This window comes from Notolepis coatsorum (assembly GCF_963971535.1).
Source record: "Notolepis coatsorum genome assembly, chromosome: 5".
NCBI classification, from domain to species: Eukaryota; Metazoa; Chordata; class Actinopteri; order Aulopiformes; family Paralepididae; genus Notolepis; species Notolepis coatsorum.
The window spans coordinates 99,254,788-99,326,876 of record NC_140169.1 but is presented as its reverse complement, the minus strand read 5'-3'; the positions used below and the strand labels follow the sequence as shown (position 1 = coordinate 99,326,876).

General features: G+C 45.3%; 1 protein-coding gene across 1 annotated transcript; it reads right to left on the bottom strand.

The window, feature by feature from the left end:
- Nucleotides 1-41,938: 41,938 nt before the first annotated feature.
- On the bottom strand, nt 41,939-55,214 carry LOC311228713 (putative transmembrane protein 244; the record flags this gene model as incomplete). The annotated part of the gene is made up of 6 exons (XM_084314650.1): nt 41,939-42,036; nt 42,223-42,267; nt 43,463-43,588; nt 45,879-45,955; nt 46,972-47,057; nt 55,122-55,214. The coding sequence occupies 6 exons, from the start codon at nt 55,212-55,214 to the stop codon at nt 41,939-41,941; spliced, it is 525 nt and encodes a 174-aa protein (XP_084170776.1).
- Between the last annotated feature and the right edge of the window lie 16,875 nt (nt 55,215-72,089).

The following is a 72,089-nucleotide window of genomic DNA, read 5'->3' as shown; positions in this document are numbered from 1 at the left end:
ATTTCAATATTGTAAATTAAAAAAAATCTCAATTTGATGTCAAAACTAGCCAAATCATTAGCCTAGCTCTTGTGGTTTGTAAATCGTCAAAAAAGCTGAAATACGTCATCAGTATGCATCCAAAATATAACAATTTTAAAAAGAAAGATCCGCTGAATGACATTCAGAGTTTAAAATGTCAATATGTTTCTAAGATCCTAAACATGGCAAATATGTTGCTCAATCGAATAAGCCTCCTCTACTGTTGAGATCAGAGGTTCTGTGTAGGATTGTTAGTAACTGTCTAACTGTACATATGGCTGTTTACACTAGTAACTGGTTACCTGCATATATAACTGTCTCCACCAGTGACTGTTTAGTTGCATATATATCTATTCCCACTAGAGGGCGCTCTAGGCGGAGCCACGCAGGTACACCACCTTGTGGCGAGTATAAAAGCAAATGTATCCTCCCACTTCGTTCTCTCTCCCTATGTCTCTCAGTGAGAGAAGAACATGTATGTTACTGCTGCTCTTTCCATGTGAATAAAAGAAACCACGCCAGTTCAGGCTCAAGATAGAAACCATGCCTCTTGACTGATTGATTGATTGATTGATTGAAAACTTTATTAACAGATTGCAGAATGGGTACAGTACAGCTCAATACATACAATTGTTAAGGGGATGCAGACCAGAGAAAGACTTTCGTCTTGTTTACATCAGGGTCCCCCATTTTCAATTCATCGTAACATATATGACATACATGACATACAGATAGACAGTACTGCTACATCTATACATTTATGACATACCAGATTTGCAAATACAGTACTGTTTGTGATACAAAAAGAGTCCAGAAAAAAAAGTATATACATTTGACGTAGAAACTGTACATTGGATTGGGTAGATGGGGGGGGGGACTGTACATTGGAGGTGGTTGGGTGGGTGGGGGTGGGGGGAGGTTGGGTAGGAGTGGGGTGGGTGGGGTACACTGTACAACTGTACAAACAAAACTGTACATTGGAATATTGACAAGACCATACTTGGTAATTTACTGTACATTGGAGGGGGTTGTGTTCGGACATTTACAGTGGCCAGTTTCGAATTGCAGTCTTCCTTAGGTGTTTATTGAGAGTGTTTTTGAAAGTGGGTAGTGATTCACATTCCTTTACAGCTTTGGGTAGGGCGTTCCACATTGATGTGGCATAATTGCGAAACGTGTTTAGTCCCTTGTTTGAGCCGAATCTGGGTTTAACATGATTTGTGGAGCTCCCTCTGGTGTTGTGATCGTGGTATTCACTGACCTTTGGGAAGTATTTTGACATGTGCATGGGTACCTTGGTCGTGTAGTGTATCTTGTAGACCAGGCCCATTGCAAGTTGCTGTACTCTGTCGTCTACTCTAAGCCATCCTAGGTTGTCAAAGTGGGCAGGGGTGAGGTGGGTTCTAGGAGTAAGGTCAAGCAGTAGTCTGACCAGTTTGTTTTGAGATGTTTGTAATTTTGTTTTTAGCTCCTTTGAGGTGCTTTGGTACCATGAGGTACAAGCATAGTCGTAGTACCCTTGAATGAGTGCTCCTGCCAGAGTCTTCAGGGTATTCTTGTTTACCAGTGAGGAGATCCGGTACAAGAATCGAGTTCGTTGGTTGACTTTTTTTATTACATTGGATGCCATTTTGTCACAGGACAGATTTGCCTCTAGGATGGAACCCAGGTAGGTAATATCTTCTTTCCTTGTGACAATATTGTCACCCACTGTAACTGAGAAGCCGTCGGTCTTGCTGAGTTTGTTATTTGAACCGAAGAGAATGGACTCTGTTTTGCCCATGTGTAATGATAGTTTGTTATCAGCGAGCCATATGCAGATTTTGCCTAGTTCTGAGCTGAGGGTTTTTTCAACCTGTAACTTGTTCTTGTCAGAGACCAGCAGGGCTGAGTCGTCCGCAAACAGGAACAAGTTGCAGTCACAAGCTGACGACATGTCATTTGCATAAATTAGGAACAGTAGCGGACCTAGTATGCTTCCTTGTGGAACACCACAGCTTACTGTGAGGGGGGGATAGGGTACCGTTTACCTCCACCATCTGCTCTCTCCCCTCCAGGTAGGATTGCATCCAGCTCACTGATAGACTATCAAAACCAATTGCTTTTAGCTTGTCAATCAGAATGGTGTGATTGACAGTGTCGAAGGCCTTTTGTAGGTCCAGCATGACCATGCCGCAGTATTTGCCCGCGTCCACCTCTTGTTTGATGTGGTCGTTTAAATAGAGAAGACATGTGTCAGTGGAGTGGGATGTTCTGAAGCCAGATTGGAATTCGTAGATTAGATTTTTTTCCGCGAGGTATTTTTCGACCTGTTCGTATACAATTTTTTCCATGACTTTCGAGATGGAGGTAAGGATAGAAACAGGGCGGTAGTTGCCTGGGTCTAATTTACTGCCTTTTTTGTGCAGAGGGGTCACTCTCGCAATTTTGAAGTCCTTGGGGACGTGTCCCTGTTTTATGGAGAGGTTTATTATGTGTGTGATGACTGGGGTGATGGCGGCTGCTGAGTCTCTGAGGAATTTGGAGGGGATGTTGCCATGGCCAGTGGCCTTGTTAGGTTGGAGGGCGCTCAGTTTTTTGAGTACCTCATCTGTTGTTACCATTTCCAGTTTGAAGTCGTCTTTGTGGACCCCTAGGTTCTTGTAGTATGCTACTATGTGTTCTACCCCATAATGCCCTGAGTGGGAGGGTAGTTTGTTTACCAGTGTTGTGGCTATGTTTGTGAAGAAACTATTTAAGTAATTGGCTACATCCAGCTTTTCTGTGATGAGCGTGTTGTCCGTCTTTATGTTTATGTTTGAGAATCTGGTTTTAAGTTTTTTACTGCAGCCTAGTTGGTTATTGAGTAATTTCCAAAGCTCACGTGGTTTGTTTTTGTTTTCCTCGGTTTTGTCATTGATGAATTTTTTTTTGCTGTTTTGATCATGGAGTTTACATCATTTCTTAGTCTGTTTCTTTCCAGTTTGAGTTCAGTCATGTGGGATTGGAGTTCACTGCTCGTGCTTATGGTAAGCTTTGACTGACTTTTACGAAACTCAGAGCATTTTTTGTCTCTGGTTTTCATAGCGGTCAGTATTTCAGCGTGCATCCACGGCTCCGCGCGATTTTTTACCCTGGTGGTTCTTAGGGGGGCCATGTTGTTTAGTATCGTTGAAAATTTGGTTTTGAAGCCAAGCCATGTTTCTTCAACCAGTGTACCATTGAGTTCATCTGACCAGTCCAGGCTCTCCAGTTCAATGTTAAAGGCCTCGCTAGAGTAGGTTTTGAGGTCTCTAGATGTGACTGTTTTGTGACAGCCAGCCTCTTGTTTTAGCTTTTTGCGGGTACAGAATATCATATAATGATCACTTAACCCGCATGCTATAACCCCTTTATTGGCGATCTTGGACTTGTCAGAGGTCAGGATGAGTTGACTCACACACACGTGTGGGTTGTGTGATTAGCTGGCTGAGGCCGTGCAGATCACAAAACCTATTGTAGGATTTGAAGACGGGTGCATCTTTTTGTTGCATATCCGTGTTCCAATCCCCAATAAGAATAATTTCTGCATCCTCAACTCCAGCTAAGCACGCATCCAACACATCATAAAAGCCATTTTGGTCTGGCGGTCTGTAAATTGTGCCGACTAGAACAGATTTAGCCCTTTCAAATAGAATTTCTACAAAAACAGTTTCAATAGCCTCATGATCTAGGTCTGTACGGTTAATAAATGTGGTGTCTTTATGGATGTACATACAGACACCTCCTCCATGCCTGTTCCTGTCATTGCGGACTAAAGAATAGTTCTCCAATTCAATTTCCGGGTCTGTTATTGATGAGTCCAGTTTAGTTTCAGAGAAACATAGTATGTTTACCTTACCGCTAATGAAATGTTGCCTTATTTCTGCCAGTTTGTGCCTGAGGCTATTTACATTAAGATGAAAAATATGAAGACCGTTTTTATTTGCTGTGTTGCCTATATCCTTGAGATAAAGGTAGGGTTCTTCTTCTGTGGGAAGGGGGGGGGGGCTCTGTGATGTCCGGAGGGGGGGTGGGGGATCCTTTGATCAAGGTGGGTGTCCCGTGACGGGAGGGGGGTGGGGCTGTGTAGCTGAGGGGCTACACAACCCGGACTGTATTAAAAGATTGTTTAGATTAAACCACTACTAAAGAATATTACTTGCCAGACAGTACAGTTAGATAAATATGGCAGACACTCAATTGACGGCACGGGGACAAGGATATCAAGTTTACAGTATTTTAATCGTCATATCAATATACAACTGAATTATCACGTTGCTCTTTTAATAGTAGAATGTCAGAGTATCAAAGTCAGTGGTAATGAATATTTCCTAGGTTAAGAATACTCGACCGGAGCTCTGCAGGGAGTGAGAGGAGGTGATACGGGGCAAAGCAAGGGGGGTAGCTGGAGACGATGATTTCCTCTCTGGAGTTGTAAGCTCCGGAGGAATTGAAGAATGGTCGGATAATCCTGTGGTCACTGAAGAAAAGGGGTCTCGTACGGAACCGGTCCTTGTAATCCTAGTGCCCGATGGCAGGGTTAATAGCTCTTAATCCAAAGCCCGATGGCATAGATGGTAGCTAGCCAGCTTCGTTTGTACTGGAAGCTAGCCCGATGATGGTCTTCAGGGAGTAGTTAGATCCAAACGCCGATGGTTTTAACTATACGTTTCTCCACGTTACTTCGCGTACACAAGTCACTATACTGCGCCAATAATGGCTCTACAATATTATAGTCGTATCTAAGTAGCTACTAGCTATCCGTAACGATACACCACTGGTAGGTCTGTGTACAACTGTACCGAACGTATTACGATCTCGCTCTGCTGCTTCTCCTGTTCTGATACTGCCGACTCGTTACTTCCACTGTTCACTCACTCTTGCTCTCTGTTCACTGTTTACTCTCTGCCGGCTGCTTGCGCCATCTACAATATATATACTCAGACTGATTTCTAGGGCGCAGCCGAATTACCTGTCCAGAATCAATGCGCCTGCTATGGGCATGTCTGAACTTGCCCGGACATGTCTTTGAACTCTGTCTGGGGGGCTCGTCTCGTGGCGCCTCCAATGTCAAGGGCGAGACCCAATGAGGCGAGCGAAGAATACTATGGTGCAAACGGATGGCGTTAGATATATATCTTATATATATAAACAATATACAAGTTATACAAATTAATAAACGCAGACTTTCAGTATTAATCTGGACCCTTCAGAACAGGCTGTGTTGTTATTATTTGGTCCGTGTGTGGGAGGGGGGGGTGGGTGTGATTCTTTGTGATGTCCTGGTTCATCTGCTGGCGTCTGTGTTGATTCCGTCTGGTGGTGGAATTCCGTGGGGAGGGGGCAGGGACCAGGGGCTGTGTTGATTCCATCCCGCCGGCTCCCTGCTGTGGCACTGGTGATGTCTCGCTGACCGGGTGGCTTTCGGTGGGGGAAGGGTAGGGTCCTCTGGCTCCGGTAGTTTGCTGTGTTAGCTTGCTGGCTACCTGCGCCACCATCAAGTTGATTATCCCCGGTACCTTCACTCCCGTCTCGTCCTCCCGTGTGTTCCTCTGCGGCGGCGTCGGGTGGGTTGATTGCTCCGGCATCGGGTGGAAAGTAGGCACCCGAAGCCATCGTTGCATCCTGTAGTGCCAGTCCCAGTCGTCGCATCTGGGTTCGTGTCCTGACGGGGGTCCTGACGTGGCTGGGTCCGGGGTTTAGCTGCACGTCACCCGAGAGTAGCAGGATAGTTTCAAGTTTCAAGTTTCAAGTTTCTTTAATAGTTGTCATACAGAAGTACAGAATACTTTCATACAAAATGCTTCTTACTGTTACGCTCCAGAGACTGTGCTAGACAAGATAGTATCAAATAACATAGTATAGCATGTAATTTAGAAGAAGAAAATGAGGTCACAGTGTTCGGTATAGACATATGTACAATGTTCTGAGTTACCATATAATATACAATACTATGCAGTGTACTAATGTACAGTACTATCTAGTGCAAAGCAGAAATGGGATGAGGTACAATTTAGGTACAATTTACAGTAAGGTGTACGAGTTGTAGTGCAATCCTTCATCAATAAATATAAAGTGTGGGGAGTGGGTGCTACAGTGTGTTTGTTTAAAGTGGGTGTGTGCTATAAAGTGTGTGGAGTGGGTGCTACAGTGTGTTTGTTTAAAGTGAGTGTGTGCGTGTGGATGTGTGTGCTATGTGCGTTTGGTGGTTGTTGTTGTGTAGTGTTCATTCATTGTTCGTTTAGCAGCCTGATGGCCTGGGGATAGAAGCTTCTTCTGAGTCTTTCTGTGCTCGCCTTGAGACTCCGGTATCGCTTGCCTGACCGCAGCAGTTCAAAGAGGCAGTTGTTCGGGTGACAGGAGTCTTTAATGATTCTCTTAGCCTTGCCCTTGCAACGCTTGTTGTAAATGTTCTGGAGGGTGGGGAGCCCCCCTCCAATTGTGCGTTCGGCTGAACGTGTCACTCTTTGTAGTCTGCTTCGGTCTTGTGCAGTGCTATTCCCAAACCAGGAGGTGATGTTGCCGGTCAAGATGCTCTCTATTGTACATGAGTAGAAGTTCTTAAGGATCTTCTGACTGACTTGGAACTTCCTTAGGCGCCTGAGGAAGTAGAGGCGTTGTCGTGCCTTCTTCACAACACTGTCAATGTGTGTGGTCCCTGTCAAGTCCTCGGATATGTAGGCTCCGAGGTACTTAAAGCTGTTGACTCTCTCAACCGGTGCCCCGTCGATACTGAGGGGGCTGTAGTCCTTGACCCCCGACCTCCTGAAGTCCACAATCATCTCCTTTGTTTTGCTGATAAGGGACAAAAAGGTCTTTGACCACATTATTGTTGCCCTATAGCCGAATTCTGTTACCATCTACTTTTATTTTTACTCACTCCATTCACAAATTTTGAGTCCCAGGTCTGTTCATTTTCCCAGAGCTGGAAGCATCCAGGGAGAGTGACGTCCCTTGTGTCTCCACTACTATTGTTAGGTAATAATAGCTGATGAGGTCACCACTCTACACTGTGTCACATGGTCTCTGTTGCCCCCTACTGGCAACTATTGGTCTTTACTATGTATCTAGCAGTTCCACTACAATCTTAGTGTCTGTTTCTGATGCCTTTCAGCAAGTTTTTAATTAAATTAAATGTATTTTATAAGTGAGTAACAAGCTACTCCTTAGTCCAGTTTGTACCAACATACTGCCTGTCATCAAGAGACAGCCAGCCACCACCACGCTTGTCCCACAGTGGTCTAATGACGTAGAGGAGGAGCTGAGGTAGTGCTTTAGTACGACAGATTAACAGATTAACAACCCTGGATTAATAAAGTGTCAGGATAGGGTGTGTTGGACACACACGCAGACACACCAAGTTTCCACTAGGATTGCAGAGCGATGGGATAGGGTGGGGAAAACACAGGAACACTGAATGAATACAAATAAAAGCTACTGAACACACTAAACACAAGGGTTAGAGGAATGGGGGGAGGGGGAGAGAAAAACACAGAAGTGAGGTGTGAATTGCAGACCCTGATCAGACACCACATCTTGAGGTAGGCCGTGGACTGTGGTAAACATGCTGGACAACTAGCCTGGCTGGCTCATGGGAATGAAATGTCCTGCTTTTGAGCAATTGATCCATCATGATGACAATGGTGCAACCATTTGACAAGGGTAACCCAGTAATAAAATCAAGAGCAACATGCGAGCAGGGGTGACAAGGAATAGAGAGAGGCTGAAGGAGACTTGCAGGAGGTCTTATTCCGGGTTCAAGCGTTTGGCCTCCTGAATATAAACTAGATTTTTGTGGTCCGTCCAGACCACAAATGGATGCTCCAACCCATCCAGCCAGTGACGCCACTCTTCTAAGGCCAATTTAACTGCTAAGAGCTCCTTGTTTCCCATGTCACAATTCCTCTCGTCCGACAGGAGTCGGCAAGAGAATAATGCACACGGGTGCAGCTTCTGGTCGTGAGGAGATCATTGGAACAGAACTGCCCCAACCTCTACATCTGAAGCATCAACCTTGATGACAGGAAGAGGTCCAGATGGATGAAGACGGTTACTGTTGTGAATTTTCTCTTGAGCTCTGTGAAGGCCTCTTCAGCCTGCTGGGACCAACTAAATCAAGGGGAGGCCCCCTTTAGTCAAAGCCCAGAGGGGTACGGTGACTGAACTGAACCCCCAAATGAATCCCCAGTAAAAAATTTGCAAAGCCACACACCAGTACGACTGTGACTCAAAGGTCCATCCTCATACTGCCTTGAGACACGATGTACCAAGTTCAAGTTTCAAGTTTCTTTATTAGTTGTCATACAGAAGTACAGAATACTTGTATACAAAATGCTTCTTTCTGTTACGCTCCAGACTGTGCTAGACAAAAATAGATAAGTATAAAATAAAATAAAATAAGTATAGCAAGTATAAAATAGAAGTCACGTACGTAGGCACAAGTGTTCAGTATGTACATATGTACAATGTTCAATGCAGAGTAGAAGTAACTGAGTTACCATACAATATACTATACAATATACTAATATACAATATACTATATAGTGCAAAGCAGAAATGGGATGAGGTACAATTTAGGTACAATTTACAGTAAGGTGTAATGAGGTATGGGTTGTAGTGCAAATTCTTTACCAATAAATATAAAGTGTGTTTAGGTGTTCTAAAGTGTGTAAAGTGCGTGCTGCAGTGAGTTGTTTGTTTAAAGTGAGTGTGTGCGTGTGCCGTGTGGATGTGTGTGCTGTGAGTGCATTTGATGGTTGTTACATAGTGTTATTGTTCGTTGAGCATCCTGATGGCCTGGGGATAGAAGCTTCTTCTGAGTCTTTCTGTGCTTGCCATGAGACTCCGATATCGCTTGCCTGACCGCAGCAGTTCAGAGGCATGGAACACACACTTTAACATAGAGTCGATACTTAAGTCTCCGCAGTACCTGTTTGACATGGCCCACATGCTCCTGATAGGTCAAGTTTCAAGTTTCTTTATTAGTTGTCATACAGAAATACAGGATACTTTTGTATGAAATGCTTCTTTCTGTTTTGCTCCTGAGAGTGTGCTAGATAAAATAGATCATTATAAAAAGTATAATAAGTATAAAATAGAAAGTCAAGTACTTAAACAAGTGTAAACAAGACAAACATTTTCAATATACATATGTACAATATACAATGCAGAGTAGTTACAATACAATATAAATGGGATGAGGTAGCTTGTGGTGCCACCTTGTGGTGGTAAGGTAAGGTGCAAGGCTTGGCTATGTGCAATGAGGTATGAGTTGCCAATAAATATAAAGTGTGTTAGTGTCCTAAATTATGTAAAGTGGGTGCTACAGTGAGTTGTCCATTTAAAGTGGGTGTGTACGTGTGGGTGTGGGTGCTGTGAGTGTGTTTGATGGTTTGTTACATATAGTGTTAATTGTTAATTGTCATCTCAAGCATGTCCCTGAGAACATTGTTTACCAGTGCCTGAAGACCGCAGGGGAGTTGGAAAGGCCAAAAGGCATGACAAGATATTCATAGTGTTCTCGGGGGGTATTGAAGGCCGTCGTCTTCCACTCATCCCCCTCCCACAGTATACACAGTCACACCAGGCTGTAGGCATTTCTAAGGGTTTCCCCTCCCAATAAGATAAACTAAAAGGAAAAACATGCAGAACAGATCGCTAACGCTGTCGTGTCCCTGACGAAGACGGACAGGAGCACTTGGATTGGTCCCCGGGCGCGGCCCACGCCGCAGTCCATGTCTGCTCCCGGCTGCCCTTGTTGGGGGGAAGGACGATGGGATGGGTCAAGTGCAGAGAGACATGTCATTGACGACTCAATGCATGTGTGTGTGTGTTCCTGTGTGTCACCCATCTTGCATGTGTGTGTTAATCTGCATGACAATTAAAGACTTCTAAAATTAAAGACTTATAAATTAAATTAGAGTTGAGTTAATGAAATAGCCAACCGCCCCCAAGTCAACAAAAGCAGGGAGGCTGTATTTATTTCTACCTAAGGACAGTTCTACTGATAAGAATTTGTGGTTATGGGCGCCCTCGTGGCGCACCGCATAGTGCCTTGCACACTGACCCCCTGCCAGAATCGGACCCACCTTGCGTGAATAACGTTAGAAATAAGATAAATTTAAAAAAAAAATGGCGTCGCACGAATTTATAGCGTCAATAATCGCCTATTATAATATATAATAATTCTGTGAGAGCACGGATTATGAGTTGAGTTAACGTGATCAGTTTATCAGCCTATCAGCTATCAGCAGCATATATATATACGTTCATCGTTAACTCAACTCATAATCCGTGCTCTCACAGAATTATTATTGGGCGACGCCATTTCGTTTTTTAAATGTATCTTATTTCTAACATTATACACGCGAGGTGGGTCAGATTCTGGCAGGGGGTCAGAATTCGGCACAACACCGGGTTCGCCTCCCGCTCCCGGTAATATTTGTTGCATGTCTTCCCCACATCTCCTCCCGTTCGCCCTCTCCTCTGTCGGTCCTGCGTCACCAGTAAAAAGCTGTACAAATGCTAAGAAATAAAAATAAAAATAAAAAAATAATGTGTGGTTATTCCCTGCTGATGTTCTAACAAGTTTACTTGTTTCCCTGGACCAGTTTTCCTTGAAATACGGGGCACATGCAAATGTAGTGACCTGTCTATCCACCACAATCAGGCCTGGACTGGCCATCTGGCATACCGGGCAAATGCCCGGTGGGCCGACACATATTTGGGCCGTTATGATTTGGTAAAAAATATATATTTAAAAAACAAACACAATTTGTCAACGACCGGCCCACTACTAGGCTGGGACAGCGGCCCATTGGTACTGACTGACACTGGGCTGGCCCAATCACATATCTTACTAAGCACCCCCCTGCCAGTCGTGCAGGTACATGACTGAGAGGGGGGCTGGTATACATGACTGAGATGGGGCTGGTACATGACTGAGAGGGGGCTGGCAGGTACATGACTGAGAGGAGGCTGGTACATGACTGAGATGGGGCTGTGGTACATGACTGAGAGGGGGCTGGTACATGACTGAGAGGGGGGCTGGTACATGACTGAGAGGGGGCTGGTACGTGACAGAGGGGGACTGGTATACATGACTGAGAGGGGGCTGGTTGGTACATGACTGAGAGGGGGCTGGCTGTTACATGACTGAGAGGGGGCTGGCTGGTACATGATTGAGAGGGGGCTGGTACCATGTATTGGTACTGACTAACACTGGGCTGGCCCAATCACATCTCTTACTAAGCACCCCCCCCCGCCAGTCGTGTGGTACATGACTAAGAGGGGGGCTGGTACATGAGTGAGATTGGGCTGTGGTACATGACTGAGAGGGGGCTGTGGTACATGACTGAGATGGGGCTGTGGTACATGACTGAGAGGGGGCTGTGGTACATGACTGAGAGGGGGGCTGGTACATGACTGATAGGGGGCTGGTACATGAGTGAGATTGGGCTGTGGTACATGACTGAGAGGGGGCTGTGGTACATGACTGAGATGGGGCTGTGGTACATGACTGAGAGGGGGCTGTGGTACATGACTGAGAGGGGGCTGTGGTACATGACTGAGAGGGGGGCTGGTACATGACTGAGAGGGGGCTGGTACATGAGTGAGATTGGGCTGTGGTACATGACTGAGAGGGGGCTGTGGTACATGACTGAGATGGGGCTGTGGTACATGACTGAGAGGGGGCTGTGGTACATGACTGAGAGGGGGCTGTGGTACATGACTGAGAGGGGGGCTGGTACATGACTAAGAGGGGGGCTGGTACATGAGTGAGATTGGGCTGTGGTACATGACTGAGAGGGGGCTGTGGTACATGACTGAGATGGGGCTGTGGTACATGACTGAGAGGGGGCTGTGGTACATGACTGAGAGGGGGGCTGGTACATGACTGAGAGGGGGCTGGTACATGACTGAGAGGGCGGCTGGTACATGACTGAGATGGGGCTGTGGTACATGACTGAGAGGTGGCTGGTACAGGACTGAGAGGGGGCTGGTATACAGGACTGAGAGGGGGCTGGTACATGACTGAGAGGGGACTGGTATACATGACTGAGAGGAGGCTGGTACATGACTGAGAGGGGGCTGGCTGGTACATGACTGAGAGGGGGCTGGTACATGACTGAGAGGGGCTAGCTGGTACATGACTGAGAGGGGGCTGGTACCATGTATTGTGCATCATTGTAGGTCAAACCATTAACAGTTAATTTCCACAGCAGCCATTTTGGATTTTGGTCTCTCACAAATTTCCCCCGCCTTTTTAAAATACACCCCGGCTAAATTTGTTTATTAACCCTCCTAGATGACAAATTCATTGAGAAACTAAGTGCCACAGATGACCCAACTACTAGGTCCATATCGTATCATCATAATATTATTTAAAAAATCATTGGGATAAGGGTTCCCTTGATAAAGATGCATGTAGCTCAACTGCAAAAACTGCTTTTTTTTATTTGATTAGATTTGTATTTGGAAATTAAAAACACATCATAAAAACAAATTATCTTGACCAATTTGTATTCCTGAGGATATCACCTAAAAGCATTCATTAAAACACTTATTTCCAAGGTGGTCCTCGATGGAAGACATAAAAACACAGCACATATAGCCTACTCAACTGCTAATTTTTGCTCAACTGCAAAAATGTATGCCTACTTATGTATTAGCCTACAGGGAAAAACACATTCACAACAGGCAGCAAAGTTTATTTTCAGCCAAGTATGATAATAAGGTAACTATTAGGATATATATGGTATGGATTACTTACTCTTATAACCTATTACTATCTGTGGTAGCTCTAGTCTCCACCTACACAAATTGTTTTTGTGCTGTCCATTGATCATGCATCTTCACATGGTAGGCACATTAACTGTAGGTCAAACTCCCCAAACAAACAAGCACACCATTGATTTAATTGCCATATAAATCACATACAAAGATCTAACTATTACTCCTCTCTGAACATGAATATAAAACAAGAAGGTGATCTATTAACTGTGTAAACCTTATACAATATTCATCATTGATATTTGGATACTTGAAATCTGTATGACCTGAGTAGTTAGTATCAAATGAAATAAGATGGAACAGCTCCATGCATTCATTGAATAAACAACTATTTGCTCATTACCAGTATGGTATTGTTTAAATTGTACAGCTTTTTGCACATCTTTGTCAGGGAATTCCAACCATTCTGGACCTGAATGTACCAGTTAATTGTAATCATCTCTCTCCTTATGTCTAGTCAAGCCATGTTGTGGAGGAGAGAGACAGGGATGAACAGGCTATAGACTAATTTGCCCATCCTGAGCCTGCTATGATGCAGATGTTTTTACATCACCACCCAAAACAAGATTCAGCCAAGAGTGAGTGAGTACACTGGTCCACTTGCACTGGTACACCTGTCCACGGCACTTACTACCCAGCTTTGTAGTGGTTTGGGGGAATAGTACAGTAGGTACGCATATTTAAGGGGACCGCAAGGATGGTGTACTGGTGGATGGTGTCCGAACGATTATGGTGGGCCGGTCTGGGCCAAAAATGCCAGGGCCGATTTTTGGTCCCAGTCCAGCCCTGACAACAATATAAACAAGCCCCACTGCTCATCTGCCTCTTCTCTGTCCGAGAGAGCCGAGTGCATCCTAACTGTATGGACTCGTCACTCCCAGGAGAGGTGAAGTAATTAAAGAAACATTTTGCGTTCACCGATTCGGCTTTCTATCTGAATAGCCAATGAGATTAACCCCTCAAACGTGTCGAGAATGTCACGAGAGGATCATTCATCCTTTACTTTCTCAGACGAAGCATGGATAAAGGTTGCTGTCAGTGCTTTCCATTTCAACGACTAGGGTACACTGTAAAAAAAAGTTATTCACGTGAAATTCACTGTATTATTTTACAGATGACTTTTGTTTTTCTACTTTAAGTGTAAATGCCATAAAAATACAGTAAATTACCTTTTATCAAAAAATATTAACCATTAAATAAAGGTTGTAATCTGTAAATGTATTTGATTTTACTGTAATTTGACAGTAAGTATTTGGCAGTCTTTTATTTTACAGTCTTCTTTTTTACAGTGTATGGAATTGAATAGAGAATTCTGTAACGCCGATTGATCCCTGGCGTAACCCCATCAGACGCTTAGCCACATTGTGGTCACTTATGTCATATAGTCAAAAACACTCTTCATCTCAGTTATGAATTTTTTTGTTATCTGCCCAGACCAGAGCCTGCCTATTCCACATGACTGTAGCTGATGAGAGGGCTTTATCAGTGAGAGGGGAAATTATATATATTGAAATTCTTTATTTGGAATTACCCCTTGAGATGAACCATCTCGTTTTCAAGGGGGTCCACAGCTTACAGAATACATACATTAATATGTATTCAACATAACAAAACAAAGAAGCAAACAAAAACCAAACACAACACAAAATAGAATTAATAATAAACAGGTTCAAACAACATCAAACAAGAGGAACATAAGACAACCAAACAACAAAACACAGAGCACATATTCAAGTGATTGCTTCAAAGATCTGTTATACTATTATTGGTGGAAACATGAACAAGTAATCTCAAGGTGAGAGGACAGCACAGTTTTAAACAGTTGTGATGATGTTATAGCTCGAATATGAACTGGGAGATTATTCCAGTCAGATGGACCTTTGAACATGAATGCTTTTTTGCCAACTGAGGTAGTAACATTTGTTGGAACTTTAAAAAATAGCTGTGCACAGTGTCTTAGTTGATGTATAGAGGTGAAAGGGTCCATATACTGTTTGAGATATTGCGGATAATTGAAGTGAATACATTTAAAAATGAACTGTAACCAGTGCTGCTGTCGTCTTACTGTGGGAGCTGGCAAATTAAGATTTTCATACATGGTGCAGTGGTGTGTCAAATATGGGCATCTGCATAGACGGTTGAATAGTGTGTTTAGTGGAAGAAGGTTGGTTTTAGATGCAGTTTGGTAAACTACGTCAGCTGAACCAGTTTCTTTCTGACAGGGAGTGTGAAACATTTTCTGTTGCGGTAGAGAACACCAGCACTAAAGTTGACTTTTCTAACAATATTATCTATGTGATATTTATATGAGAGTTCTGAATCAAGCCATAGACCAAGGTATTTAATGTGATCAACTCTATGCAGTTGTGTACCGTCCAGACAAGTGATATTAAATGGTTGATTAATGGTTTTGGATGCAAGATTACGGGTGGTCCCAAAGAGCATAGTATTAGTTTTAGTTTTGTTGATTAAAAGTTTATTAGCCGAGAGCCATGATTCGAGTTTATTGAAATTTGATTGCAGTGATAACTGAATTTGAGGTAAGGTAATTAGAGATGTATATATCACTGTGTCGTCGGCATAGAGTTGAGTATTACAACCTGTGAAAATTGAGGGGAGATCATTAATAAATATTGAAAACAAGAGCGGGCCTAATGTTGAGCCTTGTGGCACCCCACATTCCTGTACTGCCAATTCAGATCTACCATCCTGTATAGCAACACATTGTTTTCTGTTGTGCAGATATGAATTAAACCAAAGCAGGGCATTGCGTGAGAGGCCAATAGCATACAGTTTGTCCAATAGGAGATAATGGTTGACCAAATCAAAGGCTTTTGTTAAATCAATAAATATTGCACCAGTGAGATTACCATTACCAGATGAAGAAAATATATCATTAGTGAGTTTTAATAAAGTAGTAGATGTGGAATGATTGGAGCGAAAACCAGATTGCGAAGGTGATAAAATATTGTTGTTGCTGAGATAATTAGACAGTTGTTTATAAATTAACTTTTCAAATACTTTTGCTATGGAACAGATAATTGCTATTGGTCTGTAATTATTGGGATCTAGTACATTGCCTGCTTTGTGGAGAGGAGTGATTTTTGAGTGCTTCCAGATAGATGGTATTTCATGTGACAATAAAGACAGATTATAGAGATCACATAGGGGGTACATCAAAATGTGTGGAGCAAGTTTAAGAAATTTGCTTTCTAAACCATCTAGGCCTGGGCCACTACACACTTTGAGGTCTTTTATGGCATTCAGAACATCAATAGGTGAGATTTTCGTGAACGAGAAGGAGCTGTTGCAAGGTGGTGCATTGTTACAGATGACATAAGGATCCGGTATTGTGGGAGTACAGACTGAAGAGAAGTGTTGGTTAAAGGCTTGAGCTACAAGAAGAGGATTATGCAATATGGTGTTATTAACTTTTAATTGATTACATTGAATATTTTTATCAGATGAATTAGTTATAGTTTTAATTTTTTTCCAAAATTGTTTAGTGTTTTTAAAATCAGAGTTGAGAGATTCTTTATAATAATTTGATTTTGCATTCCGAGTCAATATTTTACTTTTATTTCTAAGCTGTCTGTATGTTTCCCAGTTTGCATGATCCTTAGTCCTACGATATGTGGCCCATGCCTTATCTCTCTGCCTGAAGGTCTGAAGTTATCCATGGAAGATGACTACCCTTGACTTTGATAGTTTTGAATGGAGCATGTTTGTCGATAATTCTGGTTAGTTCCGTGTGAAGGAATTCCCAGGCTTCATGAACATTTGAGATGATTTGATATCGGTCCCAGTTAACTGAAATTAGATCATTAATGAATTCATAAACATTGATTTTTCTATCTTGCCTAATTGTTATGAATTTTGGGGGAAGTTTGGGTAATTTGATTTTCCAAATGCAGAACACCATGCAATGGTCACTAAAGCAATCTGCCGAAATACCTGAATCAATAATACGATTAGGGTGTGAAACCAAGATCCAATCGAGCAGAGATTGGCAAGTGGGTGTAACCCGAGTGGGCTCACTTATTAGCTGGGTTAGATTCAAGTTCCCAATAATGTTTTTAGCATTTTTTGAGGCTTTATCCAACCAGCAACGGTTAAAATCTCCTAAAATTACAAGTTCATTTTTGTCATGAATAGAATTTATGGTGGAGACTAAACAGTTGAAGGAATCAGCAGGAGCTGAAGGGGGTCTATAGATGTTACCAATTGTTATATATTTGTTCTCGTGTAGGATTACTTTCACAAAAATACCCTCAAAATTAACAGGGACAACTGCAGGCACAATTAATTCAGCAGCCAGATCTGATGTGATGACACATAAGTGACTACACCACCACCTCTCGAATCTCTATCAGTTCTATATAGTGATGCACCGATGTGAAAATTGTGGCCGATACCGATAACCGATATTAATATTGCTGTTCTGGCCGATACCGATATTTACCGATGTCGATATCTCTGTATAGAAAACACTTTTTTATGATAATCAAATAAAGAGCTATTTTCCAAAACGCATAATTTTTTTAACTTTTGTAACTTATTTTCAGAAATGACTGATATTTTGAAACTATTTAAGGCCAAAACATGTAAAAAGAAGAAAAAAAAGATTAATTTTTTTTTTTTTTTTTTTTTTATATAAATATCGGCCCTATCTTGATATCGGACCGATACCGATGTGTAAAAAAACGGCCATATCGGCCGATATTATATCGGCGGCCGATATATCGTGCATCACTAGTTCTATATATGACATAATTAGTTAGCTTGATTTCGTTGTTGGATATCTTGTTATTAAGCCAGGTTTCAGAAAGTGTAATTACATTGGGTTTATGCTGTTCCACCCACGTCCGCAATAGGTCAATTTTGTGTTTGAGACTCCTTATGTTCAAGTGTATAATTTTAAGTCCTTTTGTATTATCCATCTTGATCTTTAGTAATTGGGAGAATACCATTAATGACCCAATAAAACAGCATAGATCCAGGAACAATAGAGAGTTGAGCAAGTATAATGAACATGTCAGGATGAATGAATGAATGAATGAAAACTTTATTTAACAGATTGCAGAATGGGTACCATACAGTACGGCTCAATACATACAATTGTTAAGGGGATGCAGACCTGAGAAAGACGTTTGTCTTGTTTCCATCAGGGTCCCCCATTTTCAATTCATATAGACATATATGACATACATGACATACAGATAGTCAGTACTGCTACATCTATACATTTATGACATACCAGATTTGCAAATACAGTACTGTTTGTGATACAGAAGGAGTCAAGAAAAGGGAGTATATACATTTGACGTAGAAACTGTACATTGGAGGAGGTTGGGTGGGGGGGGTTGGGTACATTGGGATATTGACAACCATACTGGGTAATTTACATTGGAGGTGGTTGGGGGGGGGGGGGGGGGCGGGGGGCACACTGTATAAACAAGTAACACTGTACATTGAGGGGGGGGGGAGGAGACACTGTACAAACAAACACAATTGTACATTGAACTATTGACAAAACCATACTAGGTAAATGACTGTACATTGGAGGGGGTTGGGTTAGGATATTTACAGGGGCCAGTGTTGAATTGCAGTCTCCCGTAGGTGTCCCTTGAGAGAGGTTTTGAAAGTGGGTAGTGATCCACATTCCTTTACAGCTTTGGGTAGGGCGTTCCACATTGATGTGGCATAATTGCGAAACGTGTTTAGTCCCTTATTTGAGCCGAATCTGGGTTTAACATGATTTGTGGAGCTCCCTCTGGTGTTGTGATCGTGGTATTCACTGACCTTTGGGAAGTATTTTGACATGTACATGGGTACCTTGGTCGTGTAGTGTATCTTGTAGACCAGGCCCATTGCAAGTTGTTGTACTCTGTCGTCTACTCTAAGCCATCCTAGGTTGTCAAAGTGGGCAGGGGTGAGGTGGGTTCTAGGAGTAAGGTCAAGCAGTAGTCTGACCAGTTTGTTTTGAGATGTTTGTAATTTTGTTTTTAGCGCCTTTGAGGTGCTTTGGTACCATGAGGACATAACAAGACAATACATAACAAGACAAGACATAACCAGATAGGACAAGACAAGACAAGACAAACAGACAAGACACAGACAGACAATATCAAAACAACAACAACCAACACAGAACCACCCAGCCCATTTAACCATAACCCCATATGTCCAAGGATTTTGGGTGAGTAGCCTAACGATAACCACAACTCCCTAGCCAAAAGATGAGAATATAGATGGGGGGGGGGGGGGGGGGGGGGGGGGAGAGAGAGAAAGAGAGAGAGAGAGAGATCGGATGGACAATGATATCAGTGCATACAGAAATACATAGGTATATGTACAAATAGGTACACGCACATACATATGCACATGCACATACGCAAACAGAAACATTCAACATGCATATATACACATACACACGCAACATGTACACAACATGCATACCTTCATACAAACATGCACACCTACATATGTGCATACATATCTTCTACGTGCATACAAATAATTCAAAAGACATATGAATTCTAAATGAAAGAAAAGGAAAATAACATAATAATATTAATTATTAATCAGTAAACCAACCAATCAATTCATTAACTAGTATAACCAATATTAATAGTAATCGAAATAATAATATATGAGAAGAAATAATATGAGAAGGAACATTAAAAGAAAGTGGAAAAATAGGCAAAAGAATGTCTTGAGAAACTTAACGGTAGGTTATGTAGATAACCTAGTTATATTAGTATTGGCTGAGCGTTCCGCTCTGAGCCTTATGAGATATACTATCTCCTATGATACCTAATGTATCTCCCACGAACAAAAAATACATGCACCACACCTGTATGGGGCTCCGCCCCCATGGTGGCACCGCCCATATAGCAGTGACTCTGGTCACCACACATCCTTCCTCGCCAAAAAACCCGTCCCAGGAAAAGATTCCTCAAGAGGGAACTCAGGGCCGCGCAGAGCGGAACGCTCAGCCAATACTAATATAACTAGGTTATCTACATAACCTACCGTTATATGCCGTATTTGCTATCGTGTTCCGCTCTGAGCCTTATGAGATATGGGGAAGAGCGGACGCGAAGCCCGACAAATGTACCCCCTGAGGACCCGTAAGCCCACATCAAGGGGTGCGGGGAGCCCTGTCACCCCATCCTCCCTAATGAAGGGGGGGCGCAGTCAACTCCACCTGAATGCGAACAAGAGGGAAACTAGAACCCCTTGAACACACCGTACAGGCGGAACCACGTGTGACTCAACACACTGTGGCCCATACCCATACACTCCTGCTACCCGACCAAAGGACGGGAAGCAGGAAAGGCCACAGACCCCAGAACCGCCTGGGAGACAGAACCCCCGGTCATGTCCATGAGGAAAAAACCTTACAAAGGAGCCCGGGGAGGACCATGAAGCTGCAGCACAGATGGCCTCCACCGAGGCCCCACCCAGGAGAGCGGCAGAGGCAGCCACCCCACGAGTGGAGTGCGCCCTGACGCCCCCAGGGGGATCCTGCCCAGCCAACGTGTAGCAGAGGGTAACACCCTCGCACAACCAATGGGACAGGCGCTGCTCCGACAGTGCCTTACCAGCACGAGCCCCACCGTAACAGACAAAAAGCTGGTCGGTAACCCTGAAATCCTGAGTACGGCTGAGGTAAATCCCCAAGCACGGACTGGACATGACAGGTGAAGGCCCACATCTAACTCACTAGTGTGAGGAGGAGGACGAAACGCCTGAACCACAATATCCCGGGAGCGGAAGGAACTCCGGATATTCTTAGGCACGAAAGCAGGATTAGGTCGCAGAGTGACACCGCAATCGGTCCGAAAAGACAGGCACTCTGGACGTACCGAGAGAGCACAGAGCTCACCTACGCGTTTAGCGGAAGTGACAGCCAGAAGGAACGCGGTCTTGAAGGACCGCTGTCCCAACGGCGCCTGCTCGAGCGGCTCAAACGGGGCCAAGGACAACCGGCCGAGGACCAATTGAAGATCCCAAGTCGGAGCCAAGGAGCGTTGCACCGGCTTAACGCGTCGAGCGCCAAGCAGGAAACGCTTCACAAGAGGGTGGCTGAACAAGACATCCCCTCAAACCCCTCATGATAGGAGGATATAGCTGCTGCATATACCCTCACCGTCGAAGCCGACAGTCTATCAAGGAGAGACTGGAGGTAACTAAGGACAGCATCCAGGGGGCAGGAGACTGAGTCCCGGCCCCCCGCCTTACACCACACTTGGAACATACGTCATCTGCCCGCGTAAGCGCGACAGTGGAGGGAGCATGCGCATTCCAGATGGTAACACCATCAGGATCAAGAACCTGCGCCCCTCAACGTACCCGTCCCAACAACTGACCTAACAGATGTATGGGGAAGAATCCCTGGCGGCACGGCATCGGTCCCAGACCTGCCTGGCCATGTCCAGACGTAACCCTCACCCGTCAGGATGAGGGCCGCCCCGCGACAGTACACCTGCACCCACATTCTCCCTGCCGGGGATGTGGGGAGCCCTCAGGCCGCGCAGATGGAGGACGCCCATAGCCAGCCGCCCGCCGCCTGGTGCAGACAGGGGGAGCGTACTCCTCCCTGTCTGTCGATACACGACACTGACGTCGTATCGTCCGTCCTGATCAACACCATTTGTGGACCAGAAGGACCGCTTTCAACACCAACACATTGAACGTAGCGCAGACCGGGCAGCATGGTTTGCCAGCTGCCCCCTACTGCGTTGGCCCGACGCGTCACCGGCGAGGGAGGCGTCGGTGAAAACGTGACGTGAGACAGCGCCGTAACCGTCCTAGGACGGAACCTCCCGAGCGTGTTGACAACACGCTCTGAGATGGATGCCCATAGCCCTCCAACCGTTGACTGGGAAGAGGAATACTCTACATCCAGTCTACAGCAACCCCAGGCTGGTAGAGACCTGCCTGGTACGAGACCTGACGATCCACCTTGACCGCGAAGGACCAGAACGTCATCAGGGCAGAACACTCCGTAACCCCGGACGACGCAGAGGCCCCAGTGCGGCCTCCACGCACTTGGTGAAGATGCGGGGAGCCAGAGAAAACCGAACGGCAGCCTCTGGTACTCATACGCTAACCCTGCAAAGGAAGCGTAGGTAAGCCCTAGGATGGAAGATCGGGGATGCGCATACGCATCCTACAGGTCTATGGAGGAGAACCAGACCCCCACCTGACAGTGTTCAACAGGTAGGAGATGATCCAAAAAATGCTGAACCTTCCCATGGGACAAGTCCAGCCTGGGTCTTACACCCCTCCCTCCCGACTTCTCGGGCAGAGAACACCGGGAGGAGAACGCCACGACGATGGCTTGCTTCGTCCACAGAGATTGGATCTCGTTGACCAGAGCTGTCACAGCTGGAGACCCCGACAATAGGGTCTGTACCAAACCTGAAAACGGGTGGGGTTGTGTAAACACAAGTCCCTGCCTCAGCGTTCTCTCAATCCACCTCGACATATGGTACTGGCGTAGTCATATGTGACGACACTCCAAACGCACCCGCCGTCACGTGGCGCAGGTCCGCTAGGAACTGTAGATAGTTGGCCCGGTCCCCCCGCTGTGCGTAGCCAAACCTGGAACCGTGCGAGGAGCGCGTTCCGTGTCGGAACACCTGACCCTGACACCACCCACGAGGCAATCGCACCCAAGGGGGAACCCCGACAGAAAGGGCCGGTCTGATACGGGGGGCTTCCGATGAAAAAAGCCCCCCCACTGAACACCCCTCCAGAACATGCTGAAGGAGTTGTTCTGCAGCCGGACATGCAAGATGTAAGGCCCCCATGGGTTCCTACACACCGTAGCCCTGCAGTGATATTACTACCACCCCAAATCATGTGAGCTGCGACCACTTGCCAATATTCCAGGAGTGGGAGGCACCAACATGATACCTGGCCTGGCGAAGGCGAGGCCGGGGAAGCCCGCACTGTGTGCCTCAAAAGGTTTCGAGCCCCCCTGCTGACAACACTTAAGTTGACAGACGTAACACCAGGCTCAACCAACACAGATCAAGGTGTGGGAGCCGCTTGACAGCACAACATTCTCACGGACAGACCCAGGCTCAGCCATAAACTGGGTGTCAGCCCCTGTCCCCATGAGAAGCGAAAAGGGGGGCCGCCCGCGCATCAACGAAGGCACGCGGCCCGCAGCCAAAGGAAACAATCAGAGCCCACTTCTTCCGCTGGTGTTGGGGAAGGGAGCGATCGGAGAGCGGGCTGCTCGCGGCAGGACGGTGACGGCTTGTTTGTTCAAGCCGAACCCATCCTACATGGCCGATCCCTCGGCCGCCAAGGCTGTCGGCCTTGTGGACACCTGTCGAATCGACGCCCAGGATACCTCTGGCGGGGGAAAAAAATAGTTTAGCCCATTTACCAAAAAAGGTAAACAAAGCCCCCCCCCGCACTACTCTCCCAGTATACCGATTGACCGTCAGTATGAATGGTTGAGAGGAGAGAAAACTGTAGCAAGACAGACCTTCTCATAGCAGAGTGACAAAACGAAACAATAGCCCCCTACACAGGGCCGCCTCAGGGGGTGGGGGGCCTCGCGTCTAAAAACGCACAGGGCCTCACATTTCTCCCAGGCGGCCCTGCCCTTATACTACTGCAGCTTAGCGCGAGGCGATGTGGGACCCAAAACAACAATTGCCTGCGCACAGACACACAACATGTTTACCATGTCGGCTGGACCCATAGCCCCACTACCCGACACCAACCCAGATGGGAACACCGTTCAACAACCCCCGCCGGAACACAAGGTAAAATACCTGGCTAGGCAACCTAGCCACGGCCTACCCTGTTGTCAACCCATTTACCCGAAAAAGGTAAATAGGACTCAGCAAAAAAACCCACAACAGCTACCGACTGACCTTCATTGATGAACCGGGCAAGAGGAGGGAGAGTGACAACATCTCACGGCGGAGACATTAAAACAGCATAGCAATTAGCAGTAGTAATAGCATGCGGCATTAGCGATAGCATGTAGCATAGCATTAGATGTTATGCTACATTAGATGTAGCACATTAGATGTAGCACAAGACAGCTTGGAAACCGTTCCCTGCAGAGAACGTTCACCAAACCATCCTGCCCCCGGCGCCAACACACAACATTGTTGTGTTAACAAAACAAACCAGCATTACTAACACTAATACCCATGCCTGAAGACACAGGGCCTACCTGAGTACAAGCTGGCCCGACAGCCAGTCTTGTACAGCTGAACCTCGATGTGCTGTCATCAAACGAGGAACATCAACACAGGCCCGTCGTGTCGCCGAAAACATGCGTCGAAGATGCCAGGGGCCAGCAACCTCCGGCAAGCTTTCAAACATTATGACTCTGATCTTTTCATCCTACTAGTTATCGTACTAGCATCGTATCGTATAGCATCGTATCGTAGCATCCAAGTACGCTGGGACGAAAATAGAGGAAGGATGTGTGGTGACCAGAGTCACTGCTATATGGGCGGTGCCACCATGGGGGCGGAGCCCCATACAGGTGTGGTGCATGTATTTTTTGTTCGTGGGAGATACATTAGGTATCATAGGAGATAGTATATCTCATAAGGCTCAGAGCGGAACGCGATAGCAAATACGGCATATAACTACAGTTGTCTGCAGGATCAACATCACAGAATGCAGTCCAGGTAGTCTTGGTAAGGATAGCGTGCTGCTGACGTCATCACCATGCGTCCATGTTTACATCGGCTGTGAAGCATGCTTCAAGTGTTTACAGTCGCTGGGGCAGTAACCCTGGTTACTGGGGCAGCATGCTGGATAGTCCGAAGATCATCCTGAGCATCGCAAACGATATTATCTTCACCACCACTCAGCCAGTATGTTGTGCGAGGATTCCTATAAAGGATGCCATCGATATAGAGTTTGTCAACAAAGAGCCGAGCATTCTTTCCGTTTTTCCTCGCCTCTGACAAGAACGGGTACAGCAGCCTCCGTCTGTTCATGATCTCGGCTGGGAATTGATCACTAATGGAGTACGTGGTATATATATATATAGGCTACTCGGGTTCATTCAGTGCTGAACATAGAGTGTTGTATTCAAAAGCCAGGGTGCATTGGGTAATAAACCCTCTAGATCTCCCTGGATGCCCATGCTAGCAAGCAGGTATTGGTATATTGGGCTCTGTAATATTACCGGACCGAAGGTGCTTGTGGAATTAGAAGATTAGGAGGTGAATTCACAAAGGGATTGCGCGCCTTTTTCTGATGCTATGCCTATGCAAATAACTCTAAAACAAACCTTGCTATTCACAAAGTACTTGCAAAGGGTGAAATACCGTGCTAACTGCGTTGCCATCATCATTGTGTCTCTGTGTATCTGTGCTATTTGCAGGTATTTAAATTAGGTAATATGGTCTCTATGCAAATGAGCCTCATTGTAAAAACACTCCAATTAACAAAGATCGGTGCCACACGCAGTTAAAGTGATGTTATTTACGTCTTCAGAGAGTGTTGGTGGTAACTAAGCTCATTTATACTGTAAGGGGTGTCATGGCCAGCGTCTCCGGTGATCATGGCAGCAGTGAGCCAGGGTTAGGTAATAATCACAATAAAGAGAATAGAACCCGCACACTCATATGCTCCAGAATAAACTTTTAATTTATAACGTTTCGTCAGGTCCATGAGGAGTAGACTCTGAATCAAATCTTTCATTTTCTGTCTGCCATTGTCCTAGGACATGCATACTGTTGCATGGGCAGTATTTATAAAATTTTACCATATCAGGGGGGCACATTGCAGTCAGCTGCTCCGTGAGCCAACATCGCTGCCAGATATCAGGTGCAAATTGCACACCGTATGGGCGTGTGTGCGCTAGTATATCATTCGTGCAATATCTTTAGTGAATTGGTCCTTAAGACGGAGCAAATAGCGGGCGCAAATCACACGCTGAGCCTGTTAAGGGTGTTATTAGCGGGCGCAATCCATTATTTGTGAATTCCCCCCAATGTGTTGGAATGTTACAGGGTTATATTCAAATTAGTTTCTTATTGTATTGATAAATTAGAGAGTTACAGGGGATAGCCACACATCATAACTAGTAAACCCCTACATTGTTTGACCACATCGGTTAGGCACACTGTAATGTCACGGGTTGACAGGACCGCCCTGCCATTGGATTTTTTTTGTGACTGAACTTATGTGTGAACTACTATTTTTGCCCAGGTTGTGTGCAGCCCTAGAGAGAAGATTGACTGTGATTGCGTTAATGTGGGACAGCTGGAGCTGTGAACTTTTGCGGGGAGGCTTCAGGCTTTATTTTTGTGTGAATTGGTTGGTTTGTTTTTGTGCCTCTCTCCCCTCCCTTTGCTGTCCCTTCAGGCTTTCCTATTAGTACAGCGGATAGCAAAACAATTGTGCACTTTTTCATAAAAGCATGAAACTTCTACCATAGTAAGGTTTCTTTTCAGATGTGGAGGGAAGTCAGATTTGACCTCTGAGGCCCGGGAGAGGTCAAATCCAAGATTGCCGCCCAAAATATTCAAAAATGCATAACTTTGGAACCGAACACAGTAGAAAAACACTTAAGGTATAATTTCCTACCAACGTCAGGGTGCCCATTCTGTTGGTGATACCTTTGAGACCAATAGCATTCAAGAAAATGCATTTAGATCAATGTGGAGGTCAAATTATGCAGACAAAGGGAGGTAAACAGTGCAAAAAGGTAGTTTATTTCCAAAATAATAACAGTAATAATGATGTTAATAATGATTATAACAACAATAATGGCAATAATAATAATAATAATAATTATAATAAGTTATTTAAACAAATGTATTATTTAACTTTTTAATATTTTGAATTTTTTAACTGATTTATATACATAACCTTTCATTGGTCATAAGGTCGCTTTACAAAACAAAAACCATCAAGGGACGGAGAAGCAGAGAACTAAAGTTCTAAAATCTTAACAGTCCCCAGAACAGAAACAGAGATCTGTACACTTAAGTGCAGCTTTGACACAGGAGCACCGTCCTGTGCACCCTTTCTGGCAGCTGCAGCGGACCAGCTCATGGCAAGACTTTGCTGCTTCAGGGAGAGTGGTCCAGAGTGGCTGCCACCCAGTTGTTTCTTTTGTCCAGCCCCAGGCAGATGGCTCTGGCATCTCTGGATCCAGGACCAGTGACTGGTTCCAAATGTTGGCCTGATAGCAAGTCCGCTTGATGTGCTGTATGAGGGCTGCCTGGGTTGGTGGGATGTTCTCTAATGTCCTGGACTTCTGGGAGAAGAGCTGTTTCCTGGCGTCATTCCCATCCATGCTCTCACTGGTTCGGTCATAAGCACCACAAATCGTTCCAGAAGTACCCTTGAATCTTCACTGACCTCACTTAGCATGCACAGGAGTTCCTGGAAAGCATCAGTGACCTCTGGGAAAGACTTCCAAGTCTCCCAGGCACTCTTCTTTCCTCGGCCAGCAAATGCAGACACAGTCTCGCACCCAGTGAAAACATGAAAGACAGGGAGAGTCAGACACTTGACTGGAGTCATTGTGGCAACCATTTGATGAATGGCAATGAACCGGAAACTCGACCCAACACCAAAGGAAACCCACAGTTCATCAGGAGCTATTCTGCTAAAAGAAGACACTGCCAAAACCACCACATCTGTGTCAACTGTGCGTATGGTCACTTTCCTACAACCCTTCTGCACAGCATCTGCCACATGCAGAAGAAGCCGAGTGTCAGCCTCCTCCTGCGTACATGGGGTAAGGCAGGCCACACATGAGTCAGCAGGAAAGCAGAGGACTCCAGTTCCATCTGTTGCGTACAGTTCATTGCCCTGTGCTAGAGGCAGATGTACGGCGAAGGAAAACAACTCTGTTTTGTTTTCATCACACCGAAGGAAGTCTTTCCAGTTCTTGGGCATCACAGTGAGGGGAGCCACTATTTTCCTTGTACCTTTTCCCCTCTTCTGTCTTGTGGAGGATTTCAGGCTGGCAGACAGGTATACATCCCAGACAAGGTCAACACGGGCGCTTACCTCTAGTTGAGCAGAGATGTATGGTGCAAACACTGTTTCACCATACTCCTGGAATGTTCTTGATGTCTTTGGATTCAGCATTTGAACTACAGCTGCACCATCTAGAATCACTGCATCAGACTCAGGGACACTCTTGTTTTCCAGCAGATTTGACTCCAGGCAGCAAAGTAGAATTTTCCTCCAGTTGCTAGAGCTGGGGGTACTGCCTGGTTTTCATGGGAAAATAAATGGTTGATGTCTCCATCTCGTGTTTGGCACAAGATGTACAGCCTTTAAAAAAGTCCACAGTCACTTTTCAGTGCTGCAAGTTGTGCCTTCTCTTTTGACTTGACTTTGACAGGTGGCCTACTGAACAGTGGCAACTTGTTCTTTGGAAGTGTTTGTGCGAGAGGTGTTGTACACTTTTTCAGCCTTTGTGTCACAAACTCTGTGTACTGCTCCTCACCAAGGGTCTTGATCCTTCTCACAGTGTCGGCTACTTTGGTATCTATGATGTCTCTTGTGTCAATGACTAGAAGATCTTGGCTGTGTTCTAGAAATGGATTCCCCATCTCTTCCAGCACAGTCACAAGTCTAGGGGGTCACAGTGATAATTATGTGCTGGGAAGGAATAAAATTTGTCACACATCCGAGGAAATAATAACTAATAGCTGAATAATACAAAGACTACAAATAAATTAATCAAATCATGTTTCAGGGTACATAAAACATTTATATTTTGATGTGTTTTTGCCTTGACTTTAACATAAATCTATTTTCTTGAATGCTATTGGTCTCAAAGGTATCACCAACAGAATGGGCACCCTAAAGTTGGTGGGAAATTACACCTTAAGTGTTTTTCTACTGTGTTCGGTTCCAACGTTATGGATTGTTTTATATTTTGGGCGGCCATCTTGGATTTGACCTCTCCCGGGCCTCAGAGGTCAAATCTGACTTCCCTCCACATCTGAAAATAAACCTCATGGTATAAACTTACTATGGTAGAAGTTTCATGCTTTTATGAAAAAGTGCACAATTCCTTTGATTCAAAGGCTTAACAGCTGTACTATATAGGATAAATATGACGACATCTGGGGTTAAAACCAGGAAGGAAATATGGAATGACAGACCGGTTCCACAAGGAAGTCTCACATCAAAGAGTAAAAATGTCATCATGACCTGTATATATAGGACACCAGGTACAAGCATTGAAACCTTCACAGACTGGATGGAAAGCATGTTTTTAAAGAAGAGTAACAAAGCTGTGTTCATCTGTGAAGATTTCAACATTGACCTGTTAAATCCCAGTAAACATAAAGCTACTGATGATTTCATTGACATGAGCCTATCCCCCAAAATCACCAGACCCAGTCGAATTACATCCCACTCTACCACTTTAATTGACAATATATTTATTAATGACATTGAGAACAATGGGTGGGTTACTGGTCAGCGATATCACTGACCACTTGCCAGTTTTTGTGGTATACAATTATAAGATAAATAGACCAAAAAAGCAAACACAATACAGACGAATGAGGTCAGAGGAATCCATCAATTAATAAAAAAATTACTTACTGGCGCTGAAGTGGGATGTAATTGATCAGAATGGGGATGTTAATGGTGCTTATAACACTTTCCTTGGAATGTTTAGGTTGTTGTATGATAGAAATGGTCCAATAAAAGAGTGGAGCAGTAAAAGAAAATATACCAATTGTCCATGGATCACAAAGGGATTACAAAATGCCTGCAAAAAGAAAAATACTGGGCGGCTGGGTAGCGCAGTGGAGAATGCACTCGCCTACCACCGCAGAGACTCTGGAATCGAATCCAGCTGTCAGCGGTACCTCCAGCTTGGTCAGTCGTCCCTACTAACACAATTGGCAGTGTTAGTGGGTGGGAAGCCGGCGGGGTATGTGTCCTGGTCGTTGTAAACTGTGGTTCTGTTTCGTAATGGATCTCGCTCGGCGTCACTACTGCACCGTACCTCGCTCGTGCACACGCACTGAATAAAAAATTCCACAATGTACCTTTACATCCCAACATTCGTCTGACCACACCCCTATCAGCTTACCTTCATAAGCAGGTGTGTGGCCACCTACTCGCCTCCTTCTTCGCTTTCACCACAAGGAAGTGCCTTCGGTAGATCCCCACTTGACGAGGTTGCTAGTTGAAGAAAGTTGAGACGAGTTTACATTGTGCTTATTTTTTTCTTCTCTCATAAATATTCAAGAGAAAAATCTAAGTCATAATGTCTACTTCGGAGAGTCGTAGAACCACTCTTCACCAGCGGTTCTCCATTCCTGCCTCCGTCATGCGTTCTGGTGCGGGGCTGTTGCCGCGTTCGTGGTCGGCAGCCACGCCCGGTAGGCATCCGATGGGTAGTTTGCCTCTCCGAGGAGCTCCTTTGGTTCCGGAGGATTTGAGACGTAAACTTTTTGCGTCTGCTCGTTCCCGTCGCAAGATGGTGTCCTGCAGACGCGAACGGCCTGGGTTTGGGGAATTGCTGGAGACCAGCGAGGATGCGTCGGTCTCTAGCTGCCCAATGGAAACAGAGGATTGCATGGTAGAGGCGGACGGGTTCTTGTTTGAAGGCCCAGTAGAGACGAATATCCCACCCGTCCAGGTAACACTGGAGGGGGGTGATATGTCTCCTTGGGGCGCCTTGTTCGAGGATGTCGGGGAAACCCCTCGGCCTCATCGGCAGGATGCCCTACTATCAGCCACGTCAGACTGTGGCTCCTTAACCAGTCGAAGCCTGCTGCATGTGAGGGATGCGGGTTCGGTGGAGGAAAGTCTGCAGGGGGAACTGCAGGCTTTGTTCCCCGAGTTTATGGCGGTGGCGGCCGCTGCAAACGGCGTGCCGCTGTCGCAGCCACTGCCTGCTCCTGTCCCCGATGATCTAATAGGTCATCTCTGGCAGCGTCGCCCGGTGAGAGGGGTGGACGTTGTCTACCCATTTTTCCCCTCAATGGGGGCCTATGTTCGTCGGGGCCAGGTGGTGTCCCACATCATGGGCCTCACTCCCGCCTACGTACCAATTACGCGGGTGGTGGGTTTGGTCGAATGTATGAGAGAGGGTGTGCCACGGCTTGATAGGCCGATGGCCGCTCTCCTCTGTCCGGATGTGGTGTGGGAGCCGTTATGCAAGCCGGTTCTCCAAGGAAAATCGGCTAGGCGGTTGGCGTATTGGAGTGACCAGTCGTTCATCGCGGGTACACAATCGCTGGCTGCTGCGTCTAATATCACACAGCTGGCAAGATTTGTATCCGGGTTAATGATGGGCGGCACGGAGCGGTCGGAGGTACAACATGATCAGCTCACCCAGGCGGCAGGAGCTGTCCTGCATCTGACTCAGCCGCCATAGCCGCTGGGAAAGTGCGTGCCCTGGCGACTCTGATCCAGCGCCACCTGGCTGGAGCAGGCCCGTGTGCCGGAGAAGAAGAGGGCTCCTCTTCTGACGGCCACCCTCTCCGATGCTGGACTGTTCGGGAAGGCCCTGCAATTGATGACCTCAACATGCAGAGAGATGGCAGAGGAGAGATCCGTGCTCCAACCCCATTTTCCACCTCCCGTCATCGCCGGTGGAGTCAGACGGCTTCCACGTCGTCGAGCTTCCTCCGCCGTGGCTGCCACTGCCTCCATCGCCACTGCTGGCCCGTCGACGAAGGCCAGGAGGAGAGACTGTGCTGCTGCTGCAGCCAGCCCATCTACGACCGGAGGAGACGGTAGGGATCGACGAGACCAGCAACCGATTACCTACCGTCCCTCCGGGGCTTCTCGGGGTGGCAAAGCCTGAGCGGCTCGAGGCAGCAGACGCCGCTAGGCAGTGACTTTTTTCCCCATGCGGTCCCCTCTGTTTACCCCTCCCCGGCCCTCTCATATTATTGTTTGCATAAATAAAAAGTCCCCTCTAAAGGGGGACTGTATTTTTTGTTAAACAAACTGTGTGTTTCTTCACCAAAACATATGATGAGGTTGCAAAGTGTGAATCTGCATTAGTATACATTGATGGATGAGTTACGTTCGTGTTATGAGATTAAAGCAAGGTCTGCAGCATACACTCGGTTATAGAAGGGTTTCTATCTTGGCCTGACGCTCCACATGCAGGTAGAAGCTGGTTGTATGGTCTGTTGCTTACACACAAAGTAATGTTGAACTACAACACTGTTGTGTTAGTTGCAGTAATGCTCGTATACACACGTTCCACGGCCTAGCCGTTATACTCTCTATCAGTGTTTTTTCTATGTACAACATGGAATGCGGGTGTAGGATTCACACACACACACGACTTGGTTTTGTTGTAAACCCTGTTCACAGTCTGTGGGTAGCATGCATTGTATTAGCTTGCGCTATTCATTAGCATTCTACCAAAGGTTTCATATACTACAGTTGTTATTGTGTGTAGGGGGAAGGGTTTTGTGAGGGGGTGCTGAATAAACCCCTCCTTCCCACTTGATTGGTCAAAGGGGTTTTCTCATCTCCTGTTGGGCCAGTCAGGGCCAAGCCGTTAAACGCCTTGGCTGGGGGGGGGGGGGGGGGTTGTCCTGACTCTGCTCCTATTACAAACAGGAGGCAGGGGAACTATGTGAGAATGCTATTCATCGACTACAGCTCGGCATTCAATACCATAGTCCCCTCCATACTCATAGCCAAGCTCGGGGACCTGTGCTTGAACTATGACCTCTGCCAGTGGGTCTTGGACTTCCTGACTGGCAGACCCCAGGTGGTGAGAGCAGGCAACTGCACCTCCTCATCCATCACCCTCAACATAGGGGCCCCCCAGGGCTGTGTTCTGAGTCCCCTCCTCTACTCCCTGTACACACACGACTGTGTGGCTCAGCGGAGTAGCAATACAATCATCAAATTTGCTGACGACACAGTGGTGGTGGGCCTGATCTCTGCCAACGACAAGAGGGCCTACCTGGAAGAGGTCAAGGTCCTGGCGGGATGGTGCCAGGAAAACAGCCTCTCCCAGAACGTCAGCAAAACAAAGGAGATGATTGTGGACTTCAGGAGGTCGGGGGTCAAGGACTACAGCCCCCTCAGCATCGACGGGGCACCGGTTGAGAGAGTCAACAGCTTTAAGTACCTCGGAGCCTACATATCCGAGGACTTGACATGGACCACACACATTGACAGTGTTGTGAAGAAGGCACAACAACGCCTCTACTTCCTCAGGCGCCTAAGGAAGTTCCAAGTCAGTCAGAAGATCCTTAAGAACTTCTACTCATGTACAATAGAGAGCATCTTGACCGGCAACATCACCTCCTGGTTTGGGAATAGCACTGCACAAGACCGAAGCAGACTACAAAGAGTGACACGTTCAGCCGAACGCACAATTGGAGGGGGCCTCCCCACCCTCCAGAACATTTACAACAAGCGTTGCAAGGGCAAGGCTAAGAGAATCATTAAAGACTCCAGTCACCCGAACAACTGCCTCTTTGAACTGCTGCGGTCAGGCAAGCGATACCGGAGTCTCAAGGCGAGCACAGAAAGACTCAGAAGAAGCTTCTATCCCCAGGCCATCAGGCTGCTAAACGAACAATGAACACTACACAACAACAACCACCAAACGCACATAGCACACACATCCACACGCACACACTCACTTTAAACAAACACACTGTAGCACCCACTCCACACACTTTATAGCACACACCCACTTTAAACAAACACACTGTAGCACCCACTCCCCACACTTTATATTTATTGATGAAGGATTGCACTACAACTCGTACACCTTACTGTAAATTGTACCTAAATTGTACCTCATCCCATTTCTGCTTTGCACTATATAGTACTGTACATTAGTACACTGCATAGTATTGTATATTATATGGTAACTCAGAACATTGTACATATGTCTATACCGAACACTGTGACCTCATTTTCTTCTTCTAAATTACATGCTATACTATGTTATTTGATACTATCTTGTCTAGCACAGTCTCTGGAGCGTAACAGTAAGAAGCATTTTGTATGAAAGTATTCTGTACTTCTGTATGACAACTATTAAAGAAACTTGAAACTTGAAACTTGAGGAGTTGTGTGTGGGGTTTCCCCCCGTCATAGCATACGAACGTACGTTGCTATGACGATGGCTTCCGTGAGTTAGATCTTTACGTAAGATCTGTTGTGTCAAAGTGTCGGGTTAGAGCGTAGGACTTACGGGTCCGCTACGCTCGGTTTTATGTGTAACTTGAGTCAGTTGGTCACGTGACTCGCAGTTGCCATGGCTTTTTCATTCTACGACTCACGTGGGAAGGCTTTCTGGGGAATTTCGGTCTAAGTCCTCTGTGGAAGGGGTGACTGGATGTAAAAATGTAAACAGTTTTTACCCTCGGCTGTGTAGACTGGGATTCATGCTGTTGGTGCTTCCTTCTTTTTTATTAAAAAGAGTTGGAGTTAGGAAGCACCACACCCCTCTTGTCGTTCCCCTGGGCGCCTTGGGGATTCACTGAAAGGTCTAAATAGCCTGTTCATTGATGTGGTTGTGTCCCGACGCACGCTTAAGTGCTAGCTCGGGGTGTTCTGTTGAAGATCAGGCGGGTGACTAGCACGCCTTGGTTGCTTGTGGTTAAAACAGCGTTTTTATAAAGCAACTGGGATGGAGGTTTTTTCCTCTTCCAACGACCTGTTATTGGTTATCGACGGATTCTCGTTCATATCTGGGGGATGATGACGGAATGGATCTGAACATATGTAGAGGGGTCTCACGCCCTTGGGGTGGGCCACCGGGCGCGGTTCGCACCGACCGTCTGGGTGGCGCCTTCTTTTCATGTTTTAAGATCAACACGCATATCTGCCCCTTCTCCTGGAGTAGGCATGTCGGCGTGGTTAGGGCACGGGACTGGTTCTGGTCACGCTGGTCCAGATCAGTTAAACCCGTTGTCCGCCGGGGATGCAGATCTGCTGTTCTGGTACCCTGAGGGACTTGTGCTTTTTTCGGGGGGAAAAATGCCAGGTCGGTCCGGGTGTCGCAGGGTTAGGCGCTATGGAGACCCTTGTTGGGTACATATTGTACTCTGCACTGTCGTAATGGCTTGCGGCCATGCCAACTTGTACACGCCCGATCTCGTTCGATCTCGGCCGCTACGCAGGTTTGGTCCTGGTTAGTACTTGGTTGGGAGACCGCCTGGGAATACCAAGTGCGGTGTGCTTGGGGCTGGTTCTCCATTCTTTTCGCTCCTCTCTCACGCGTGGCGAAGAGGGGGCTGTTGGGGTGGTCTTGGACCTCCTCTGGTAACCCTGTGCTTCCCGTGCCGCCGGGCCCGGTCCGAAGTAATGTTTCGTCGACCCGTAGGCCTGGAATAACCCTTTTTTGAAAACTGAAGCACTTGTACTGCGGTATAATGCCCGCAGGTGTGTTTTGGAGTTTTTTCCTGAGGGGTTATACGAACAACCACTGCATAGGGTAACGACAGGGTGGTTGGTTCCCTGGGCCCTCATGTATCAACGTGACGTACGCACAGATATGTGCTTAAGCCGTGCGTACGACCATTTCTAAGCAAAGTGTGGGATCTATCAATTTGAACTTGTGCTTGACTTTGTGCTTATGTCTACGCACAGCTCTGAGCATGCTTAGCTGACGCCCAGTGGTAGAATATCGTTACTACGGCATATGCGCTCCTCAGTTAATGCATTAGTTTCAACGCAGAAATAAGCTTCCGTGCATTACTTCCAACACTGGCGTGTTCAACTTCTGTATGACCCGTAATTCATTATAGTTCATTGTAAAATAGCGACAGTAGTGTAATTATAACGGGCTCATGCGGGAACAAGAGGTTGGCTTGCTTGTTTGGCACGGGGGGCAGAAGCAGAACACCCACCTCCAAACGCCATTAAATATTGTTTCAAATAAAAAGCGGCATACTATTATTTTGTGTCATGTTTCCAAATAAGATTGGCCACAACGGAATGCTTTCTACTTCAATTTGTTGATTAGAATAGATTACCTCGCTCCGTTGAAACTTCACTGAGCTCAGCACACAGACATGATAATAATAATAACAACAACAATAATAATAATAATAGCTTCATTTTACATAGCGCCTTTCAAGAGACCCATGCAAGGTCGCTTTACATAGATGGGGGGGGGGGAATAACAAAGTAATAAAGATAGTGGACAGACTATGTAAATATGATGATGGGATTCAAGTTCGCGTTTTTATTGATCATAGGCATGCTGTCAGAGTATGATGTCATAATCAAACATTCTAGAACATTTGTCATCACAGATCATGTCATAATAGAACATAGGCTACATGGCATGGTCCATCGTGATATTGTGTAGACTGTTATTACTGTACTACCACCCATTGTGACAACAGCCTTGTGAGCTCCCGCACACAAACATGATGGAATTCAAGTTCATGTATTGATCACATAGGCAGACTACCATACATGGCAGTGAGATTCATTGTTCCTGTATATGCTCTCGTATTATTGTTTATATAAGCTACCCAATACTGACATCAAAATAGATTGTATGCCTCTAGAAATCATATGCAGCAGGTAGAACATTTACGGAAAATCCGTCGCGATTTGGAATAAAATTGAGGAGAACTTTAATCCCTGGGTATTAATCAAACAAAACGGAAAAAGGCAGTCATATTCCAGCACGGTCTTTATTAGTGTTTGCGCTGCCCAGGCAGCAATGGTTAATAGATATCATATCCGACATCACCGTACGTGTACACGTCTGTCAGCCTGTCTCATAACACGCTTCCCTCGGTTTAGTCCATTTTTCCACATTTCATGGTGGTGTTCTATTACCATATATGGTTAATCGGGGCGGTTTTGGTATGCAAATACGTGAAAGTGTGCACGAGCCTCAGCGTAGAAGCAAGGTGATATTTATCATGACAGGTGTGCGTAGGACCTGTGTACGCACGTGTGATAAATCCCGTTTTTTTTTGTGCGTGCACACATTCTAAATTCTGTGCTTACGTGTGGAAATAGAACATTTTCCAAGAAAACTTGATGAATGAGGGCCCTGGTGTGTTGGGGCAGAGTCACCTCCCGGGTTACCCGGTTGAGTGTGCCCCTGCACGTTCATGACGTATGCCAATCATGTCAGCCTTCTCTGCCTCATACCCTCTGGGGGGGGGGGGGGGTTTAAAGGAGGCTTTGTCATGGTGATCAACAACGCCAGCATACGCCCCTTCCGCCGGGGCGGCTGTTTTCAGCTGACTCCTTTGGCGCCTGTCTCGTCCGCAGTGCTCCAGGCTCAGGTTACAGCCTGTTGCCTGGTTTCCCCGGTACGCTGCCTGCTTCCGTTGGTTAACCTTTTGAGTGCTTACGGCCATGCTGACTGCCTGTTCTGCAGGGTCAGTATGCCAGGCGGTGTGCTATTGGGGGGAAGGGGCCCACTCTTGGAGGGGCCTTATCCGAATACGCTGGCGATGTGGGGGGCGGTGTCACTAAGTGACCACCTGGTGGGGTCTTGATGCCTGGCGTCATTGACCTCTCCGGGCCCCCGTTTTTCAGGGGATCCAGTCCCTTCGGTGGGTCTGGGTCTTCCTTCGCGCTCCGCTGCTACGGCCTTGCCACGGGGTTGGGTTTGCTCTTGACCCCGTGATTTCTGGGGGCAGTAACGAGGTTGTTCCTTCCGTTCGTTCCCGGGTGGCATGCAGGTGTGTGTAGTCGTGGGGTCAAGCCACGGTCTGCTCGCCCTGTGTGTTGAGTTGCTTGAGTGTCTCTTCGCACGGTCGGGTCCGTCGCCCTCCCGGGAACCTCCAATAGGGGGGGTGCCCTCCATTAGGGGGGGTCGGGGGGGCTCGGTCCTCCCCGATCTGATGGTTGTGGGGGGCCTCAGTGGGGTACATTTGTGGAATTTTTTATTCAGTGCGCGTGCACGAGCGAGGTACAGTGCAGTAGTGACGCCGAGCGTCACCATTACTCACAGTTCCTACTGGTCGGTCGGGGTGCCTGTTCAGCAGGGAGGGGATCTGGGGGAAATAGCATGAACCTCGTTGTCAGGTGAAAAGAAGCGGCTGGCTGACTCCACATGTATCGGAGGAGGCATGTGGTAGTTCTACACCCTCCCTAGGCTGACAGTGGGGCAATGCGCGCAACGACCAGGAAGGGAATTGGCATAACGACTAAATTGGGATGGGAGCAAAAATACAGAAAAAGTGAGAACAAACAAATTATTTATAAAAAAAATTTAAATACTCTTTATAGAGAATTTATAAGATTGAAAACAAAAGAAGAGGACAATAAATATAAAAATAAGTGAACTCATATTATAAGGTCAAATAAGAAAGAATATTATAAGAAAATACTAGATGATAATAAAAACAATATTAAGGGAATATGGAAGTTATTAAACAGTATTATAAAAAAACAGTACCACAGCTAATAATTATCCAAAATATTGAATTGATGATGACAAAGATAATTATAATATAGAAGATGTGGCCAACAGCTTTAATAAATTATTTGTAAGCGTTGGACTCGATCATGCAGATAATTATCCTGATCCTGGGACAGCTGGTAACAAAAAATTTGGGATTGCTGAAGAGAAATCCTAGTTCAATGTTTTTAAAAACAGTGGGTGGAAAATAAATGTTGGACATTGTAAATAAATGTAAGAAAAAAAGTCCACTGATTTTGATTACATTGATATGACATTAGTGAAAAAGGTCATTGCTGGATTTCAAACCATAAAGAAATATATCTGCAATTTATTATTTCAAACTGGTTCATTTCCAGATCTTTACTTCCACAATTCTCTAAAATACAGGAAAAACTCTTTAGCAACAGGTTAGATGCTTTCTTAGAAAAGCATCAACTACTCTCTGATAGCCAATATGGGTTCAGAGCAAACAGATAGAGGAAATAATAAACAAATGCTTACAAATGCTCATTAACGCCATAGACAAAAAAACAATATGCAATTGGAGTATTTATTGACTTAAAAAAAAGCATTTGACACAATTAACCATGATATATTAATTAACAAATTGGAAAAGTATGGCATCAGGGGCGTAGTGCTAGACTCGATTAAAAGTTATCTAAATAAGAGACAACCTTCAAAAACACTCTCAAAAAACACCTACGTGAGACTGCAATCCGAAACTGGCCCCTACAAATGTCCTAACCTAGTTGTACAGTAAATGACCAAGTAAGGCTTTGTCAATATTCCAATGTACAGTGTAAAATGTGTGTGTGTCCCCTACCCAACCCCCCCCCCCCCCCCCCCCCACCTCCAATGTACAGCCCTCACCCAACCCAGCCCTCACCCAACCCCACCCCACCAACCTCCTCCAATGTACAGTTTCTACGCCAAATGTATATACACTCCTTTTCTGGACACTTTTGTATCACAAACAGTACTGTATTTGCAAATCTGATATGTCATAAATGTATAGATGTAGCAGTACTGTCTATCTGTATGTCATGTATGTCATATATGTTATGATGAATTGAAAATGGGGGACCCTGGTGTAAACAAGACGAAAGTCTTTCTCTGGTCTGCATCCCCTTAACAATTGTATGTATTGAGATGTACTGTACTGTACCCATTCTGCAATCTGTTAATAAACTTTTCAATCAATCAATCAATTCAATCAATCAAACTGGGTGATTGCTCTTCATTGTGTTTGGACATTGTTTGTGGTGTCCCCCAGGGGTCAGTGTTGGGGCCAAAATTGTTTATACTGTATATTAACGACATATGTAAAGTGTCCGCGTTATTGAAATTAGTTTTGTTTGCCGATGATACAAATATTTTCTGTTCTGGGGATAATTTTAATAAATTGCAGGAGGACATTATAGGAAGGAAATGATTAAACTTAAAATGTTGTTTGATTTCAACAATAAATGTATCCAAGACCAAAATAATGCTGTTTGGAAATTGTAGGAAAGATATTTCTTGGTGTCACGATTGACAAAAGAATCACAAATCACTTCACATTCTCGACTGTTCACTAGTTTCACCATATTTAACTTACTGCGTTGAAGTCTGGGAAAATAATTACAAATGCTCATTATACCCATTAACTGCATCCTACAGAAAAGAGCTGTGCTAATCATTCACAAGGTTGGATATCTGTACCATACTCATTCACTATTCTTACAGTCAAAATTATAAAAATGTACTGATATTGTACTGTATAAAACTGCACAAACAATGTACAAAGCAAAATATTATAAACTCGCAGGAAATATTCAAAAATTGTTCAACGTGCAAGATTACAATTTAAGGGGATTTTTTATTTAAGGAAAATATACAGTTTTCGAACGACCATGAAAAAAAAGTCTTTGTATTTCAATTTGCGGAGTAAAATTATGGAACGTTCTGATTGTGGAGTTAAAGCAATGTCAAAACATAAAACAGTAGGCTACAGTCAAATGGTTTTCCCGAGGTACAGCGATGAAGAAGGGGTTTTATAACTGGCTGTGTGTGTGTGTATGTATATGTATGTATACATGTATGTATATATGTGTATGTAGGTATGTAGTTGTATATATGTATATAAAATGGCTAGAATAACTATACAGGGTAACCTACAGTTTTGGCAAATAATAATAATAAATTAATAAAAAATGTTTTGTTAACTAAGTAATTATTTTCATTATAAGTCTGACAATAAAGAGAGCAGGTAGTTAGTAAAGTATGAATTAGTAAAGTATGATCTGACAATGAGTAAAAAGGGGTGGGATTAAATAAGTGTATACTTCTTCCCACTCATTTTCAAATATGTAATATAATAAAACATTTAGTTTGACTTTTTAGTTTTAGTTTTCTTTATACATTTATTATTTGAATGGTTTAAGGCTATATCTGTACTTGTTGTTTGTTTGTTGTTGTTGCATATTTTAAATAAACTTCAATCAAATCAACAACCCTGGCCCCCTGCTATCCTTCATGACCATTCTTCAGCCTGGCCAATGCTACTTCCAACCCAACCACGCTAGAGCAGAACCAAGTCAATGCTGGCTTAGGACCCAACTCTACTACATCTCTCTCAAGCTAAAGTGTTCTTTTCTGTATATATGTTGGTGTTGTATGTTGTATGTTGAACTGTGAAAGAATACACAACTCATACAGCTCTCCTTCGACAGGTTGACAGAATGTGCTACTACAACCAAAGAGTTTAGATGTGGCTAAACCTGCCTCCGGTCCTTAGTAACTGTCTCTGTACAAACTGTTGTTTGCACCTTTCCGTTCCCATACATGTGTTGTTTTTAAACCAGGTCAGAATTAAACCAGTAGTATTTTTTGTTCTCTCTTGTGTATGTCCCATTGTCTTCCCTCTTATAGCGCCCTGCTAATTTGGTTGCTTCAAGGGAGTCCTTCTACTTCTAGCTGTGGGTAGTAATTCCCCGAACCACAGGCAGCCTACTAAGTGTACGTTGTATTTGTTGCATGTTTATACTGTGGACATACAGAGTGATTGGACATGTTGCAAGCCTAGCTCGCTGTATAGTATTAGCCTAGCTCGCTGTATAGTATTGGCCTAGCTCGCTGTATAGTATTAGCCTAGCTCGCTGTATAGTATTAGCCTAGCTTGCTGTATAGTATTAGCCTACATTTACATTTTACATTTAGTCATTTAGCTGACGCTTTTATCCAAAGCGACTTACAAGTTCTGTGCGACAAGACAGCAAGAAGGGTATAACTCTATCAGCTGAGTAACAATGTTCATCAAAGTGTTGCGTGTTACAGTGTAGGTTAGTTTATTAGGACAAGTGCATGACAGTAAGGTTAGTCACGGTTAGATTTTTTTTTTTTTTTTTATCATTTCAGATAATGGTTGAAGAAGTGAGTCTTTAGTCGACGGCGAAAGATTGGACGGGATTCGGCTGTCCTAACTGGGATAGGTAGTTCATTCCACCATTGTGGGGCAATGCTTGCTGTATAGTATTAGCCTAGCTCGCTGTAGAGTATTAGCCTAGCTCGCTGTATAGTATTAATCTAGCTCACTGTATAGTATTAGCCTAGCTTGCTGTAGTGTATAGTATTAGCCTAGCTCGCTGTATAGTATTAGCCTTAATACAAGTGTGGCCTACTGTGTGTTGGCGTGCTGAGGAAGTGAATGCATCCTGGCAGGAAGTGAATGGATCATGACAGGAAGTGAATGCATCCTGACAGGAAGTCTGTGGCCCATCAGAAATCTTCAAGGTCGGCCGGGTAGACAAAGTTGCTCCTGAAGAGTTTATAGGCCAACAGCTGACCTCCAAATATCATCATCACCAAACCAGACCCTGAGAGAAAGAGGGGGGGGGGGGGGGGGGTGAGTGAAAAAAAGGACGGATGGACGGACAGGAGAACAGATAGAAAGACAGACAGACAGACAGACAGACAGACAGACAGACAGACAGACAGACAGACAGACAGACAGACAGACATAGACATGCATGCAGACGACAGACAGACAGTGCCAGTCTCACCAAGAGCAATCCACCAGTGTTCAGCAGATGGGAAGTCAGACATCACTGCAGAACACAGATAAAACAGATAGATTAAACATACAGTATATTGAGTATAAGATCCTGTTTAGCACCACCTGCACATACACACACACGCATGCACGTACACATGCATACACACACACAGAATAAATGTCTGAGAACATAGAAGATGGCTCTCAGCTCTGAAACATTGCATACAAACTCACTGTGATATTACAGAAGAAATGGTCAGTCAGCGGAAGTGGAAATGCTATCTTCCCTTGTAGGAACAAGGGGGCTAGAATGGTACTATATATATATATAATCTAACCCTAACTAATCTTACTGTCATGCACGTGTCCTAAATCCTAACCTAATCCTAACCTAACCTACACTGTAGCACTCAACACTTTGATGAACATTATTACTCAGCTGATAGAGTTGTGCCCTTCCTGATGACTTGTCGTACAGAACTTGTAAGTCGATTTGGATAAAAGGGTCAGCTAAATGACTAAATGTAAAATGTAAATGTAATGTACTATATGGATAGTTATTGATATTTGTTATTGTTATAGTGTAGAAATGTGTGCATTGAAGTGTCTGTAAAGTCTCGACGACATTGAAAATGATGGTGACCTCAATTGTAATTTCGAGAATAAATAAAGGTTGATGATGATACAAGTTGCCCTCATGTGGTTGCTCAGTTGTACTACATTGGAAAAACACCAATGATTGATGTTGTAATGTAATTTTAACAAATTGATGATGTGTGTCTTAATGTAATTTTAACACATTTATGATTTATGTCTTAATGTCATTTGAAGACATTGATGAGGATCTATTGAAAATATGATGTAATATTCCAATCAATTATCAATATATATTGATATGTTAAGTTATCTATACATGTGTGCATTTGGACATGTATCTGTGTGCGCCAGCATGTGTGTGCGTGTGTGTCTGTGTCTGTGTCAGTCTATCCAATTACATAATCCTTCCGCTAAATCCAATCAGTTGTTCTGTCCAACTGAACCACTTTGTGTGCGTGTGTGTGTGTGTGTGTGTGTGTGTGTGTGTGTGTGTGTGTGTGTGTGTGTGTGTGTGTGTGTGTGTGTGTGTGTGTGTGTGTGTGTGTGTGTGTGTGTGTGTGTGTGTGCGCGTGCGTGTGCGTGCGTGTGTGTGTGTGTGTGTGTGTGTGTGTGTGCGTGCCTGTGCGTGTGTGTGTGTGTGTATGTATTACCTGCTACAGTCATGGCTATATGCAGCAGTGTAACAGTGATGGCGTAGTCCCAGACCCACTCCTCTACAATCCAGGCAAAGACCAGCCCTCCCAACACATACGTCACCTCCATAGAGATAACACTGACTGGAGAGACAGACAGCACAGCATACAGACATTTATTGATCAGATATTTGTCAGGACTCAGGACACAAAGCTTGAAACTGGGACGTCTGGTCACCCTAAGTATAATTATGGTAATCAATTCTAACCCACACATCAGACCAAAACAAAACAGGTAAACAAAGTACAGTACTAAACAAGGTTCTTTTGTCTAGAGGTCCCTGTCTTACCTGACATCATTCACACTGATCTCAGCATACCCTACTAAACAACACCGTTCACACTGATATCAACCTACTGTACCCTATACTAAACACTGTTCACACTGATCTCAGCCTACCTTACTAAACACTGTTCACACTGATCTCAGCCTACCTTACTAAACTGTTCACACTGATCTCAGCCTACCTTACTAAACTGTTCACACTGATCTCAGCCTACCTTACTAAACTGTTCACACTGATCTCAGCCTACCTTACTAAACTGTTCACACTGATCTCAGCATACCCTACTAAACTGTTCACACTGATCTCAGCCTACCTTACTAAACTGTTCACACTGATCTCAGCCTACCTTACTAAACTGTTCACACTGATCTCAGCATACCCTACTAAACTGTTCACACTGATCTCAGCCTACCTTACTAAACTGTTCACACTGATCTCAGCCTACCTTACTAAACTGTTCACACTGATCTCAGCCTACCTTACTAAACTATTCACACTGATCTCAGCCTACCTTACTAAACTGTTCACACTGATCTCAGCCTACCTTACTAAACTATTCACACTGATCTCAGCCTACCTTACTAAACTATTCACACTGATCTCAGCCTATCTTACTAATCACCATTCACACTGATATCAGCCTACCTTATTAAACTATTCACACTGATCTCAGCCTACCTTACTAAACTATTCACACTGATATCAGCCTACCTTACTAATCACCATTCACACTGATATCAGCCTACCTTACTAAACTATTCACACTGATCTCAGCCTACCTTACTAAACACTGTTCACACTGATCTCAGCCTACCTTACTAAACTATTCACACTGATCTCAGCCTACCTTATTAAACTGTTCACACTGATCTCAGCCTATCTTACTAAACTGTTCACACTGATCTCAGCCTACCTTACTAAACTGTTCACACTGATCTCAGCCTACCTTACTAATCACCATTCACACTGATCTCAGCCTACCTTACTAATCACCATTCACACTGATATCAGCCTACCTTACTAATCACCATTCACACTGATATCAGCCTACCTTACTAAACTGTTCACACTGATCTCAGCCTACCTTACTAAACTGTTCACACTGATCTCAGCCTACCTTACTAATCACCATTCACACTGATATCAGCCTACCTTACTAAACATCATTCACACTAGGGCGGCTGGGTGGCGTAGCGGAGATTGCGCTCGTCACCAATGCAAGAGACTCCAGTATCGAATCCCAGTCTCAGCATTGCCTTCGGCTTGGGCCGGCCGTCGTAGTGGCTCATTTGGTAGAGTCAGCGGGTGGAAGTCGACGGGTGGGGATTGGACGTTGTGGACAGCGACCCCTACAGGTCGGTTGGGAGCCGCCTGCACAGCAGAGACAGGAAGTGGCGAGGGTAGTGTGAGCCTCCCATGCGTTACACCTGGCCAATGAGAGTCCGCGCTGGCAGGCGAAAAGATGAGACACGCTGCCTCCTCGTGTGCCGGAGGGAACATGTGATGCAAGGCTTCTATCCTCCCTACAACCGACCAGTGGGGGGCATAGTCGAGCAACGTTCAAGACAGGGGAGGGGAGAATTGGATACACGAAAAATTGGGATGGGAGAAAAAATAGAAAAATAAGGAGAAAAAGTGGATAAAAAAAATACATCATTCACACTGATATCAGCCTACCTTACTAAACATCATTCACACTGCCATGATGTAGAAAATGAGACTTAAAAGCTGTTTGAAAGTTGTTAGTCAATTAATCAGTTAATCCACCCATGTGAAAACTGTTGCTAAACCATTCAAATCTCCACGTTGAAGTTTCACTTTCAGTCTTTGGGTGCACTTGTTATAAACTCCCGATGCTCCCGACTGATGTGTGGATTTGAATGGCTTGAAGTTGAGTAATACAGTAACGTTAGTGAAAATATGCGACTTAGACAACTTTTAAATAACTGGAGCATTTTCCACCCCTTTTTAAATATCAACGACAGTGTACTCAACAGACAACAGTACATACAACAGTAGTATCAAACAATCTCTCTCTCTCTCTCTCTCTCTCTCTCTCTCTCTCTCTCTCTCTCTCTCTCTCTCACCCAGGTATTTCGGGTTCTGCCATGATGGTTGGGTTGTGTAGTCAAATGGAGCCAGCAGACTGTCAACCTCATGTACCCTAAACACACACACACACACACACACACACACACACACACACACACACACACACACACACACACACACACACACACACACACACACACACACACACACACGCACACGCACATGCACAACAAGAGGACATTTTAAGGACATTTAAGGACACTATTTACTGTAGGTCAATAATATCAGAGGTCTATGGCTATAGGTTAATAGTCCTGATATCAGAGGTTAATAATTCTGATTTCAGAAGTATAAGGTTGTAGGCTAATGGTCTTGATATCAGAGGTCTATGGTTGAAGATGAATGGTCCTGATATCAGAGGTCTATGGATATAGGCTAGCTATCAGAGGTCTTGACTGTTCGTTCAAACCTTTATTTAAACTATCCATGGGTTAGGAGACTATTGATCTTCAAGGTTTTAAACTCTCCATGGGTTAGGAGACTATTGATCTATAAGGTTTAACACTGTCCATAGGAGACTATTGATCAATAAGGGTTAACACTGTCCATAGGAGACTATTGATCAATAAGGTTTAACACTGTCCATAGGAGACTATTGATCAATAAGGTTTAACACTGTCCATAGGAGACTATTGATCAATAAGGTTTAAACTGTCCATATAGGAGACTATTGATCTATAAGGTTTAACACTCTCCATAGGTTAGGGGACTATTGATCTATAAACTGTGTTGACGGTTGTTCCATGAGTTAGGAGCACTAAAATAAAAGGCTGACTTTCCAAGATCAGAACATGCTTGTGGGACCTGAAGCATAAGCCAGTAATTTGAGCTAGAGTCAGATAGGGTAATAAGGGCCAATAAGGGCTTTATAGATAAACAAATGCCAATGTGTGTGTGTGTGTGTGTGTGTGTGTGTGTGTGTGTGTGTGTGTGTGTGTGTGTGTGTGTGTGTGTGTGTGTGTGTGTGTGTGTGTGTGTGTGTGTGTGTGTGTGTGTGTGTGTGTGTGTGTGTGTGTGTGTGTGTGTGTGTGTGTGTGTGTGTGTGTGTGTGTGTGTGTGTGTGGTTACCTGAGCAGTCCGATGCAGAGACTCACTGCGATGTAGTAGAGAGAATAGAAGGCCACCATGCACATTAACAGATTTTGTAAGACCACCTGAGAGCGAGACAGAGAGACCATGCACATTAATAATTTCTGTAACACCACCTGAAAGAGAGACCATGCACATTAACAGATTCTGTAAGACCACCTGAGAGAGAGAGAGAGAGAGAGAGAGAGAGAGAGAGAGTGAGAGAGAGACACTGTGCACATTAACAATTTCTGTAACACCACCCGAGAGAGAGAGACCATGAACAGATTATGTAACACTACCTGAGAGAAAGAGAGAGAGAGAGACCATGCACATTAACATATTACTGTATGTAACACTACCTGGGAGAAAGAGAGAGAGAGAGACCATGCACATTAACACATTCTATAACACCACCTGACAGAGAGAGAGACTCCACCTCTCTGCTTACAAAGATGCCCTCACCACCACCAAGTCTATTTCTCCACCATCATCAATGACTCCAGCCGTAACCCCCCCACGCCCTCTTCTCCATGAGAACACCAGACAGACAGACAGACAGACAGACAGACAGACAGACAGACAGACAGACAGACAGACAGACAGACAGACAGACAGACAGACAGACAGACAGACAGACAGACAGACAGACAGACAGACAGACAGACAGACAGACAGACAGACAGACAGACAGACAGACAGACAGACAGACAGACAGACAGACAGACAGACAGACAGACAGACAGACAGACAGACAGACAGACAGACAGACAGACAGACAGACAGACAGACAGACAGACAGACAGACAGACAGACAGACAGACAGACAGACAGACAGACAGACAGACAGACAGACAGACAGACAGACAGACAGACAGACAGACAGACAGACAGACAGACAGACAGACAGACAGACAGACAGACAGACAGACAGACAGACAGACAGACAGACAGACAGACAGACAGACAGACAGACAGACAGACAGACAGACAGACAGACAGACAGACAGACAGACAGACAGACAGACAGACAGACAGACAGACAGACAGACAGACAGACAGACAGACAGACAGACAGACAGACAGACAGACAGACAGACAGACAGACAGACAGACAGACAGACAGACAGACAGACAGACAGACAGACAGACAGACAGACAGACAGACAGACAGACAGACAGACAGACAGACAGACAGACAGACAGACAGACAGACAGACAGACAGACAGACAGACAGACAGACAGACAGACAGACAGACAGACAGACAGACAGACAGACAGACAGACAGACAGACAGACAGACAGACAGACAGACAGACAGACAGACAGACAGACAGACAGACAGACAGACAGACAGACAGACAGACAGACAGACAGACAGACAGACAGACAGACAGACAGACAGACAGACAGACAGACAGACAGACAGACAGACAGACAGACAGACAGACAGACAGACAGACAGACAGACAGACAGACAGACAGACAGACAGACAGACAGACAGACAGACAGACAGACAGACAGACAGACAGACAGACAGACAGACAGACAGACAGACAGACAGACAGACAGACAGACAGACAGACAGACAGACAGACAGACAGACAGACAGACAGACAGACAGACAGACAGACAGACAGACAGACAGACAGACAGACAGACAGACAGACAGACAGACAGACAGACAGACAGACAGACAGACAGACAGACAGACAGACAGACAGACAGACAGACAGACAGACAGACAGACAGACAGACAGACAGACAGACAGACAGACAGACAGACAGACAGACAGACAGACAGACAGACAGACAGACAGACAGACAGACAGACAGACAGACAGACAGACAGACAGACAGACAGACAGACAGACAGACAGACAGACAGACAGACAGACAGACAGACAGACAGACAGACAGACAGACAGACAGACAGACAGACAGACAGACAGACAGACAGACAGACAGACAGACAGACAGACAGACAGACAGACAGACAGACAGACAGACAGACAGACAGACAGACAGACAGACAGACAGACAGACAGACAGACAGACAGACAGACAGACAGACAGACAGACAGACAGACAGACAGACAGACAGACAGACAGACAGACAGACAGACAGACAGACAGACAGACAGACAGACAGACAGACAGACAGACAGACAGACAGACAGACAGACAGACAGACAGACAGACAGACAGACAGACAGACAGACAGACAGACAGACAGACAGACAGACAGACAGACAGACAGACAGACAGACAGACAGACAGACAGACAGACAGACAGACAGACAGACAGACAGACAGACAGACAGACAGACAGACAGACAGACAGACAGACAGACAGACAGACAGACAGACAGACAGACAGACAGACAGACAGACAGACAGACAGACAGACAGACAGACAGACAGACAGACAGACAGACAGACAGACAGACAGACAGACAGACAGACAGACAGACAGACAGACAGACAGACAGACAGACAGACAGACAGACAGACAGACAGACAGACAGACAGACAGACAGACAGACAGACAGACAGACAGACAGACAGACAGACAGACAGACAGACAGACAGACAGACAGACAGACAGACAGACAGACAGACAGACAGACAGACAGACAGACAGACAGACAGACAGACAGACAGACAGACAGACAGACAGACAGACAGACAGACAGACAGACAGACAGACAGACAGACAGACAGACAGACAGACAGACAGACAGACAGACAGACAGACAGACAGACAGACAGACAGACAGACAGACAGACAGACAGACAGACAGACAGACAGACAGACAGACAGACAGACAGACAGACAGACAGACAGACAGACAGACAGACAGACAGACAGACAGACAGACAGACAGACAGACAGACAGACAGACAGACAGACAGACAGACAGACAGACAGACAGACAGACAGACAGACAGACAGACAGACAGACAGACAGACAGACAGACAGACAGACAGACAGACAGACAGACAGACAGACAGACAGACAGACAGACAGACAGACAGACAGACAGACAGACAGACAGACAGACAGACAGACAGACAGACAGACAGACAGACAGACAGACAGACAGACAGACAGACAGACAGACAGACAGACAGACAGACAGACAGACAGACAGACAGACAGACAGACAGACAGACAGACAGACAGACAGACAGACAGACAGACAGACAGACAGACAGACAGACAGACAGACAGACAGACAGACAGACAGACAGACAGACAGACAGACAGACAGACAGACAGACAGACAGACAGACAGACAGACAGACAGACAGACAGACAGACAGACAGACAGACAGACAGACAGACAGACAGACAGACAGACAGACAGACAGACAGACAGACAGACAGACAGACAGACAGACAGACAGACAGACAGACAGACAGACAGACAGACAGACAGACAGACAGACAGACAGACAGACAGACAGACAGACAGACAGACAGACAGACAGACAGACAGACAGACAGACAGACAGACAGACAGACAGACAGACAGACAGACAGACAGACAGACAGACAGACAGACAGACAGACAGACAGACAGACAGACAGACAGACAGACAGACAGACAGACAGACAGACAGACAGACAGACAGACAGACAGACAGACAGACAGACAGACAGACAGACAGACAGACAGACAGACAGACAGACAGACAGACAGACAGACAGACAGACAGACAGACAGACAGACAGACAGACAGACAGACAGACAGACAGACAGACAGACAGACAGACAGACAGACAGACAGACAGACAGACAGACAGACAGACAGACAGACAGACAGACAGACAGACAGACAGACAGACAGACAGACAGACAGACAGACAGACAGACAGACAGACAGACAGACAGACAGACAGACAGACAGACAGACAGACAGACAGACAGACAGACAGACAGACAGACAGACAGACAGACAGACAGACAGACAGACAGACAGACAGACAGACAGACAGACAGACAGACAGACAGACAGACAGACAGACAGACAGACAGACAGACAGACAGACAGACAGACAGACAGACAGACAGACAGACAGACAGACAGACAGACAGACAGACAGACAGACAGACAGACAGACAGACAGACAGACAGACAGACAGACAGACAGACAGACAGACAGACAGACAGACAGACAGACAGACAGACAGACAGACAGACAGACAGACAGACAGACAGACAGACAGACAGACAGACAGACAGACAGACAGACAGACAGACAGACAGACAGACAGACAGACAGACAGACAGACAGACAGACAGACAGACAGACAGACAGACAGACAGACAGACAGACAGACAGACAGACAGACAGACAGACAGACAGACAGACAGACAGACAGACAGACAGACAGACAGACAGACAGACAGACAGACAGACAGACAGACAGACAGACAGACAGACAGACAGACAGACAGACAGACAGACAGACAGACAGACAGACAGACAGACAGACAGACAGACAGACAGACAGACAGACAGACAGACAGACAGACAGACAGACAGACAGACAGACAGACAGACAGACAGACAGACAGACAGACAGACAGACAGACAGACAGACAGACAGACAGACAGACAGACAGACAGACAGACAGACAGACAGACAGACAGACAGACAGACAGACAGACAGACAGACAGACAGACAGACAGACAGACAGACAGACAGACAGACAGACAGACAGACAGACAGACAGACAGACAGACAGACAGACAGACAGACAGACAGACAGACAGACAGACAGACAGACAGACAGACAGACAGACAGACAGACAGACAGACAGACAGACAGACAGACAGACAGACAGACAGACAGACAGACAGACAGACAGACAGACAGACAGACAGACAGACAGACAGACAGACAGACAGACAGACAGACAGACAGACAGACAGACAGACAGACAGACAGACAGACAGACAGACAGACAGACAGACAGACAGACAGACAGACAGACAGACAGACAGACAGACAGACAGACAGACAGACAGACAGACAGACAGACAGACAGACAGACAGACAGACAGACAGACAGACAGACAGACAGACAGACAGACAGACAGACAGACAGACAGACAGACAGACAGACAGACAGACAGACAGACAGACAGACAGACAGACAGACAGACAGACAGACAGACAGACAGACAGACAGACAGACAGACAGACAGACAGACAGACAGACAGACAGACAGACAGACAGACAGACAGACAGACAGACAGACAGACAGACAGACAGACAGACAGACAGACAGACAGACAGACAGACAGACAGACAGACAGACAGACAGACAGACAGACAGACAGACAGACAGACAGACAGACAGACAGACAGACAGACAGACAGACAGACAGACAGACAGACAGACAGACAGACAGACAGACAGACAGACAGACAGACAGACAGACAGACAGACAGACAGACAGACAGACAGACAGACAGACAGACAGACAGACAGACAGACAGACAGACAGACAGACAGACAGACAGACAGACAGACAGACAGACAGACAGACAGACAGACAGACAGACAGACAGACAGACAGACAGACAGACAGACAGACAGACAGACAGACAGACAGACAGACAGACAGACAGACAGACAGACAGACAGACAGACAGACAGACAGACAGACAGACAGACAGACAGACAGACAGACAGACAGACAGACAGACAGACAGACAGACAGACAGACAGACAGACAGACAGACAGACAGACAGACAGACAGACAGACAGACAGACAGACAGACAGACAGACAGACAGACAGACAGACAGACAGACAGACAGACAGACAGACAGACAGACAGACAGACAGACAGACAGACAGACAGACAGACAGACAGACAGACAGACAGACAGACAGACAGACAGACAGACAGACAGACAGACAGACAGACAGACAGACAGACAGACAGACAGACAGACAGACAGACAGACAGACAGACAGACAGACAGACAGACAGACAGACAGACAGACAGACAGACAGACAGACAGACAGACAGACAGACAGACAGACAGACAGACAGACAGACAGACAGACAGACAGACAGACAGACAGACAGACAGACAGACAGACAGACAGACAGACAGACAGACAGACAGACAGACAGACAGACAGACAGACAGACAGACAGACAGACAGACAGACAGACAGACAGACAGACAGACAGACAGACAGACAGACAGACAGACAGACAGACAGACAGACAGACAGACAGACAGACAGACAGACAGACAGACAGACAGACAGACAGACAGACAGACAGACAGACAGACAGACAGACAGACAGACAGACAGACAGACAGACAGACAGACAGACAGACAGACAGACAGACAGACAGACAGACAGACAGACAGACAGACAGACAGACAGACAGACAGACAGACAGACAGACAGACAGACAGACAGACAGACAGACAGACAGACAGACAGACAGACAGACAGACAGACAGACAGACAGACAGACAGACAGACAGACAGACAGACAGACAGACAGACAGACAGACAGACAGACAGACAGACAGACAGACAGACAGACAGACAGACAGACAGACAGACATACATACATACATACATACATACATACATACATACATACATACATACATACATACATACATACATACATACATACATACATACATACATACATACATACATACATACATACATACATACATACATACATACATACATACATGGATCCCCAGAGCGTATTCCTTTCCCTAAATAAAGATGGTAATTTGGGTGTAAACCAAGGGGTTAATCTAACTTGTATTATAAATGTTTTTAAATGTGCAATTGTTTGTTAATGACTGAGAGAACGGTTTTTATGAAAACATCCAGTGCTGTTTCAACATCAGGGATTTTAGAAGTTTAGTGCGAATATCACTGTGGAAAAGGTATGTAGGGTTGTAATGTTTCATCACTAAAATGTCTTAATTTCTTTTGATAATAGTGTGAGATTGTGATTTCCTTGATCAAGTGTTTCTGATATATATAGAGCAATGATCCTAAATCCTAGATTGCAAACACCACAAGCTAGAATTGTGTCACTCCTATTGGAAATAATTTAATCAAATTAGGGTAGATCTAGAGTAAGTTTTCACATTTGGCCTAGTGGGATGATGATCAGTAATCACTGGGTTAAATTGAGGTTACCACTAACCTCCTTTAAGTAACTAGAAGTATTACTCAACCAATCAAGATTAAATTAACCCATAACAATCATTTCAACGTCAGAATACAGAGAGTAAATTAATATCCTGTCAAAATCAACCTTCGACATAAGAAACTCAAAACATTTTGGGACAGTGACAGCATTCATGACAGTGACAGAGAAGGAGTTGACTCAGTCAACACTACTATGGTAGTAAGCCATACTGGCCGGTGGTATAACTAGTAAGAGTAGGTATGGGGTATGTATAGATATATATACACATATATAATATATACAGGTATGTACGCAGATATATCCAAACAATTGTAAATAAATAGTGTTATTGTACATGGCTGTACAGTAGGGGTGTAAAGGTACACATATCCATACCGAACCGTTTCAGTATGTACCGTACCGTACAGAACGAATACAACGGTATGTTAACCACTAATGACCGCCCACTGGGGGCTGTTTTTTTCACAATCTAATATAAAGAAAATTCGCTTATTAATTTCAATATAGAATATTCGTTGACAGCCCTACAAGTACAATTAGTTACTGCACACTACATCACCCCTGAGTGGAACAGTGGTGAACTTCCCCCCACTGTACCGAAAACCCGTACCGAACCTTGCCTTCAAACCCGAGGTACGTACCGTACTGTGGTTTTTGTGTTCCGTTACACCCCTACTGTACAGGTATGTAAACAGTAATATATGGGTAGACTATAGGTTGTGGCAGGTAGTAACAGGAATAAAGCAGCATGAAGGAGTACTGTATTCCTGGTTTTAATCTGGAGGTAAACAGCCTTCAGCTCCCCCACCACACAGTGAGCCTCGTCGGGCCGTGACAGAAGCTCCAGATATGTCCAGAACCTTCAGCATCATGATGTACAATGTGTTTTAGAACGTGTTTCAGAAGGTTCTTACCCATGTGTCGCCCGGAGTGCTCTTCAAGGCGAAGGGTCCGTGTCGTGTCGTCAGCGTGACACCAAAACAACGACAACAGTAGTCCAACAACATGTAGCTAGAGCGGGAGACACAATCTGTGTGTGTGCATGTGGGTGTGTGTGTGTGTGTGTCGGGGGAGGGGGAGGGGGGGGGGGGGAGGGGGGATTAAAAGCAGTAATGAGATTTCTTCTCGTCAATCACAAAGACTAAGTACCCAGCTAGTCTGTCATCCACAATCACGCACACGCTTGTGCGCACACACACACGCACGCACGCACGTGCACGCACGCGCACACACACACGCACACACACACACACACACACACACAGAAAGAAGCATTTTGTATAAAAGCATTCTGTACTTCTGTATGACAACTATTAAAGAAACTTGAAACTTGAACACACACACACACACACACACACACACACACACACACACACACACACACACACGTGGAAATGAACATAGTCAAGACCTCTGATACCAGAACCATTAACCTACAGCCATAGACCTCTGATATCAGGACCATTAACCTACAGTGACCAAAGTAGGGCACTTTAAACTTTATTTGAACCCACAAATCATATATCACACATACATCAGATTCAATAGAGAATGCATATGGAAACAGAACCCCCAATATTGGCAGTGTTAGTGCCTTGCTCTACCCTTTGAACTACAAAGGGAATGGAACCCCTAACCCTGGCAGTGTTAGTGCCTTGCTCTACCCGTTGAGCTACACTGGGAATGGAACCCCTAACCCTGGCAGTGTTAGTGCCTTGTTCTACCCTTTGAGCTACACAGGGGTCTAAATGATGACATTGGTGTACTATATCATTCAGATGAGTCATTTTGAATTACATTAATTCAGAGAAAGATAGAACCCAGGGTTTGCATAATGCACTTTTGTGTGGTGGTGGATTTGGTCAGTAATAGGCAGACCGTGGTCTAGATCCGGACCCGGACGCTGTGCTCTCCGGACCCATTGTAGGTATCGGATATGTTTGGCCTGGCAGATCAGTTCTTCAGTTCAGTATAGCAGTATAAACATCACATGTTTATAATGCTGTACCAAAGATCATTAGCTGTCCTATGTGGCTTCACAACGATAGCGTCAAACCTGTCATTGAGTAACTGAACTTGTTGACGTGAAATGGTGGAACGAATGGAATTCATGTTTTGAGCCGTTATGCTTTTCTGCTAGCTTGCTAACGTTAACTTTCTTTCAGTCTCCACATGAAGTCTTATTTAAATTGTATTGAAATAATAAATCATTAGTAAACAAAAGTAGTGCTGAAAATTTGACTGCTATTTTGATAGGGTTATTCTATTTACTCTTGGCTACATTTGAAAAAAGAAAACGCTACATTAATTAATAGGGCCTGTATTGGTCTATTTATGGCGTGAAATTATTCTCGGTCCGATACCGGACCGGCTTAAGGGGTTAAGTCCATTCTCTCAAATCACTATGTACTAAGCCCACACCAATCCGGGTTCAAAGCCAATCATAACACATTATCAGCCATCTTTCTAGTTACTAAATTACATAATATCAGCTTTAGACAAGAAGAAACACTGTGCTGCCCTCTTTATTGAAGCTTTTGATACAGTCGATCACCATTTACTCTTAACCCTTTCACTGCCGCACTACCAAACGGTTAACCCTTTCACTTTAACTGCGACAATACACAGAAGGTTAACCCTTTCACCGCCACACAACAGCCGGTTAACCCTTTCACTGCCACACTACAGGAGGTTAACCCTTTACTATCACACTACAGACGGTAACCGTTAAGTTAAGCACTAAACAAAAGGTCGGTGCAATTAGATATAGCAACATGGAGATACGTTGAGGAATCTATCTGGACAGTGTAGACAGAGACATGCAGAGAGATTAATGTAACGAAAACCTTAAATGGATTGAAGTGTATTACTTACTTACTTACTTACTTACTTACTTACTTACTTACTTACTTACTTACTTACTTACTTACTTACTTACTTACTTACTTACTTACTTACTTACTTACTTACTTACTTACTTACTTACTTACTTACTTACTTACTTACTTACTTACTTACTTACTTACTTACTTACTTACTTACTTACTTACTTAATTACGCCTATCGCTCCTTTTGGGGGAGCATAGGCCGTCGACAACAGTTCGCCAGGGTCCTCTGTCCTGTGCTTTGCTTTCCAGCTGTTTCCATGTCAGTCCGCTCTGTGTGATGTCTGTCTCCAAGTCCCTGCACCAGGTGTTCTTGTGCTGGCCTCTCTTCTTTTTGCCTTGGGGGTTCCATCTAAGGGCCTGTCTGGTGTTGCTGGTGTTTGGTTTGCGTAGTGTGTGGCCGATCCATCCCCACTATTGAAGTGTATACTTACCTAAAATGTAGACAAGTATTGCAATGAATTACAGTTATTAAGACAATAGAATTCCTGAAACATAATACAAAGTATCCTATACTTACCCAATTAGCTGAAATATTGTTATACTTAACTGAAACAAAATTTAGGAATGTGAGACAGACAGAGAGAGACAGAGATAGACAGAGACAAACAGAAAGAAACAGACATACAGAGACAGACACAGACAGAGATAGGTAGAAAGACAGACGGAGACAAATGGAGAAAGACAGACGGACAGAGACAAATTAAGAAAGACACAGGCAGACAGACAGAGACAAACAGAGAGAGAGACACAGACAGACAGACACAAAGAGACAGAGGCATAGACAGAGAGAGACAGATAGAAAAGCGGACAGAGATAAGTAGAAAGACAGACAGAGACAGATAAAAAGGCGGACAGACACAGACAGGGATAGAAGACAGATACAAGCTGGGTGTCGGGATGTTGTTAGCACAACAATAGCTACCAAGCTAAGCTACGTTAGCTTCTAACGGTGTATACACAATATGTACAACGACACAATGATTTACATTATTACATATGGTAACGTGGTTGTGGCTTTTACAAATAGTGGTTAGCTTTAGAGATGGATGGCTATGATCACGGAGCAATAGTGCTGTTAGGTGTGTGGTATCTTTGACTGTGTATTTCATAACTAATATGTGTGAATAATTAGAGAAGCATAATGCAAAAGCCAGGTGTACCCTTTCAACAGCAGAATGGATTGTCAGTGCTAAAGTAAGGAGCTGATACTGGTGTTACAGAGACAGCCACTCAACCCCCACTCGTGACTGAGTACTGTATGTTAATGTGGTGATAACACCCCACTGGGTGCAGAGGGCAGACCAGCCCAGACTTGTTAAGAGCAGAATGTATTTACAGGATGTTAGACATGGAAACTAATTCACAAACAAGTTATCTATTAATCAACTGTTTAGTATCAAAATGTAAGCAAAAGAGTAAAACTGTGATAATACTGGAAGAGTGTAATTCATAATACACTAGAGATATTTGGGTAAAATGTTTAAATAGGAGATGCCTCTGTGGAAGAACGCGACAGTCTAAAAGGAGGGGGGCCACCTGAAGACCCCCGCTGTTGATATACTGGAAGAAGACACAGACGAGGAAATCAGGGGGGGCGGACCGCCTCCCAGAAGACAAATCTAATTGGACCAAAACGTACTACTGGACTGTTACTATTGGTGGATATTGGGGTATATAATAGAGAGCGCAGTGTTTGAGAGACAGGCCAGAAACCCCCAGGGGTTTCTGTGTCTCTCAACCGATCCACCCATCCAGAGACTACTGTGAGCTGATTGCATTTTCATGTGAGTAAATCATGGGAAAAACCATTTGTTGTTTAAGTTTAGTGTAATCCTTAATATCTGAAACCAGGTTTACTCATGTGTAAATGCTCAGTAAGATTCTCTATTTCATTGATGTTAACACTTTGATCGCCATGGTTAAATTCATAATTTACCATCCCTCGCCAGCTCTATTTGTCTATGGAGAAGTTCCCCTTCTTTGCAGGGCTATAACTTTTTAAATTGTATTGCTAAATTGACATTATTATGGCCCATTCAATGTCCTATATCTATTGTTCAGGGTGTAGCAACGTTATACTCATTCATTCACATATTCATACTAAAATACTGTCTAAAGTATAAGTATGTTTTTATCGTTTTCTGCAGCTTTCTCCAGAACTTGATTTATAGCCCTAAATGCATTATATTGATGATCAAATACAGTTTGGTAGGAATCTGTGCGAGATAAAAATTTTCAACTGGATGTGCTTCTAGGAGTTACTACTTATCATCTGATGTTGACCGGATGGGCGGGGGGTCGTTTATAATTCCGTGGGCAACGTTATATCATTCATCTAGTGTGGGTGATATGATCATCAGAGCAGTTTATATGGAACACGTTTAAAAAAACGCTGAATCTTACCGTAGCTTCCTCGGGCCGTTGGGCGATGAGCGTGGAGCAGAGATATTCCTATTATGGGATGTATAAATACCCGATCCATTTCAAGGTTGTATAATAGTATATACGTCCAAATCATGTTGTTTATCGAGTTATTTGCACCGATCGGTGTTCACTGTGTCAAGATGGAGTCCCTCTAACGATAGCGAGTGCCCGGACGAAATATGGGTGAGCACCACTTCATCCACAGATCACTTCCTGTTGGGCGATCTGCCGATCGGCCACCAGATGGCGCTCTTGAACCATTGGAGAGTTGAGTGGAGCTCAGCAGTATATCTCAGGTCCCCGGGGGAGAAATATGATTTCGATCACAGATTTTTGAAATATTGATATCAAAGACGTGTTACGGCGTCTTCGGCAGAATGAGCATGGCGGGGAATGACGAGTTTCGGCGTCTCCGGCGATTAAAGTGTTAACATGACTACTGTTTATGTACAGACTGGGTTTGATGTGCAAACCTTATTAATCCTTTGTACAACATGTGTTGATGTACTATGAAATAATCCTTGTATGTAAAAAACAACCTTCTGAATTCACTCTGAGCCCAGAGGCAAAATAAATAATGAGTTTTGAACTATAGTTCCTTTTTGTCTGGCCTGCACAGTTTATTTTTCCACCCAGTAGAGAAAGACCATTGCATCATTATGACCTTCTTCCTTTTCCAGATAGCAACCTCATTGTACTGCAAATAACCTTAGATATTGATTAGAAATATACGACAGGTGAAACAGGTACATTTTCATTCATCACTCGGCTAGTAGTAGCAAGGCTCTCTGCCTGCCACTAGCTGTGTGTGACTCTCAGGCATAAGGGGGGCGTGCTAGCGTAGGGTCACGTGGGCTTAGTGGCCAATCAGAGGAACCCGGAAACCGAACAGCGTTGTAGAAGGCATAGACGCAGCCAGGGACCCTACCTGAACAATATGAACAGTGGTTTTCTGCCGCTCACTGGTGGCCAAACGCAGCAGAAACTCCAGATACTGAACCTCCTAGGTTTGCTGGATAATATTAATACTATGTTTAATGCTATGTTGTTGCCTCTGTTCATGTTGTGTGTCCCCGTTTTAGCTTGTGTTTAAAAGGTTTATGTTTTCATATGTTTCCTTTAAAGGTTCATCTCTTTTACATATGTTTTCTGTAGGTGTTAATTTCTTTACATATGTTTCCTTTAAGGGTTGTTCCTTTAAATATGTTTTCCATTTAGATAATCCCTTTACACATGCCTTTATTTTTTATGTGAGTTTTCTTTTGCTAATGCTTTGTGTTCACCAGTCTTGGCCATGCCTGGTCTTAAACCAGCTGGCGCTCATTAGCAATCACAGGCAGTATTTGTACCTGCCCGTTTCTCACTTTCATTGTCGCGCCATTGTTTTGTCATTGTGTTGTTTTGCAACCTTGTGTTCGGTCACTCACTCTGTTTACTCCTGTATTCCCTGTGAGTCTGTTCCTTTCTTAGTCCACTTTTGCCAGCACTGCTGAGTATTGTTTTCCGGCTTTTACAGTTCGTTTTTGTTTGCTACCGTTTGTAACATATCATTGTTGCTTGCAAACTTCAAAGTAAAAGCCCTTCATTTCATTCCGTCATCTCTGCCTCTACTCTCTCGGATCGTGTTCTGCATTTGGGGTCTCCTCACCTATTCCCACACCGAACCCTCACAGTCTCTATGCACGGTGAAAGCATTCAAATTGCACACGCTCCTTTTAAAGGTTTCATATACATGTTTCAAGCAGGGGCGTCATTTTGGTATGGCAAGATATGGCACTTACAATTTTGTATGTTGATTTAGAATTCGAATGTCAACATTATGAACGAAGCTTCGAACTATTCGGTGCAGCCCTAGCATGTTTTGATATTGTCAATTATCTCACTTTTACTAGGTGACTTTTAGTGACTAACTGAAATATGCCCAAAAAAATAGGAAAATGGACATAGGGACGTTTTTTAATCAAAGGGCAGCAGAGACAAGTCTTACAATGGCTTAGTGATTATAACAGTGCAGTTCAGCATTCAGTAACCCATACTTTTTGTGAATGTGTTTTTGATACTACATTCTGTTGAACACACACCTCAAAACCGTACCTAAGGAAAATTGGCTCAATTGCAAGAAAAGTAATAGACAGTTATGATATTACATTCTGCATAATTCGTATGCAAAATATTGTGGTTCCCTGCTTTAGTCTGTTGACACATTTCTATACTAAAAATGCTTGTATAGAATTGTATAGAAACAACTCCCCCCCCCCCCCCCCCCCCCCCCCCCCTCCTCGCCATACCTTGCCTTTTACTGAAATGACGCCACTGGTTTCAAGTGTACTCAGTGTGCTGAATGAACCGATTCAAGATGCACACCAGTGGCGTCGTTAGCCCTGGGCTTCCGGGGCTTTAGCCCCGGATGTTTTTCTCCTAGCCCCGGACCTTAAAAAAATAAATAAAAAAGTTGTTTACATTTTTTTTTTTTTTTTTTTTTTTACTTTTTTTTTTTTTTTAAGATGTCAGCATCCCCATTGTCTGTGCTGAATGTTTGTTAGTGTTTGGTATTTTTTTTTGGTTTTAAGTACTTTTAATCCATTTTTAGTAAGTAGTTTTCATTTGATCCTATAATTTTTTCATTCACCGATTTGTGGACTTTTTTTTTGTATCCTGAAAGGCGCATTCTAAATCAAATGCATTATTATTATTATTATTATTATTATTATTATTATTATTATTATTATTATTATTATTATTATTATTATTATTATTATTATTATTATCATCCAGGAGGGAAAAGACACTTTGGATAGTAGGGACTGCATCTCTGCCTGTCCTGACCAGGAAACACTTTGCAACTGTGATCTCCTCTGGCAATAGTTGGATATTGTAATGTGTGGCGAGGGGTTGCAGCAATTCCACTGAGAGAAACTGGTCTGAGGCTGGATAACATGCCTGTGTATGCCTCTCATAAGTTGTTATCCAACTCATGAGAACCTGCTCTCAAGCTCTGGATAGAACAGTCTCTGTCTCAGCTGATCTCCTGAGCTGAGGTCTGAGCTTGTGCCACAAGATGCCATTACATATGGCCTTTGTCCTGTCATACATGTCCACTGCCATCTCTGAGGTGCGATAACCTTTGAGTGTGTCCTGCACTGTGCTTTTAAATAGTACAGATAGGTATTGAAGATGTGCACTTTAACGCAGCAGCACCTGGAGCCTCCATACCCATGTCCAGTGTCCACTGACAAAGACATGCTCATGATACTGTGATAAACTATAATAAGCTTTAATCGAACCCTGGTTCATTTCCTCGGATAGTCCGGTTGGTTTGGGGTGGTGTGAAAGCTCATTCACTCTTGCAAGTGAACCCTGCATTTGAGATGTGAATGCAAAGCGGACCAAAGGCAGGAAAATACCCAAAAATCTAATATCTTTTTTATGAGACTTTTTTTTTCGATTGCTTAAGCATGATTTTTTAAACGGGGCCCGGTGTTTCAAAACACACAATTAGCACAACCACACACACAATTATCAGAACACCTCAGATCCTTTGCTAAATTAAACACTTGTCAAAACCATACACTAATTTAAAAAAACTACATTTTGTTACTATATGAAACACACGTTTTATATGACTTAATTCTGTTTGAACCAGTTACTCACACTGCTGTGCTTAACCTAAAACACATTTAGCTATTCTACTTCTCAGTGATTAGAGTACTGTAAGTGAAGTACGCAGAGAATGTGCAAATATACAATAAATTCACCAAACACTACACAAGACCAATGCTGTAGACTGATGAAAATATAATTTATTTATCTACATATACCCAAATCAATGATGCAGACTGCTGAAAAAAAACATTTTCTCTCCATATACCCAAATCAATGATGCAGACTGATGAAAATATAAATTTTCTCTCCATATAACCAAATCAGTCAACATTTGAACATGGAGAATCACAACAAAACATGTCCCAGTTTTCATGCTACTATGTGCATAACACTGTAAGCTCAGCAAATATCAGACAAACATAAAATACTGTATCCAGTAGGCCTACAGGTTAAAATTACAGTAAAACAAAAACAATTTTGAAAAAATTTAAATAGAGTACAGAAAATACTAGACATTATCTCTTTGCCTAGCTGGATCTGGCAAGATACTTTTTTGCTCTGTGTATTGTTTTGCAAAAAGTGTGAGGCTGACATTGTGCTTATAGAGGTGCAAATCTGGGCCTATGTTTTGCTCCTTGAGTGTAATGTTTTGATACTTGTGTAATACTTTTGATTTGAGTGTTTATGCAATTGAAGAAAACTGTAAAGACTAGAGATGAACTGTTTATTTCTTTTGTACATAGGCTGTGCATATGTTTGTTTGTTTGTTTATTTGCTTATGTGTATGATTCTTAACTGTTTTTATTTTGTTATTGGTGTATATGTGTGTATGTATGTACAGTATATGTATATGTATATATATATATATGTGTATATATGTATATTTGTACTCCTGTTGGGGCCTCTTGGACCAGATCAATGTTTTATCTGGCTAAATAAAGGTTAAATAAATAAATAAGAAACTGATGATTTGGTCCTGTTAACTTTGAATTTTCTATGGGGACTGCCCAGATCCCTCTCATGGACATGGACCTCACTTTGAGAACCTCTAATGATTCTAGTTCTTCAGTATTCATCTCTTATTACTCTAAAATTGCGTATTACTGTGTTAAAAAAAAAAAAAAAAAAAAACTCCACCCCCCTGGGCTGAAGCCCCCAATGTTTTCTAACCCTAAAAACGCCCCTGATGCACACGCTCGATTTTACCGTTTGAAGGTGTCACAGTGTCAGGCCCTCTAGCCAAAATGTCTGTTTTTCTCTTCTTTTCATATACTGCAGAGTCAGGAGGCAAATAGACTGGACAGAATTGACTATATAATGAATATATACATTTCAAATTACTCAGTGTGCTGAATGAAACGTTGCTCCCACATGACTATACATATAGATAGACTAGGTTAAATTGATTAGACCAATTAATCAGATAAGGTAGACGATTAGACTTATGCGTACGTATTGGATACATGTTTCTAAACTACCAAATGTGGCTAGCCAAATTATTTTTCTATACATATTTTTGATACACATTAATACCTCTGACTCGTGAAGCCCTTGTAACTATATAAACCTCTTAATTACTATTATTTTTATTTTATTTTTATTAATTTTTATCCTCTTTCTCAACTTTGTCAAGGTTTCACAATTACTATATCCCCTGGCTACAATGGGTGACTCCTATACTTTAGAGTCCTTATATGACAGTAGGGGCCAAAGATGTTCTCTTTAAGCTATTATAGGTTGGAAGAAAATTTTGCTTATGTTCACTTAATGATAAGTTAATCAATGCTCGCTAATAGCATTTCAGTATACTTCACGCACTCTAAACTTTATATGGATCGCACCCCTGAGTGAAAGCCATTAGTAGCACTTTTACTTTGCTGTTCTATTGTTGTGCCCTGAGTTATTTAATTTTTTCTGATTGACTTTTGCACACGGTTTAAACTGGTATTATAACTATATTGGAGACTGTTTACTGGGAAGGGAAGAGAGGGAGAACGGGAGTAGGGATGGATCCTCCACTGGAAGTGATCCCCTAGGGACCAAGGGCTGTACCCCCGGGTGAGTAGTATGTGTTTGGATGTGTGTGTGAGTATGTTTGTGTATGGATGTGTGTGTGCGTCGACCCCCCACCCCCCTCCCTGTTCCCTTTTTTCTTTATCCCCCCCTCTCTTTCTCTCTTCTTCCACTATCTCCTCTTTTCAACTCAGATACATATGCAATTATTAGATCATGGCAGTGATTGGCAGAAACATCCGCTTCGTCTCATGGAATGTTAAAAGGATGAACAACTCTATCAAAGCAAACAAGGTACTTAGGCACGAGATACTACACTGCATTAGACTTGAACGAATCAGATTCTCTCTAAAGGGCTCCCTAAAAGCATTCCATGCGACCTGGCAACCATTTTTGAGGAACAGGGGACATAACGGTAGGTTATGTAGATAACCTAGTTATACTAGTATTGGCTGAGCGTCCCGCTCTGAGCCTTATGAGATATACCTATCTCCTATGATACCTATTGTATCTCCCACGAACAAAAATTACATGCACCCCACCTGTATGGGGCTCCGCCCCCATGGTGGCACCGCCCATATAGCAGTGACTCTGGTCACCACACATCCTTCCTCGCCAAAAAACCCGTCCCAGGAAAAGATTCCTCAAGAGGGAACTCAGGGCCGCGCAGAGCGGGACGCTCAGCCAATACTAGTATAACTAGGTTATCTACATAACCTACCGTTATACGCCGTATTCGCTATCGTGTCCCGCTCTGAGCCTTATGAGATATGGGGAAGAGCGGACGCGAAGCCCGACAAATGTACCCCCTGAGGACCCGTAAGCCCACATCAAAGGGTGCAGGGAGCCCTGTCACCCCATCCTTCCTAACGAAGGGGGGGCGCAGTCAACTCCACCTGAATGCGAACAAGAGGGAACTAGAACCCCTTGAACACACCGTACAGGCGGAACCACGTGTGACCCAACACACTGTGGCCCATACCCATACACTCCTGCTACCCGACCAAAGGATGGGAAGCAGGAAAGGCCACAGACCCCAGAACCGCCTGGGAGACAGAACCCCCGGTCATGTCCATGAGGTAAAACCTTACAAAGGGGCCCGGGGAGGACCATGAAGCTGCAGCACAGATGTCCTCCACCGAGGCCCCACCCAGGAGAGCGGCAGAAGCAGCCACCCCACGAGTGGAGTGCGCCTTGACGCCCCCAGGGGGATCCTGCCCAGCCAACGTGTAGCAGAGGGTAATGCCCTCGCACAACCAATGGGACAGGCGCTGCTCCGACAGTGCCTCACCAGCACGAGCCCCACCGTAACAGACAAAGCTGGTCGGTAACCCTGAAGTCCTGAGTACGGCTGAGGTAAAACCCCAAGCACGGACTGGACATGACAGGTGAAGGCCTGCATCTAACTCACTAGTGTGAGGAGGAGGACGAAACGCCTGAACCACAATATCCCGGGAGCGGAAGGAACTCCGGATATTCTTAGGCACGAAAGCAAGATTAGGTCGCAGAGTGACACCGCAATCGGTCCGAAAAGACAGGCACTCTGGACGTACCGAGAGAGCACAGAGCTCACCTACGCGTTTAGCGGAAGTGACAGCCAGTAGGAACGCGGTCTTGAAGGACAGCTGTCCCAACGGCGCCTGCTCGAGCGGCTCAAACGGGGCCAAGGACAACCGACCGAGGACCAATTGAAGATCCCAAGTCGGAGCCAAGGAGCGTTGCACCGGCTTAACGCGTCGAGCGCCAAGCAGGAAACGCCTCACAAAAGGGTGGCTGAACAAGACATCCCCTCAAACCCCTCATGATAGGAGGATATAGCCGCCGCATATACCGTCACCGTCGAAGCCGACAGTCTATCAAGGAGAGACTGGAGGTAACTAAGGACAGCATCCAGGGGGCAGGAGACTGAGTCCCGGCCCCCCGCCTTACACCACACTTGGAACATACGTCATCTGCCCGCGTAAGCGCGACAGTGGAGGGAGCATGCGCATTCCAGATGGTAACACCATCAGGATCAAGAACCTGCGCCCCTCAACGTACCCGTCCCAACAACTGACCTAACAGATGTATGGGGAAGAATCCCTGGCGGCACGGCATCGGCCCCAGACCTGCCTGGCCATGTCCAGACGTAATCCTCACCCGTCAGGATGAGGACCGCCCCGCGACAGTACCTCTGCACCCACATTCTCCCTGCCGGGGATGTGGGGAGCCCTCAGGCCGCGCAGATGGAGGACGCCCATAGCCAGTTGCCCGCCGCCTGGTGCAGACAGGGGGAGCGTACTCCTCCCTGTCTGTCGATACACGACACTGACGTCGTATCGTCCGTCCTGATCAACACCATTTGTGGACCAGAAGGACCGCTTTCAATACCAACACATTGAACGTAGCGCAGACCGGGCAGCATGGTTTGCCAGCTGCCCCCTACTGCGTTGGCCCGACGCGTCACCAGCGAGGGAGGCGTCGGTGAAAACGCGACGTGAGACAGCGCCGTAACCGTCCTAGGACGGAACCTCCCGAGCGTGTTGACAACACGCTCTGAGATGGATGCCCATAGCCCTCCAACCGTTGACTGGGAAGAGGAGTGCTCTACATCCAGTCTACAGCAACCCCAGGCTGGTAGAGACCTGCCTGGTACGAGACCTGACGATCCACCTTGACCGCAAAAGACCAGAACGTCATCAGGGCAGAACACTCCGTAACCCCGGACGACGCAGAGGCCCCAGTGCGGCCTCCACGCACTTGGTGAAGATGCGGGGAGCCAGAGAAAACCGAACGGCAGCCTCTGGTACTCATACGCTAACCCTGCAAAGGAAGCATAGGTAAGCCCTAGGATGGAAGATCGGGGATGCGCATACGCATCCTACAGGTCTATGGAGGAGAACCAGACCCCCACCTGACAGTGTCCAACAGGTAGGAGACGATCCAAAAAATGCTGAACCTTCCCATGGGACAGGTCCAGCCTGGGTCTTACACCCCTCCCTCCCGACTTCTCGGGCAGAGAACACCGGGAGGAGAACGCCACGACGATGGCTTGCTTCGTCCACAGAGATTGGATCTCGTTGACCAGAGCTGTCCCTGCTGGAGACCCTGACAACAGGGTCTGTACCAAACCTGAAAACGGGTGGGGTTGTGTAAACACAAGTCCCCGCCTCAGCGTTCTCTCCATCCACCTCGACATATGGTACTGCCGTAGTCATATGTGACGACACTCCCAACGCACCTGCCGTCACGTGGCGCAGGTCCGCCAGGAACTGTAGATAGTTGGCCCGGTTCCCCCGCTGTGCGTAGACAACCCTGGAACCGTGCGAGGAGCGCGTTCCGTGTCGGAACACCTGACCCTGACACCACCCACGAGGCAATCGCACCCAAGGGGGAACCCCGACAGAAAGGGCCGGTCTGATACGGGGGGCTTCCGATGAAAAAAGCCCCCCCACTGAACACCCCTCCAGAACATGCTGAAGGAGTTGTTCTGCAGCCGGACATGCAAGGTGTAAGGCCCCCATGGGTTCCTACACACCGTAGCCCTGCAGTGATATTACTACCACCCCAAATCATGTGAGCTGCGACCACTTGCCAATATTTCAGGAGTGGGAGGCACCAACATGATACCTGGCCTGGCGAAGGCGAGGCCGGGGAAGCCCGCACTGTGTGCCTCAAAAGGTTTCGAGCCCCCCTGCTGACAACACTTAAGTTGACAGACGTAACACCAGGCTCAACCAACACAGTTCAAGGTGTAGGAGCCGCTTGACAGCACAACATTCTCACGGACAGACCCAGGCTCAGCCATCAACTGGGTGTCAGCCCCTGTCCCCATGAGAAGCGAAAAGGGGGGCCGCCCGCGCATCAACGAAGGCACGCGGCCCGCAGCCAAAGGAAACAATCAGAGCCCACTTCTTCCGCTGGTGTTGGGGAAGGGAGTGATCGGAGAGCGGGCTGCTCGCGGCAGGACGGTGGCGGCTTGTTTGTTCAAGCCGAACCCATCCTACATGGCCGATCCCTCGGCCGCCAAGGCTGTCGGCCTTGTGGACACCTGTCGAATCAACGCCCAGGATACCTCTGGCGGGGGAAAAACATGGCCGCCTGTCGAGGGCCCCGTCATCGCCGCTGACGAGGCTGTGCTCTCTCTTCTTCTGGCCGCGCGGTGTGAGGCGGTGTAGGGCCTAGGACAATACCGCCCGCGCTCCAGCAGAAGACCAAAATCCCCTGCGGAGAGGGGAACCCTGAGCGGTTATAGCTTGCGGCTGGGTCAAAGCTAATAACGTCAACAACCTCGCGCAATGTGTCGACGTCGGCTGGCCCTCAAGGCCCCTCCACCAGACACCATTTTTTGAATAGAAAAAAACAGCAATTCGAACACAGTTCTAATCGTTGCCAATTCCATACCGTGGCGGTACAAGCCTTAACAGCCCACCAGCCACTCGCCAGGCCGACCCACCCATGGTGTCGGCCGGGCGGGGCATTGTTTCAATATATCAAAAACAAAGGACTGATGTTAACACGGAGCACCAGTGGTGATTGCAAACAGCACCCTCCACTGTGGTGTGCACCATGAAAGGGTTAAATGAATAAAAGAGCTAAACCACAAAATACTGTAGAATGAGCAAACCCATACACACAAAGTTAAGGGGAGATGGACCAGTCCCGCCTTCATTCAAAATATTCACAACAGGACACCAGCCCTAGTTTAGCCCATTTACCAAAAAAGGTAAACAAAGCCCCCCCCGCACTACTCCCCCAGTATACCGATTGACCGTCAGTATGAATGGTTGAGAGGAGAGAAAACTGTAGCAAGACAGACCTTCTCATAGCAGAGTGACAAAACGAAACAATAGCCCCCTACACAGGGCCGCCTCAGGAGGTGGGGGGCCTCGCGTCTAAAAACGCACAGGGCCTCACATTTCTCCCAGGCGGCCCTGCCCTTATACTACTGCAGCCTAGCACCAGGCGATGTGGGACCCAAAACAACAATTGCCTGCGCACAGACACGCAACATGTTTACCATGTCGGCTGGACCCATAGCCCCACTACCCGACGCCAACCCAGATGGGAACACCGTTCAACAAACCCCGCCGGAACACAAGGTAAAATACCTGGCTAGGCAACCTAGCCACGGCCTACCCTGTTGTGAATGAATGAATGAATGAAAAACTTTATTTAACAGATTGCAGAATGGGTACAATACAGTACGGCTCAATACATACAATTGTTAAGGGGATGCAGACCTGAGAAAGACGTTTGTCTTGTTTCCATCAGGGTCCCCCATTTTCAATTCATATAGACATATATGACATACATGACATACAGATAGTCAGTACTGCTACATCTATACATTTATGACATACCAGATTTGCAAATACAGTACTGTTTGTGATACAGAAGGAGTCAAGAAAAGGGAGTATATACATTTGACGTAGAAACTGTACATTGGAGGTTGGGTGGGGGGGGTTGGGTACATTGGGATATTGACAACCATACTGGGTAATTTACATTGGAGGTGGTTGGGGGGGGGGGGGGGGGCGGGGGGCACACTGTATAAACAAGTAACACTGTACATTGAGGGGGGGGGGAGGAGACACTGTACAAACAAACACAATTGTACATTGAACTATTGACAAAACCATAATAGGTAAATGACTGTACATTGGAGGGGGTTGGAATGATTGGGTTAGGATATTTACAGGGGCCAGTGTTGAATTGCAGTCTCCCGTAGGTGTCCCTTGAGAGAGGTTTTGAAAGTGGGTAGTGATCCACATTCCTTTACAGCTTTGGGTAGGGCGTTCCACATTGATGTGGCATAATTGCGAAACGTGTTTAGTCCCTTATTTGAGCCGAATCTGGGTTTGTGGAGCTCCCTCTGGTGTTGTGATCGTGGTATTCACTGACCTTTGGAAGTATTTTGACATGTACATGGGTACCTTTGGTCGTGTAGTGTATCTTGTAGACCAGGCCCATACAGACAGACAGACAGACAGACAGACGTGGAGACAGACAGACGTGGAGACAGACAGACAGACAGACAGACAGACAGACAGACAGACAGACAGACAGACGTGGAGGACAGACAGACAGACAGACAGACAGACAGACAGACAGACAGACAGACAGACAGACAGACAGACAGACAGACAGAGAGACAGACAGACAGACAGAGAGACAGACAGACAGACAGACATACAGACAGACAGACAGACAGGCAGACAGACAGACAGAGAAACAGCAGACAGACAGGCAGACAGGCAGACAGACAGAAGACAGACAGAGAAACAGGCAGACAGACAGACAGACAGACAGACAGACAGACAGACAGACAGACGAGAGACAGACAGACAGACAGACAGACAGACAGACAGACAGACAGACAGACGTAGAGACAGACAGACAGACAGACAGACAGACAGACAGACAGACAGACAGACAGACAGACAGACAGACAGACAGACAGACAGACAGACAGACAGACAGACAGACAGACGTGGAGACAGGACGCGGCCGGGGCCCTGACGCTCACCTGTCACCTGGCCGTTGTGCTCCTTCAGCTCGTGGATCTTGGTCACTTGGCTCCGTCCTTCTTGTAGATATTGACATCGTGGTTGTTGGGACACAGGGCGATCTCTGGAGAGCAAAGAAGAAAAACAACACTCTGTCTGTCTAAGAATATCCTGTCGGGCTGTGCTGTATATCAGTGGGATATATATCAGTGGGATATACAGCGGCGGCGGGGAAATGACTTTGGCCACGGGCCACAGTGTGATTATGGAGTGGAACTTAACAACGCTTAACAACTGACTGACTCTATGAGAGAGAGCGGATGAGGCTGGAGAATTATGTATCCGCCTGTAGCACTTACACATGCATGCATGCACACACACACACACACACACACACACACACACACACACACACACACACACACACACACACACACACACACACACACACACACACACACACACA